The 72,089-nt window shown below is 42.0% G+C and overlaps 1 pseudogene; it reads right to left on the bottom strand.

Moving 5' to 3' along the window:
* Nucleotides 1–21,867: 21,867 nt before the first annotated feature.
* On the bottom strand, nt 21,868–55,208 carry LOC115200782 (serine/threonine-protein kinase BRSK2-like; annotated as a pseudogene).
* Between the last annotated feature and the right edge of the window lie 16,881 nt (nt 55,209–72,089).

The raw sequence follows: 72,089 nt of genomic DNA, 5'->3' as shown, positions 1-72,089 counted from the left end.
AGTACTATATAGTACAACTTCAAAGGAACTTCCTGTCTGAATGACGTGCCCAAAGTAAACTGCCTGTTACTCAGGCCCTGAAGCCAGGATATGCATATAATTGGTACCAACACTTTGTAGTTTGTAGAAATGTAAGTAATGTAGGAGACTATAACACAATAGATATGGTAGGAGAAAATTCTAAGAAAAACCAACCAGATTTTTTGAGAGCGAGCACATGCTCTTCCAATGGCCAGTATAAGGGCATACTCAATTCTACCTCCCAGGATGCAATGCCTATGGCTTCCACTGGGTGTCAGCAGTCTATGTTCAAGGTTTCAGGCTTGTAACTTGAATAATGAATAAGAAATAACAGTTTTAGTACAAGGACACCGGCTTGGAAATCCGTATTTGCGCGCGCCAAGAAGACAAGACGCACCTGCTAAAATCGGTTACCTATTGAACATACTTCTTTCCGTAAGAAATATTATAGTTTGATTACATTTTAGGGTATCTGAGGAGTAAATAGAAACGCATTACTCAGTCCTTCCAGAAACATATTACTCTTCTCTCTCTATTGCTCTTTGATTGGTACCAGGTGTGGAGCGCTCTGCTTTGAAAAGAGAAACTTTGTCTTTGGCCAAAAGAGGTTTCTCATCATAGATGAGCCTCTCTGAAGAGGCTTGAGTGTCTATTCATGTAAGGCAGGAGATCTAGACACTCCAGACCCTCTTTGAATCTATAAAGTCAAAAAAAGTCACATAATGAATTTGCCCTGAAGAATTTAACTGAACTTATGAGATTCCTTAGATATATGGAAACTCACTGCTCAAGAACATCCCGTATCCTGCTTTCTAAGTAGAACTTTGTGGCTGACTCCACCAGGGCATCCCTCTCAAATTTACGAATGTATCGCATTGAACATGAACATGACCGCTTCCTGTGCCTCGTCAACAGTTTGTGCTAACTGGATCTTAGATTGTTTATTGAACTGTGTTTTGGGACAATTTATCAAAACAATAAACTGATTATCACTACCCTTAAAAAAGATTGACTGCCGACAAAAGGAAACCAAATCCATAACAAAGCAGCACACCAGATATTAAATTAACATCCACAATGTGGAACAATGTTAATGAACAGTTTACCGCGGATCACAACTATAAGTACTTCCGTTAGCCCTCTAAAGGCTACAACAAGGGTTTGTTCTAGACTGTTTCCTGCAGTGGAAGATGTGTGATTACAATATCTACTTCAATTGGAAAAATAACCACATTTATCTTGATGAGTCAAGAGGAAAGACTCTCCTGTTGTTCACACTTAGGCACAAATATTTTGCTCCAACTGTTTTTGCCTCCATATGTCCTCAATATAAGCATGTTTGTTAATTTCATGATGCAGATATTCTATCAATCACAGAAGTAACAGAAACACAATAAAACAATTATTATCCACGAGTGACATATGGTATCAAGGGTCATTGCTTACTGAACTGTTAGATGTTGATAAACAAGTTGTTGATGAACAATTTGAGATGTTACAATGTACAACTTCTCACCAGTGATATACTGTAAAATAATTGTGTCTATCACAAAGATACAGTTGATGTCGAATGTTTACATACACCTTAGCCAAATTCTTTTTAAAAACTCAGTATTCACAATTCCTGACATTTAATCCTAGTAAAAATTCCCTGTCTTAGGTCAGTTAGTAGCACCACTTTATTTTAAGAATGTGAAATGTCAGAATAATAGTAGAGAGAATGATTTATTTCCCGTGTGGCTCAGTTGGTAGAGCATGGTGTTTGCAACGCCAGGGTTGTGGGTTTGATTCCCACGGGGGACCAATACGGGAAAATAAGTATGAAATGTATGCATTCACTACTGTAAGTCACTCTGGATAAGAGCGTCTGCTAAAATGACTAAAATGTAAAAAATTCAACACATTCCCAGTGGGTCAGAAGTTTACATACACTCAATTAGTATTTAAATTGTTTAACTTGGCTCAAACGTTTCGGGTAGCCTTCCACAAGCTTCCCACAATGAATTGGGTGAATTTTGGCCAATTCCTCCTGACAGAGCCGGTGTAACTGAGTCAGGCCATGTCAAAATATGTCATAACAGTTGACGTAACTTGTCATAACCTGTCATAATATTGTCATAACACTGTCATGGTGTCACGACTTCCACCGAAGTCGGTCCCTCTCCTTGTTCGGTCGGCGGTCGACGTCACCGGTCTTCTAGCCATCGCCTCTCCACCTTTCATTTTCCATTTGCTTTGTCTTGGTTTTCCGTACACCTGGTTCACATTCCCTCATCTGACTAAATGTATATTACCCTCTGTTCCCCCCATGTCTGTGTGTGGAATTGTTTGTTTGGTACGTGTGGTTCGCATCTGGCTGGTTTGCGCCGGGTATGTGTTTGACCCATGTGTTTTGTTTATTGTACCGTTTGTGTACTTTGGGCGTTATCGCTGTTTTCCTTGGGCATGAATAAATTGCGCCTGTTATCACCTTCAACCAGTTGCGCACATCGTGACACATGGCCCATATATTTACACCTGTTGTGACATACAGTGCCTTCAGAAAGTATTCACAGACCTTGAATTTTCCACATTTTGTTGTTTGACAGCCTGAATTTAACACTGATTTAAATTGAGATTGTTTTGTCACTGGTATATGCACAATTATACCCCATAATGTCAAAGGGGAATTATAAAAAAAAAAAAGTTATTAAAAATGAAAAGCTGAAATCTCTTGAGTCAATAAGTATTGATGTCAGGAATCCCACTTCCTGAGTCTGTTTCTGCCTGAGCTGACTGTTTTTTGTTTGGAGTGTGTCTAAGGTTCCTGAACGCACCCTGTCTGGTTGCTAGGCAACGAAGTTAGGCGGGAGATCTAGTAATTACCCGCACCTGCATCTCATCAACCTTCTGCACACCTGGTCCTGATCATCACCTCTTCTTAAACCCTGAGCTGACATCCATTCCCTGCCGGATCGTTAGCAACGAACAGTATGTTGTGCCAGCGTATCAGCCTCATGTTTCCTGAGCTAGTTTTGTTGTTTTGTACTTGTTGCTGGTTACTCACTCCCGTTTACTCTGTCTACAGTCATTCTCCCGGAACATTCAACTCCCTTGCCTGGCCGTCGGTGGATTCAGTGACTTCATTGGATCAACCCATTTACTCTCATCAACTCACCTCCGCTGCCGCTCCGTCTCCTGGATTACTCAATATACACATCAAGACTACCAATAAATACTCACTTTCATTTTACTCACCTTGTCCTGGTCTGCTTCTGGGTTCTGTCTTAGAGAATCGTGACAATTGAACCCCTTTGTTTTGGCAAACCGAAATAAGTTCAGGAGTAAAAATGTGCTTAACAAGTCACATAAGTTGTATGGAATTACTCTGTGTGCAATAATCGTGTTTAACATGATTTTGGAATAACTACCTCATCTCTGTAACCCACACATACAGATAATTAATTGTAAGTGTTATGTATGGTACGACGTGCTGTACGTCATACTATACGTTGTTATGGTTTACGACAGTGTGCTGCTTTACGGATGAATGGGTTGTCGGGATGAGTGGCACATGTCATTAAACGACAGAGTGATGTACAATGTGAAACCGTGCAGACGTGTGTTCTTCTACAGCTAGGCTAGATATAACAGTAAGGTCCCTCAGTTGAGCAGTGAATTTCAAACAGATTCAACCGCAAAGACAAGGGAGTTTTTCCAATAGAGTTCCAATAGAGTAGCGGTCATCAGGGAAATGGTTCCAATTGTTTTTCCAGCATTCATTTTTCCCATAGTGGATTTTAGAAACACTTTAAATAAGGGCTGTGTTTCATGTAGGCTTACACTGGCATGACGTTTTGGTAACCGTGTAAATCTCTCTAGAACAAGGTCACTTTTATCAATACATTCACCTGTATTTACCACCACAAAAATGAAACGCTAATTAGTTGCTAATGTGGCTATCATAAAGAACTACAAATGCCATGATGATCTGGACGAGACTGCCGAATCGAGGGAAAGGTAAGAATCTCTGGATTAACTATCTAATGTTAGCTAAACGTAGGGGAATGGATACGATCACTGTGCGACCGAAATGAAGCGCCCCACACTCTTGGTATTACACGCTAGCAGTGAACATTTTGCAGAAATATAACGCTATGATGCATAACTCACTGCTTTCTTCCATGCGCTGTGCTCTGACTCCAAATCATCAACACTTCTTCATATTAATTAAATGGATTGTGGTCAGTAAACCCATGAAATACACACTACCAGTCAACAGTTTGGACACACCTACTCCCGAGTGGCGCAGTGGTCTAAGGCACTACATCTCAGAGCTAGAGGCGTCACTACAGACCCTGGTTTGATACCAGGCTGTATCACAACCAGCTGTGAGTGGGAGTCCCATAGGGCAGCACACAATTGGCCCAGCGTCGTTAGGGTTTGGCCTGGGTAGGCTGTCATTGTAAATAAGAATTTGTTCTTAACTGACTTGCCTAGTTAAATAAAAATATATTTTTTAATATTCAAGGGTTTTTCTTTATTTTTACTATTTTCTACATTTATAGAATAATAGTGAAGCCATCAGAACTATTAAATAACACATATGGAATCATACAGTAACCAAAAAAGTTCCTTCATGATCAAAATATATTTTATATTTGAGATTCTTCAAAGTAGCCACCCTTTGCCTTGATGACAGTTTTGCACACTCTTTGCATTCTCTCAACCAGCTTCATGAGGTAGTAACCTGGAATGCATTTCAATAAACAGGTGTACCTTGTTAAAAGTTAATTGGTGGAATTTCTTTCCTTCTTAAGGTGTTTGAGCCAATCAGTTGTGTTGTGACAAGGTAGGGGTGGTATACAGAAGATAGCCCTATTTGGTAAAAGACCAAGTCCATATCATGGCATGAACAGCTGAAATAAGAAAAGAGAAATGACAGTCCATCATTACTTTAAGACATGAAGGTCAGTCAAAAATGGAACATTTAAATAACTTTAAAAGTTTCTTCAAGTCCAAGCTCAAAAAACGTCAAGCGCTATGATGAAACTGGCTGTCATGAGGACTGCCACAGAACAGGAAGACCCAGAGTTACCTCTGCTGCAAAGGATAAATTCATTAGAGTTAACTGCACCTCCGATTGCAGCCCAAATAAATGCTTCACAGAGTTGAACCTTTTCTCACGTACCAACGAACGGGTGTGATCATTCTACATGGAATGCTTATTTAGAACGTCCAGTTTCGATTGACACAACAATCAGCATTTGAGCTGGCCACACTGTTTTTTTCACAGAAACATTTTGCGCAAACACAGTCCTTACAAAGTTATGTTCAGAATGTGACCAGTTTATTTTTGGATGCAATGTTCAGACATTCACAGAAGTAGCTACAGGATAACACAATCATCCACACCGGATAATGTAGGCTACATTTGTTCTAGCGCTAATTGAGGAAAGATTGACGTGTAACACAAGCGGTCGTATTTTTATAACTCTCGGCTGACAGAACCTACAATATGAATTAGCTAATAGCAATTACTACTTATAATTAATCACATCACGGGTGAGCACACCATTTATCAAAATAATTGAGTAAAACACTTTCTAGAAATCGAAAATTAACCAACGATGGGTAGACTGTGCGCACCGCCATGTTTTTGTTGTTGCATCAACCAAAGATAATAAGAGGAGACAAGAAGAGTATGCATGTTGAAGAGGGTGTGTCATCTACCATCGTTCACATCACATCGTTCACTTCCGGAAGTTTACAAAAAAAAAATGGTGAATCCTCCCTCATCTCATTTTGTTATAAAATCTTTGGTCTAGAAAGCATTGTATGGGAACAAACATGGCTCAACACATAGCTGGAATTAGCTTAATTCATTATAATCAGCACAACCTTCAAAAAAGTATTTTACACACATAACGTGTCCATTACAATCTATGCAAGAATCGGAATGCATGGTTTGTCAGTACTTAAAAACATGTGAATAAAACAGTAAATAAATAATTACCACAAAAAACATTCAGATTTATTTATACAAGTGGCGCTTCAAGGCAGTCAATCACATTACCCCTCACTCCCACTCTGAGCCATGCAGTGTTGTTATTTATGTATGTAGCTAGTGAGCTAAGTTGTAGCATTAGCAGTGCCTTTCAAAAGCAGACAACTCACAAATGCGGAAATTCTGGATATTTTCTAAATTCTGACAATGAGTCTGAAAGTCAGGAATCAGATTCTGACAGTGAAAGTGTGGAGCTGCCCCCCAACCTTGTAGCCATCGAGAACCCTGAATCTGAGGACCCCTTGTCCACTGACGAAGTCCCAGGTCCCTTTGAAGATGCTGGTGGTGATGGAGGCAGACCGACAGTGGATGCAGTAGAGGAGTTCTGTGGTAGCCCTGCTGTTTGCTTTGATGAGTCCCAGTCTGGTGTGCAAAGCCCCTTGCCATTTCCGTCTGAGGCAGAGTGCTTCAAGCTGTTTCTGACAGAGGAGCTGGTGGGAGACATAGTAGAGGAGACCAATCGCTATGCCTTGGAGGTACAACCACAATTAGTGAAATGTATACCTTCCTGGTGACAGTCCTTCACAATCCCCTGTGCCTCACTGCACGGCATTTTCCCTGCAAAGTCCCTCAAACTGCTACTCAAGGTAGTCGCACATGGAGGCACTGCAAAGTCTGCCTTTCTGGCACCAGGAGAAGGAAGCAGAGGAGGTTGACAAAGTACGTGTTTAGCTTGTGACGCACCTCTGTGTTTCACCATGCTTTGAGGAGTATCATATGCTCAAGCACTACTGAGCACATCTGCAGAAATTACTGACTGACTGCCCTGACAGGTAACTTGACAGGTGATCTGCCATGATGCTGTGCCTTTAGAGGTGGAGGGTGGAAATACAGTTGTTGTTCAATCACTGCATGAATGTCAAATATGGGTTATGCATATTTTTCCCTCTAGTAAAACAAGTTTCTGTTGTTGTTAAACCATCACCAATACTTGAATAAAATAGAATAAAATAAATAAAACTATTACATATAGGCCTATGTGTTTTCTTGCTGTGTTTTCATCCAGTAAACCTGTTAAGGAGTGTACGCTAGCATACAAAAGCTTGCCTCAATCTGCAGCTACAAAGATGTCCAGTTCCAGTTATGATATTGTCAAATACTGTTTGTGTGTTTGGTTTCTGAAAGTACAGAATAAGAGGAATTATTAGTAATAAGAATACAGTATCGGGATATAGCAATAAAACAATATTACAAAGAACTAACATAATAACACTGCTATAAAAATAATATATTGCATTGACAAAATCACAAATGAGTTATAACAGTAAGAAACAGTAACTGTTGAGCTCCAGGGCAGGGCAGAACAGAGCTATGCTAAATAGGCCAAATGAAAACAAACCATGGTCATGCCAGCTTCAAAAGACAACACAAGCTAATACTTCTCTGACACAATTAGCATTGTTTTACAGAGCTAATAGAAGAATGTAGCTAGCTACATAAACACGATTGAATATACCATCATGAAGGTTAAATGAAATTAGTAACGTTACCTCACGTGTCCGCGGATATAAGGAATACACACAATTATATTATGCTCCATACATAGTGAGCAGTAGAAACGACATAACACAACATACAGAAACTATTATAACGTAATAAGGCACTTCCTTTGATAGAAACGCACACATGTCCAAAGTTATTATCATCAGTGAAAACAACAATGAATCTGATGCGGGCACCAGACAGAAAATGTGAACACGTGTGTGCAGGTCCTGTTTTGACTGGAGATGCGCAAATTTCTGTAGACTTGATTTGCAGAAACAATTGGGAAGTGCTTGGGGAAGTTTGTCAGGGTCAGTAATGCCTAAAAATGAATTGTCCGCAAAAGTGAAATGGCCTACTTTTATGTGAATTAATGAGGAGGCGGAACACACCTCAATTCAAACTATTGTTAGAAAATATAAACTTGTCAGAAAATAATTAGACATTGACAAATTGAAACAGCCTATAAAGAAAAACAGGCAGCGTGCCTTGGTTTGAAGGCAGCGCAGATTAACTGTCCTGTTGCGTAACAATCACATTTTGGAACAGTGAGAGCATTCTGACATCGCGTGAGACTGTTAGAGATATTTGGAACTCACGTATGAAAAGGTTAAGTAAAAGACACATCTCAACATCAACTGTTCAGAGGAGACTGCGTGAATCAGGCCTTCATGGTCGAATTGCTGCAAAGAAAGCACTACTAAAGGACACCAATAATAAGAAGAGACTTGCTTGGGCCAGGAAACACAAGCAATGGACATTAGACCGGTGGAAATCGGTGCTTTGGACTGATGAGTCCAAATTTCATATTTTTGCCTCCAACCGCCATGTCTTGATGAGACGCAGAGCAGCTGAACGGATGATCTCGGCATGTGTGGTTCCCACCATGAAGCAGGGAGGAGGACGTGTGGGGGTGCTTTGCTGGTGACACTGTCAGTGACTTATTTAAAATTCAAGGCACACTTAACCAGCATGGCTACCACAGCATTCTGTGATATGCCATCCCATCTGGTTTGCGCTTAGTGGGACTATCATTTGTTTTTCAACAGGACATTGACCTAACACACCTCTAGGCTGTGTAAGGGCTATTTGACCAATACGGAGAGTGATGGAGTGCTGCATCAGATGACCTGGCCTCCACAATCACCCGACCTCAACCCAATTGAGATGGTTTGGGATGAGTTGGACTGCAGAATTTTGTATTATAATTTGAATTGAAAAATTTGAAGTTTTGAATCCGGCGTCGTTTTGCATATCAGTTCATAAACAATGTGCCATGGAATCGGTACGTCAACAATCTCTTCCCAACTATTTTGCAATCTATATGGCACGGCTGCAGTGGTGCAAAGTACTTAAGTAAAAATACTTTAAAGTACTACTTAAGTAGTTTTTTGGTGTATCTGTACTTTACTATTTATATTTTTGACAACTTTTACTTTACTTCACTACATTCCTAAAGAAAAGAATGTACTTTTTACTCCATACATTTTCCCTGACACCCATTTTCCCTGACACCGTTTGAATGCTCAGCAGGACAGGAAAATGGTCCAATTCACGCACTTATCAATGGCACCTCCCTGGTCATCCCCACTGCCTCTGATCTGGCGGACTCACTAAACCCAAATGCTTCGTTTGTAAATGATGTCTGAGTATTGGAATGTGCCCCTGGCTATTCGTAAGCAATTTACTACAATACAATTGTCGTCTGGTTTGCTTAATATAAGCAATTTGATATGATTCATACTTTTACTTTTACTTTTGATACCTAAGTATATGTTTGCAATTACATTTACCTTTGATACATAAGTATATTTAAAACCAAATAATTGTATTTTACTTTGTGACTTTCACTTTTTTAATTTTCTATTCCGGTATCTTTACTTTTACTCAAGTATGACAATTGGGTACTTTTTTCACCACTGCATGGCTGTCACATTTGTGGTCCTTAAATGAAACTGGTATACCTTTTTATTCATCACAAGTTTATTTAACCAATTATGGTCTTTAATGCATGGCCGACAAACAAGTTCCTTACCTTTTCCCACTTCCACCTTCCTCTTCCATTTTTGCGGTAATGCTACAATGAGTTAGTTGTAATTTTGGGTAGAGCAGACATTTCCATAACTCCACCAGTCCTATTTGTGATATAATTTACAAAGATTATATCTTTTTTTATTATAAAAAAAACGTTTATTATCAGTTAATATATTTGAGTTTAACCACAACATTATTTGTCCTGTCTTTTCTGGTGGATTAAATTGAAATTGCAACCAACTTGCTATGGCTTGTTTTAAAAATAGCGATATGTGGGAGATGATTTCCTTTTCAAATAACTGAAAGCGAGAGGTTGTAATCTGAATAAAGGGGAAAAGACCATTCTTGAACATAGGGTGAGACATTATTATTAATTTGCTAGAGAACCAGTTCAGATTTAAGTATAACTTTTGTATGTCTGAAGCCTTTAGTGAGAGGTCTAATGCTTTAATATTTAGGCAAACGACAGGTCAAGGACATTCAGAGGTCAGTAATCCAGATCAGAGTCCATAAGATACAGGATGGCAGGTAGTCTCGGGCAGTCAGAGGTCAATCATCCAGGGTGGTGTGACAAGGTACAGAATGGCAGGCAGGCTCAGGACAGGCAGAATGGTCAAAACCATGAAAACAGGAACTAGAAAAAGACAGGAGCAAGGGGAAAAACCGCTGGTAGGCTTGACGAACAAAACTAACTGGCAACAGACAAACAGAGAACACAGGTATAAATATACTGGGGATAATTGGGAAGACGGGCGACACCTGGAGGAAGGAGGAGGCAAGCTCAAAGACAGGTGAAACAGATTAGGTTGTGACACGGAATTCATATTCAATATATAAATAGGCCCGTTTAATTTTGTCTGGCTTGCCTTTCCAAATAAAATGGAATATTTTTTCTCATATAATTCAAAAAAACTGTTCGCTAGGTGTAGTCAAGACCATAAGAAAATAGGTAAACTGCGATATGACTAAAGAGTTAATCAGGGTGATTTTTTCACAAATAGACAGGTATTTACCTTTCCATGGCAAGATCTTGTCTATTTTTTCTAACTTTCTATAAAAATGTATTGAAGTGAGATCCTTTATTTCTTTCGGGATATGTATACCGTGTATATCCACATCACCACCAGACCATTTTATTCGTAAACTACACGGTAATGTAAAAGTTGTATTTTTTTTGTGATCCAATATGTAATATACTGTAGTACACTTATCATAATTTGGTTGTAATCCATAGGTTAGAAAAATGATCTAGATCCTCTATGAGGCTGTGGATGATCCAAGTTGTGGATTTAAAAGAAAACATGAATCATCAGTTTACAGTAACACCTTTGTTTTTAAGCCCTGGATTTCTAATCCCTTGATATTATTGTTGGATCAAATTTTTATAGCTAACATTTCAATGGCCATAAACAGATATGCCGATAGTGGACAACCTTGTTTTACTACTCTTGACAGTTCAAGACTTTCTGAGAAGTAGACATTATTTACTATCTTACACCTAGGGTTACTATACATGATTTTAACACATTTTATAAGAGATATTCCAAATGTAAATGTTCCAGGCATTTATATAAACTGAAGTCGTACTTTATCAAAAGTCTTTTCAAAGTCAGCTTTGAATAGCAGGCCTGGTTTCCCAGATTTTTCCTAGTTGTCATGCCCTGATCTGTTTCACCTGTCTTTGTGCTTGTCCCCGCCCCCCTCCAGGTGTCGCCCATCTTCCCCATCATCCCCTGTGTATTTATACTTGTGTTCTCTGTTTGTCTGGGGATATTTTGCTTTGTTTTGTCAAGCCTACCAGCATTTTTCCCTCTGCTCCTGTCTCTCGATTGTTCCTGTTTCCTAGTTTTCCCGGTGTTGACCATTCTGCCTGCCCTGAGCCTGCCTGCCCTCCTGTACCTTTGCCCCACCTTTCTGGATTACTGACCCCTGCCTGCACTTGACATGCTTTTTGCCTGCCCCTGTTCGATTAATAAACTGTTTGTTACTTCAACACTGTCTGCGCCTGGGTCTTACCTGAAACGTGATAATAGTGTTCTATTGTTTCCAGTATTTGCCTTATATTATCTCCAATGTATTGTCCATGTAAAAGAAAACTGTCTGATTAGAATGAATAATGTCCGACAATACCTTTTTAATTCTATGCACTATACATTTTGCTAAAATGTTTTCATCACAACACTGAAGTATAAGGGGCCTCCAATTTTTTAAATGGACTGGATCTTTACATTTCCCATATGTCCTGTTTCAGTAATAATGAAATCAGACCTTCTTGATGAGTGTCTGATAATCTACCATTTACATAGGAGTGGTTAAAACGTGCTAATAATGGTCCTCTGAGTATATCAAAAAAGGTTTGGTATACCTCAACTGGTAAGCTATCCAGCCCTGGAGTTTTACAGGTCTTAAAGGCTTTAATTACATAAAGATGTTCCTCCTCTGTAATTTCGCCTTCACATAAGTCTTTCTGTACGGCTGTTAATTTTACATTATTAATAGAAAAAAATCCATACAATTAGCTTCGGTTAGAGAAGATGGAGGAGACTGAAATGAAAACATCTTTCAAAATATAATTTGGTGAATAATGGTTGACTCTGTCATTTGTAAGTTTCAGTAATAAAAAAAATTGGTAGCATTTCTATGTTGAAGATAAAAAAAATATATTTGATGCATTTTTCCCCATATTCCATCCAGTTTACTTTATTTATATAATATTTTACTTTTATCTTTTATCTTTCTTGAATATGTTCCTCCATTTATTTTTGTTTTTTCTGTAACTTATTCTGAGACTCTATGGTGCAGTTTTTATTGCCATCTATCTGTTCTGTTAGACTTTCTATTTCCTTTGTTAGAAAGGACTCATTGACCTAAATTGCTTTTGTTTTAGAGATGAATACTGAATTGCAAGTCACATTTAAAAGTATCCCATACAATAAGGGGATTTGATGTACCTATGTTATGTCGAAAAAAAAATCAGTTATAAATTCCTCTGTCCTAGTTAAAAACAACTTATCATCCAATAGTCTTTGATTACATTTCCAATATATTTTTGTCACAACCTGTAATGAACACGAGGGGAGACAGAGAGCTGATTTCAAGCGCAGGGCGCAGCAGGTGTTTATTGCAAAGGACCACAGGAGGAGAAGGGTGGTTGTGTCCAGGGGCAGGCAGAAGGTCATACACAGGGGGTCCAAAAGGGCAACAGTACAGGCAGGGAAAAGGCTAGTAACATAGTCCGGGAGATCAGGCAATAAGTAGATAACAGGAAATCCGATAGGCTAATGTACAGGCAGGGAATAGGCAAAAGGCGTCATTAGTGAGGCAGGCAAAAACTATCATACACGGGAGGAGTAAATCACGGGAAAAACAGAGCTCTGAATGGCGTGTCAAAAAACAAACAATACCTCACAGTGATGAGGTGCAAAGAACTGAACTAAATAGTGTGTGAACAGGTGATTAGAATTCAGGTGATTGGGATCTGGAGAGTGAGCTGCGTTCGGGGGATCTAGGTGTTTGAGAGTGAGCTGGAAAGTGGGCTGGAAAGTGAGCTGCTTTCAGGGAATCTACGTGTTTGAGAGTGTGATTTGGGAGCAGACGTTACACAACCCGGCTCTTGGGAAGTGACAAAGAGCTCTTATAGGACCAGGGAACAAATAATTTTGCTCTTTATACATCCTTATTTGTTCATCAAAAATGGTGAATAACTCCCCACAGGTTAATGAGAAGGGTGTGCTTGAAGGGATGCACATAGCTCTGCAATGTTGGGTTGTATTAGAGAGAGACTCAGTCTTAAATCATTTTCCATGCACAGTCTGTGCCTGTATTTCATTTTCATGCTAGTGAGGGCCCGAGAATCCACTCTCACATAGGTAAGTGGTTGCAAAGGGCATCAGTGTCTTAACAGCGCGATTTGCCAAGGCAGGATACTCTGAGCGCAGCCCAAACCAGAAATCTGGCAGTGGCTTCTGATTAAATTCAAATTTTACACATCCGCTTGTTGCAATTTTGATGAGGCTCTCTTGTTCAGATATCCATAAGTGGACTGGAGGCATTTGTATTTATTATGGATCCCCATTAGCTGCTGCCAAAGCAGCAGCTACTCTTCCAGCAACATTAAGGCAGTTTATACAGTTTTAAAACATTACAATACATTCACAGATTTCACAACACACTGTGTGCCCTCAGGCACCTACTCCACCACTATCACATATCTACAGTACTAAATCCGTGTGTGTGTGTGTGTGTGTGTGTGTGTGTGTGTGTGTGTGTGTGTGTGTGTGTGTGTGTGTGTGTGTGTGTGTGTGTGTGTGTGTGTGTGTGTGTGTTTGTATTGCTTCACAGTCCCCGCTGTTCCATAAGGTGTTTTTTTAATCTGTTTTTTAAATCTAATTTTACTGCTTTCGTTCAGTTACTTGATGTGGAATAGAGTTCCATGTAGTCATGGCTCTATGTAGTACTGTGTGCCTCCCATAGTCTGTTCTGGACTTGGGGACTGTGAAGAGACCTCTTGTGGCATGTCTTGTGGGGTATGCATGGGTGTCCGATCTGTGTGCCAGTAGTTTAGAGAGACAGCTCAGGGGATTCAATATGTCAATACCCCTCATAAATAAAAGTAGTGATGCCAAAGCACCAAAAGTCTCTCCTCCACTTTCAGCCAGGATAAATTGACATGCATATTATTAATATTAGCTCTCTGGGTACATCCAAGGGCCCGCCGTGCTGCCCTGTTCTGAGCCAATTGCAATTTTCCTAAGTCCTTTTTTGGGGTAACTGACCACACGACTGAACAGTAGTCAAGGTGCGACAAAACTAGGACCTGCCTTGTTGATAGTGTTGTTAAGAAGGCAGAGCATTTATCGCATTATTATAGACAGACTTCTCCCCATCTTAGCTACTACTGCATCAATGTTTTGACCATGACAGGTTACAATGTAGTGTTACTCCAAGCAGTTTAGTCATCTCAACTTGCTCAATTTTCACATTATTTATTACAAGATTTAGTTGAGGTTTAGGGTTTAGTGAGTGTTTTGTTCCAAATACAATGGTTTTAGTTTTAGAAAAATGTAGGGCTAACTTATTCCTTGCCACCCACTCTGAAACTAACTGCAGCTCTTTGTTGAGTGTTGCAGTCATTTCAATCGCTGTAGTAGCTGACGTTTATAGTGTTGAGTCATCCACATACATAGACACTCTGGCTTTACTCAAAGTCAGTGGCATGTCGTTAGTAACAATTGAAAAAAGCAAGGGGCCTAAACAGCTACCCTGGGGAATTCCTGATTCTAACTGGATAATATTTGATAGGCTTTCATTAAAGAACACCCTCTGTGTTCTGTTAGACAAGTAACTTTTTATCCACATTATAGCAGGGGGTGTAAAGCCATAACACATGTTTTTCCAGCAGCAGACTATGATCAATAATGTCAAAAGCTCCACTGAAGTCTAACAAGACAGGCCCCACAATCATTTTATCATCAATCAAGCCAATCAGTCATTTGTTTAAGTGCTGTGCTTGTTGAGTGTTTTTCACTATAAGCATGCTGAAATTCTGTTGTCAGTTTGTTTACTGTAAAATAGCATTGTATCTGGTCAAACACAATTTTTCCAGAAGTTTGCTAAGGATTGGTAACAGGCTGAATGGTCGGCTGTTTGAGCCAGTGAAGGGGGCTTTACTATTCTTGGGTAGCGGAATGACTTTAGCTTCCCTCGAGGCCTGAGGGCACACACTATCTAGTAGGCTTAAATTGAAGATGTGGCAAATAGGAGTGGCAATATCGTCTGCTATTATCCTCAGTAATTTTCCATCTAGATTGTCAGACCCTGTTGGCTTGTCATTGTTGGTAGACAACAATAATTCTTTCACTTCTTCCACACCGACTTTACGGAATTCAAAAGTACAACTCTTGTCTTACATAATTTGGTCCGATATACTTGGATGTGTAGCGTCAGCGTTTGTTGGTGACATGTCATCCCTAAGTTTGCTTATCTTGCCAATGAAAAAGTCATTAAAGACGTTTGCAATATCAGTGGGCTTTGTGATGAATGAGCCATCTGATTCAATAAATGAAGGAGCCGAGTTGGCTTTTTTCCCCAAAATTTCATTTAAGGTGCCCCAAAGCTTTTTACTATCGTTCTTTATATGATTTTTCTTTGTTTCATAGTGTAGTTTATTTTTCATTTTATTTAGTTTAGTCACATGATTTCTTAATTTGCAGTACGTTTGCCAATCAGTTGGGCTGACAGACTTAATTGCTGTCACGTCCTGACCAGTGAAAGAGGTCATTTGCCATAGTAGAATGGTCAGGACATGGCAGGGGGGTTTGTTTTGTATGTATTTTGGGTTTTCTGTTTCTATGTGGGAGTGTTCTAGTTTTCTATTTCTATGTGTTGTTTTTCCATGTTTGGCCGGGTATGGTTTCCAATCAGAGGCAGGTGTCTTTCGTTGTCTCTGATTGGAAGCCATACTTAGGCAGCCTGTTTTCCTTTGGGGTTTGTGGGTAGTTATTTTCCGTTTTAGTCGTAAGTACCTGACGGGACTGTTGTTGGTTGTTTTTTCTTGTTTTGCTGTTGAAGTGTTTTCATTAAAGAATTAAGAATGAGCACTATCCGCGCTGTGTCTTGGTCTCCATACCACGACCCCTGTGACAATTGCCATACCTTTTGCCTCATTCCCCTCAACCGTACAATTTTTAAATTCCTCATCAATCCAAGGGGATTTAACAGTTTTTACAGTCATTTTCTTAAAACCTGTTGGGGATAGGGGGCAGTATTTGCACAGCCGGATAAAAAACGTACCCAATTTAATCTGGTTACTACTCCTGCCCAGTAACTAGAATATGCATATAATTATTGGCTTTGGATAGAAAACACCCTAAAGTTTCTAAAACTGTTTGAATGGTGTCTGTGAGTATAACAGAACTCATATGGCAGGCAAAAACCTGAGACGATTCCTTACAGGAAGTGGCCTGTCTGACAAGTTCTTGTTCTTCTTGGCTCTGTTTATTGAAAACTGAGGACCTTTGCTGTAACGTGACACTTCCTACGGCTCCCATAGGCTCTCAGAACCCGGGAAAAAGCTGAATGATGTAATTCCAGCCTCTGGCTGAAAAACATTAGCGCGTTTGGATAGTGGCCGGTCAGAGTAACATCAAACTGAGGCTCGTGCACGAGGGGATCCCATGCTTTTATTTTCTCTCTCTTTGAACGTAAACACGCTTTCCCGGTCGGAATATTATCGCTTTTTTACGAGAAAAATGGCATAAAAATTGATTTTAAACAGCGGTTGACATGCTTCGAAGTACGGTAATGGAATATTTAGAAATGTTTTGTCACGAAATGCGTCGTGCTCGTCACCCTTCTTTACCATTCGGATAGTGTCTTGAACGCACGAACAAATTGCCGCTATTTGGATATAACTATGGATTATTTGGGACCAAACCAACATTTGTTATTGAAGTAGAAGTCCTGGGAGTGCATTCTGACGAAGAACACCAAAGGTAATAACATTTTTCTTATAGTAAATCTGACTTTGGTGAGTGCTAAACTTGCTGGGTGTCTAAATAGCTAGCCCTGTGATGCCGGGCTATCTACTTAGAATATTGCAAAATGTGCTTTCACCAAAAAGCTATTTTAAAATCGGACATATCGAGTGCATAGAGGACTTCTGTATCTATAATTCTTAAAATAATTGTTATGCTTTTTGTGAACGTTTATCGTGAGTAATTTAGTAAATTCTTAGTAAATTCACTGGAAGTTTGCGGGGGGTATGCTAGTTCTCAACGTCACATGCTAATGTAAAAAGCTGGTTTTTGATATAAATATGAACTTGATTGAACAAAACATGCATGTATTGTATACCATAATGTCCTAGGTGTGTCATCTGATGAAGATCATCAAAGGTTAGTGCTGCATTTAGCTGTGGTTTGGGTTTTTGTGACATTATATGCTAGCTTGAAAAATGGGTGTCTGATTATTTCTGGCTGGGTACTCTGCTGACATAATCTAATGTTTTGCTTTCGTTGTAAAGCCTTTTTGAAATCGGACAGTGTGGTTAGATTAACGAGAGTCTTGTCTTTAAAATGGTGTAAAATAGTCATATGTTTGAGAAATTGAAGTAATAGCATTTCTAAGGTATTTGAATAACTCGCCACAGGATTCCACTGGCTGTTACGTAGGTGGGACGATTTCGTGGGTGCGTGTTATTAGTAACTGGAATAAGTAGTTTCATAAATGCGTCATGTGCAGCGTCAGGTTGCTCCTCATTACACACCACAGACCAGCAAATATTCTTTACATCATCCACATATGAATCACTACAAAACTTATTGTATGACCTCTTATACACTATTAGGCCCGGGTTGCAGGCACTGGTTACAGTTTGAAGTTTTTTCCGGAGTGGGCAGCTTGATGATAGCCAGTCAATATTTAAATCACCCAGAAAATATACTTCTCTGTTGATATCACATACATTATCAAGCATTTCACACATATTATCCAGATATTGACAGTTAGCACTTGGTGGTCTATAGCAGCTTCCCACAAGAATGGGCTTTAGGTGAGGCAGATGAACCTGTAGCCATATTACTTCAACAGTATTTAACATTAGATCGTCTATAAGCTTTACAGGAATGTGGTTCTGAATATAGACCGCAACACCGTCTCCATTGGCATTTCTGTCTTTTCGGTAGATGTTATAACCATGTATTGCTACCACCATATCATCAAAGGTATTATCTAAGTGAGTTTCAGAGATAGTCAGAATATGAATGTCATCTGTTACAAGCAAGTTATTGACTTCATGGACCTTGTTTCTTAGGCTACATATGTTAATATGGGCTATTTTTAGCACTTTTCTGGGTTGCTTGATTGTTTTTAATGGTTTACTGGGAAGCTTTACAGAGGTAGAATTACTCATGTTATTTACATTGGAGCAGATAGTGCAAGGATGAGCTGCATAAAGTGGTATTCCTACTATTGCACACCGCGTCAGTGCTAACAGTGTAACTCTGGTTTATAGGCTCATGATTACTGCCTACAATAGGTGTAGGACAAACAGGTATATTCGGTGCAATTAGGGGTACATAAATTATATTACTTACATTGTGTTTGCCAATGCCCCTAAGATCATGTACATTTGATGCAGCATTATGACGACTCATTGTTACAATGGTAGGGATTAACTGAGCTGGTTTTGGATCATTTACCAGTCATTGTTTTAACGCACCCTTGAAATGCGTGGACAGAGTCCAGGAGCCAAGATGATTTGGATGGGCTCCGTCATTCCTGTAGAGTTTCATCCGTGTCATCCGTTTCGGGAAAGTACTTGCGTAATTGTGCACCCAATTTACACAGGTGCTTCGCTATATCACATTTGACATTGCCCGTAAGCTTGAGTTATTTGCACACAAAAAATCATACAATGATGGAAAGACCTGTGTGTTGTCCTTGTTAATGCAGACAGAGAAGAGCTCCAGCTTCTTAATCATAGCCTCAATTTTGTCCAGCACATTGAACATAATTGCGGAGAGTCCCTGTAATCCTAGATTCAGATCATTCAGGTGAGAAAAAATATCACCCAGATAGGCCAGTCATGTGAGCAACTCATCATCATGCAAGCGGTCAGACAAGTGAAAATGATGCTCTGTAAAGATAACTTTAAGCTCGTCTCTCAATTTAAAAAAAACTTGTCAATACTTTGCCCCTTGATAACCAGCGCACTTCTGTATGTTGTAAAAGCGTTACATGGTCGCTGCCCATACCATTGCATAGTGCAGAAAATACACGAGAGTTCAGGGGCCTTGCTTTAACAAAGTGAACCATTTTCACTGTGGTGTCCAAAACGTCTTTCAAGCTGTCAGGCATTCCCTTGGCACCAAGAGCCTCTCTGTGGATGCTGCAGTGTACCCAAGTGGCATCGGGAGCAACTGCTTGCACGCGCGTTACCACTCCACTATGTCTCCTGTCATGGCTTTTGCGCCATCTATACAGATACCAACATATCTTCACCACCAAAGTCAATTTTATGTCACAAATCTGTCCAGTACTTTAAAACTATCCTCTCCTTTTGTCCTGATTTCCAGTGGTTTGCAGAAGAGGATGTCTTCCTTAATTGACCCCCATAAATGTAACGGACATATACCAGAAGCTGTGCCAGGCCCGCTACGTCTGTTGACTCATCCAGCTGTAACACATAGAATTCGAAGCAGTAATTGTTTCAAAACATATCCTGCCATGTCACTAATGCATCGTGAAACAGTGTTGTTTGATGAAGGAGTTGTCCTCTGTAGTTTTTTTTGCCTTTTCCCCCAGCATTGTCCCAGCCATATCCGCGGCAGCAGGAAGAATTAAGTCCTCCACAATAGTATGGTGCTTGCCTGTCCTAGCCACTCGGTAGTTCACCATATAAGATGCTTCTAGCCCCGTCTTATTAATGGTTATCTGTTGCTTTAATACATGTCTTACTACTCAAAAGTTGTCTTAATTCTCGCTCAAAAAAACTCTTATTTTTCAAATTGGCATGTTTTGTTTCTAAATGTCTCCGCTGGAGTGAAGGTTTCATCGAGTTGTGAGAGTACTTTTGCACATATAACACTGTGGATGAGGAAGGCACTACTCCCAATTTAAGTGAACCCCAAATAAATGTAGTTCTCATCATATTTGTGCCTTTTCGATGGTCCAACGTCCCTGCCTGTTCGGAGCTTTCCCGGGCAAGGGGGCAGTAGCTCTTCGGCTGCATCAGATTCACAACTCTTAGTGTCCATGCTAGCTGGGCTAACAACAAATGTAAAATTACTGATGCTAGCATTGGATGTGCTCGTGGAGCAGAACAACTTGTGTCGTCGACAGGTGTAGGTGTAGTACTGCTGGTAGTAGCAGTACTACCAGTAGATCTGGTATGTGTCTCTATGGAAGCGGGCCATACTAAATGGACTGTTTGAAAATGTGAAGAAATATATGTATATATTTATTTTTGTAAATATTTTTTATTATTTAAAAAAAAATTGAATCACATTTTTATTTGGCGTACCCCAGTTTGGGGAATAGCTGGCATAGAGCATACAAAACATGACGAGGCAAGCTGTTTAGACGCCGGACGCAAACGACGTGCACCCTTCATAAAACGGGCAACAAGAGGGGGTCGTGCTCCCAAAACCCACATGACAAGCCGAAATAGCTGCTAGATATACCTTAACAGTAGAAAAAGCCTTTCCTTGTTCTAATAATTCCTGTAGAAATGACAGGATTACCAGGACAGACTACTGGAATGGCACTGTCTGTGATTTAGAGCTCCATTCCTCAATCACCCGCCATTTACAATTATAAAGGGACCTGGTGGATGAGGCTCTAGCACTCTGAATAGTCTAAATTACATTTTGGGTAAACCAAGCAGTGTTGAAGTTGAACCATTCACGGGCCAGGCCCAGAATGACAACCGTTCCGGGTGAGGATGGAAAATCTCCCCTCGCGCCTGGCACAGTAGGTCCTTCCGGCGTACCGGGCCCAAGTCAGTGGTCACAGAGTACAGCCTAAAGAGAAGAGACAATGTTCAGGTGGATGCTCCTGTACTCTGTGACCACTGACTTGGGCCCGGTACGCCGGAAAGAACACTGAGGTGTCTGGGAACTTGCACTCTGGAACAGGCTCGGGATTGGTGAAGGAGATATAACTGTACTTGGGGAAGGCCGTTCTCGCCTGTCTGGCGATGGGGACATCGCTAGGCCATCCGCTTCTTCCTCCTTATCCCCTGGATGGGGTAAGGGCAGGCTGGCTCCTTGGTGCCATGGGTGGGAATGGCTTCTTAGACCAGGGGCGTTTAGGGTCCAAGGTTCTCTGTTGCCCTGGGCTTGCAGCCTGGGGGGCTGGGCTTCTGGGGATCTTAAAGGTCGAGGGGGTTCAACCCGCTGCAGCCTGGGCGAAGGTGCGGCGAGGCACAGGGGAGGCACTGGGCTGTGTCTTCCTGGTCAGACCCTTTTTCTCCTTGCACCGTTTCTGCATCATCTCGACGGTGGGACCGAAAAGGCTTTTAGGGTCTACTGGAGCATCCAGGATCTTCAGACCGTGGATAAGTTGAGCCACCGAGCACTCTCCTGAGATATCATGAGCCCCATCGCTCTTCCTGAGGCCTGGACAACGGCCTTAAACAGACGTAGGTTGAGGTCTGTGGCAATACAGATCTCATCCCACAGACCTGGCTTCGGTGTGACCAATAGCTCCTCCTGTAGCTCAGCTTGGTATGCCAAGAGCATGGAGGTGGAGATGAGAGCCCTCACTGCTGTGGCAACCAACTTTTAGACCTTCTCTGTCACAGAGGACTGGAAGCGCTCATACTTGGTTGGTAAGCTGGGGCCAGTCAAGGTCATGGTGGACTTCTGGCTGGGGTGTAGATGAGAAGCCACCAGGGGTTCGATGGGGGGCATATGGGCAAGCCCCGCCATGTCAACACAGTCCAACACCGACCCACCTTGGACAGGGTTCTTGGAGGAGAAAGGTGTACTCCAGGTACGGGTAACCTCCTCCATGCATTCTGGGAAGACTGGTAGTAATTGCCTGGCTGCCCGTTTGGTTTTGGGTAGCCTCTTACCCTTGTAGTAGGACGTGGTGGTCTCTGCTACTGCATTGGGCCAGGGAATCACCAGTTTATTCGCAGTGCGTTTGCACACGTACTGCAGGTCCACACGAGAACTGGTGGGGATGGCCACCCCGCCTTCGTGTCTGGTGTCGGATTCCCCTGGCAGGAGGCTTGGTGACATGGCCTGAGGGGATGAAGGAGTCTTTGTTTCTATCCGATGATTCCGAAAGGAGGCTGTCGGAAAACCCTGTGGAGTTGTTATCGTCTCTAATCAGGAAACCCGGCAGGGAGGCTACGAGGTCGTTGCTGGAGTCCTCCAACGGCAGGGAAATGGCATCAACTGGTTGCCCCAGCTAGTGCTAGCCATCACTCTACAATTCCCTGTGGGGATATCCATCGCCTCTGGTGAGCCATCTGTGACATCGGCCCCCATGTTAGCGTCCTGTTGACTCAGGCTAGCTTGGCGTGCTAGCCTGCGACGGAGGCTCTTCACAGTGAAGAGAGCACAGTGTTGACAGGAGCCAGGGGAGGCTTCCTGAGCATGTTGCAGCCCAAGGCAAGCGGAGCACACCGAGTGGGTGTCTTTGGCCGATACCTAGTTTCCACAGGAGCAGATATGTCCCGAGACCGTCTCCTCGTTTGGGGTGGGAGATGGTTTTGTCGCCACTCGGTGTGATGGCCGGATACCATTTCCAATAGATAGCTTGGTGTAGCTAGTAAAAAACTTTTGTTGCTGACGTAAAATCACAAAAGCTAGCTAGCGTGGTGGCTAGCTTGCTAACAAATAGTCACTGTTTGGATACAGCTAAGTTGGTTGTGAACGAGTTAGCTGTGTCACAGCTGTATCCGTTCCTCCCTTAAATATTTTTCCTCTAACTATGGTGAAGGAAAAGGAAAATTGACACCACCGCACAATCCCGAGAATAGTGCCCGGTGAGCGATTTGTAAGCTCACGTCTGTGGACAGTTTAGCTAGTTCTGGAAAATGCAGTCGTGTCGAGGTAAGCTTTCTGATGAAAAGTGAGAAGAGGTGTTTTAATGACTCAGACGCTGCATTGAACCTTTTATAGGGTAGGAGGGACACCCTTCCCTGACGAACACATCTCAACATCCAGCCTATCATGGCTGGCGTAGTGTAATAAAGGCTTCTGACGAATACGCTGGGGGCGTATCCCATAAGTGAAATACCGAAATGAATACTTGAAAGAGAACTACTAGTTCCAATATATCCATGACAACATAGATATAGCTAAATTAGCCATCAACCTAACTACAGTCAGCAAAGGCATTTGGACACATTGAACTATTTGCATCTCATAACTAAACCTGCAAATATAGCTGGCTCGCCAACTAACTTTGTTCATTGTCTTGCCATGGACTCCAAAATAATCGCTGTTTAGTTGGCTAACGTTAGCAGTTGTTAGCTTTGCCTGACAGCGCCAAGAGAAGACATCGCCCTGCCCATTCTACAAACAACATAATACAAGTGTCTTTTCTAACAATTTCCCAGCTTAGGTGAAACGTGTAACATGTGCATATGTAATGTATGACATATCATGTACAGTAAATATGTAACGTTAAAGACGTTAGCATACCTGGAATCCATGAGTAAGCTGAAAATTCGAGCAGGCAACTCTACTGACGTCGAGACCCTCTCCAATCATGCCCTCCTTACTGCTCACATCCGAGTACCTTTTCTTCTGGGCTGCTGTGTAGACTGTGATGATATTTATGCAGTGCGTTAAAATGCAATTGGTTCGCTGTCAACTGTACTCTAGCCTCAGGACTGGCTACAATGGGGAAAATGCCCCATTTTCCAATGATGTGGATTTTGTAAATGATTTATGCTTTTCAATTTGGAACCACGAGAAACTCAAAGGACACAGACACACCATTTGAGAGTATATTATTATAATCATAACAATAAGGTGGAAGTCTATTTTGACCATCAATTCAACCACAATTGTTTTTTTTTATCACAGGCAATAGTTATCATAGTGCACTTTGATATTGAAATGATGATAGACATTTCTTTTTTAAAACACCTTATTCTACTGACCCTTAGGAATGGAGAACAGATCTGAAATATAAACCCCCGACTCAGTCTTTGACTCAACTCTTACAATCCAATTATCAAAACTGGGTCGTATTCATTAGTGCACACAAAACTCCCATTTGCTTCCATTTCGTTCCTAGTGAATACGACCCCATAGAGAATGAAATATACACTGAGTATACAAAAAAAATTTTAAACTGCTCTTTCCATGACAGACTGGCCAGGTGAATCCAGGTGAAAGGTATGATCCCTTATTGTCACGTGTTAAATCCACTTCAATCAGTGTAGATGAAGGGGAGGAGACAGGTTAAAGAAGGACCTTTAAGCCTTGAGACAATTGAGACATGGATTGTGCATGTGTGCCATTCAGAGGGTGAATGAGCAAGACAAAAGATTTAAGTGCCTTTGAACGGGGTATGGTAGTAGGTGCCAGGCGCACCAGTTTGTGTCAAAAACTGCAACACTGCTGGGTTTTTCACGGTCAACAGTTTCCTCTGTGTATCAATAATGGTCCACCACCCAAATGACATCCAGCCAACTTGACACAACTGTGGGAAACATTGGAGTCAACATGGGCCAGCATCCCTGTGGAATGCTTTCGACACCTTGTAGAGTCCATGCCCCAAGGAATTAAGGCTGTTCTGAGGGCAAAAGGAGGGGTGCAACTCAATATTAGGAAGGCGTTCCTAATGTTTGGTATACTCAGTGTATAACTAACTCATACAATAGAAACTAACATTTAGACAGAAAGGTGGGAAGGAATGTAACAGTTCAAAGTTCATGATCTTAAAACAATGTTGGTGTCATGGGAAAGAGAAAGAAATCAAAGATATAAAGTGCATTAGATCCTGATATACAGTACCAGTCAAAAGTTTGGAAACGACCTACTCACTCAAGGGTTTTTCTTTATATTTACTACATTGTAGAATAATAGTGAAGACATAAAAACTATGAAATAACACATATGGAATCATGTCGTAAGCAAAAAATTGTTAAACAAATCAAAATATATTTTAGATTTAGAGTCTAAAATCTAAAATATATTTAGATTTGTTTAACACTTTTTTGGTTAGTGCATGTTATTTCAAAGTTTTGATGTCTTCACTATTATTCCCTGGAATAAGTAGGTGTGTCCAAACTTTTACTGGTACAGTATTTGTTGGTGCAATATGAATTTCCTAAATAAATAATATATCAATAAACACATACAGTAAATAAAACAAGTAAATAAATACATAAATACATTACAAGGAAACATTCTGCATCTGTTGTATATTGTGCAGTAAGGGAGACTGGTAGTGCGTCTAGTTTCTATCACATAATACTGTTGTAATACATGATCATCAGAAAAACTACATCTGCTCGTTGAGTGGTGATAATAAGGTGACGTGGGTGCAGAGGGTATATCACTTGGTTCATCGGTGATGACGGGACTCACTTGTTTGCCTATTTTAAGTCTTGGATAGCAAGGAGTAATATGTCAGCATTTTGAGAATGTCCATCGACGAATAAATGTTAAAATCTATATTTGGATTCAATATGTGAACTGTGGTAATATGAGACGAGCTCAGAGAGCAAATGGAGTCTGTCCGATCCATAGGTCTGGAATGCACTTTTTATTGAGTCACAGACAAACAGTGGAAGTCCAATCCATGTAACTGTTTGCCCATGTCTTTGAAAATATATTTCATATTTCTCATCAAATCAAAAATACTTTTCTTCAGAGCAAAGGTTTCCGACGAATTAATCTTGGTTACACTGTATTTGACTCTGAGAAAAAAAAAATACAAAAATAATTCCAAAACACATCAATGGCAACTTCGTTCTGACCTTTTAAATTCCCATCGGCTTGGGTTCCACATTCAGATGCTGGAGCAGATACTGTATGTCCAAGATGTCAATTCTTCCCGATGCCATTCTTCTCTCCTATAGCTTTGCTGAGTGTCGACATCCGATGAAATCAATATATAAATCATCTTAACTAAACCTAAATAAAAAAATATTCTTCACATTCACTTAGCTTAATTTGTATTTCTTTACAACAGAAGATAAAGTTAAAATTTATTTTTTTCAAGGACATCATTTCTCAATTTTAAAGCAGGATCTTTAGGTGTTGTCAAAGTCATTCATTGAATTGGCAGCAGGTTCTATCTTCTGGAATGGGTGGTCTGTGATAATAAGCAAGTCTCCATCGTCTTTCATTGTCTTTTGAGTAAATGTATGTACAATGTTGGGCACATCAAGGTATTCATCAGGTTTCCTTTGCTGCTGAGGGGTAAAGGTACAAGGGAGGGGGGCATTGTGTATTTTTAAGAACCGTCACAAGATTGTTCAAACCGTTCTTATCTTTTGGCTTGAGTTATTGGCTTGGTCCTTTGTAGCTCAGTTGGTATAGCATGGCGTTTGTAATGCCAGGATAGTGGGTTCGATTTCCGGGACCATCCATGGTACGCTAGCAAATCTTATCATCTAAATTGAAGTTGCACTATGCAGATATCACTCTGCCTTTTCCTGGTTGCTAAAACTCTAATAGTTCGCCTAATTTCAGTTTATGTGACAAAATAAGTTACTATCTTGTAGAGAATAATGTTACCATCTAAACAGCTGCTTGAATCTGGTGTACAGTAAAAAAAACAAAAGTAAAAGACGCAAAAACAAAAAACAAAACTCAAGAACGGGAAGCATAGAAATTGCACACAGAACAGATCTACCGCTTCTTAGACTTGCTTCCAAGTAGAATGATAGATCTATAACTCACATTTATATGAGAATTTGGTCAAATAAAAGTTACATATTGCCACTTTAAACATATTTTTGCATAATGACTTGCTAACTGGTATGCAAACTAGAGCTTCTTCAAAGTTCCTAGTTTGACCTATGATGTGTCTAGCTCATCCATGGATCCCTTGACATTTTTGGGGGGGTTTGTTTTATTACTGGTCTAGATCGGATCCCTGCTTGATTCAGTGAATGAATGTAAATTTCAACACAGAAAAAACGACAGCTTGTGTTCAGGCTTAAAGCAACTTGTTGAGACATCTTCTCGGGGCAGAATGGGTGATATATCATGGTTTGTGAGGGTGTGAGGTTTTGTTTGACAATTTGTCTTCTTTTTCCGCCCAATGGCATTTGGACACCTGCTGCCCGACTGGTCTCTCTCTCTCTCTCTCTCTCTCTCTCTCTCTCTCTCAGGGTTGGGACTGTGTTCTGTTGGAGGACAGTAGTCGGGTCCTCTCCTTCCCAGAGCCTCTGCGTTGTAGGACCCCCCCACTGCCCCCGATACCTCCTCCGTCGCCTCTCTCGCCCCACTCACACCGATCACCTCCGCCCTCGGAGTGGCGGGAGTTCTGGCGAGTGGGGGTCCCGTGGGGCCGGTTGTTCTTCTCGTCTGGGAAGGGGTCTGTAGGGAGAGAGAAAGAGAGAGTAGGGGGTCAACTAGATTCAGCCCACTGACAAAAAAAATTATTGAGAGGATGGTCGGTATGCCGGAATATAATTACAAATAATTTATAGACCAAATTGACCGCAAGAAGCCCAAACAGATATAACATTTCACTAAAACATAATAATTTCAAATCTTTCTTACATTTGTATACAATCACGTTTCTCTCTATTATGCATGAGAATACTTGGGAACAAATTTCTATAATTAAAATAATTTGGTGCCGATTTCCTGGTGTTTTTACAGTATTTTACAAATTATAAAAATATATATATAAATATAGGGACCCTGGGCATCTTTCTTTTGGTGTTTTTCAGAGTCAGTAGAAAGGCCTCTTTAGTGTCCTAAGCTTTCATAACTGTGACCTTAATTGCCTACCGTCTGTAAGCTGTTAGTGTATTAACGACCGTTCCACAGGTGCATGTTCATTAAATGTTTATGGTTCATTGAACAAGCATGGGAAACAGCGTTTAAACCCTTCACAATGAAGATCTGTGAAGTTATTTGGATTTTCACAAATTTTCTTTGAAAGACAGGGTCCTGAAAAAGGGACGTTTATTTTTTTGCTGATATATACCGCTCAAAAAATAAAGGGAACACTTAAACAACACAATGTAACTCCAAGTCAATCACACTTCTGTGAAATCAAACTGTCCACTTAGGAAGCAACACTGATTGACAATACATTTCACATGCTGTTGTCCAAATGGAATAGACAAAAGGTTTAAATTATAGGCAATTAGCAAGACACCCCCAATAAAGGAGTGGTTGTGCAGGTGGTGACCACAGACCACTTCTCAGTTCCTATGCTTCCTGGCTGATGTTTTGGTCACTTTTGAATGCTGGCGGTGCTTTCACTCTAGTGGTAGCATGAGACGGAGTCTACAACCCTCACAAGTGGCTCAGGTAGTGCAGCTCATCCAGGATGGCACATCAATGCGAGCTGTGGCAAGAAGGTTTGCTGTGTCTGTCAGAGTAGTGTCCAGAGCATGGAGGTGCTACCAGGAGACAGGCCAATACATCAGGAGACGTGGAGGAGGCCGTAGGAGGGCAACAACCCAGCAGCAGGACCGCTACCTCCACCTTTGTGCAAGGAGGAGCAGGAGGAGCACTGCCAGAGCTCTGCAAAATGACCTCCAGCAGGCCACAAATGTGCATGTGTCTGCTCAAATGGTCAGAAACAGACTCCATGAGGGTGGTATGAGGGCCCGACGTCCACAGGTGGGGGTTGTGCTTACAGCCCAACACCGTGCAGGACATTTGGCATTTGCCAGAGAACACCAAGATTGGCAAATTCGCCACTGGCGCCCTGTGCTCTTCACAGATGAAAGCAGGTTCACACTAAGCACATGTGACAGACGTGACAGAGTCTGGAGACGCCGTGGAGAACGTTCTGCTGCCTCCAACATCCTCCAGCATGACCGGTTTGGCAGTGGGTCAGTCATGGTGTGGGGTGGCATTTATTTGGGGGGCCGCACAGCCCTCCATGTGCTCGCCAGAGGTAGCCTGACTGCCATTAGGTACCGATATGAGATCCTCAGACCCCTTGTGAGACCATATGCTGGTGTGGTTGGCCCTGGGTTCCTCCTAATGCAAGACAATGCTAGAACTCATGTGGCTGGAGTGTGTCAGCAGTTCCTGGAAGAGGAAAGCATTGATGCTATGGACTGGCCCGCCCGTTCCCCAGACCTGAATCCAATTGAGCACATCTGGGACATCATGTCTCGCTCCATCCACCAACACCACGTTGCACCACAGACTGTCCAGGAGTTGGCGGATGCTTTAGTCCAGGTCTGGGAGGAGATCCCTCAGGAGACCATCCGCCACCTCATCAGGAGCATGCCCAGGCGTTTTAGGGAGGTCATACAAGCACTTGGAGGCCACACACACTACTGAGCCTCATTTTGACTTGTTTTAAGGACATTACATCAAAGTTGGATCAGCCTGTAGTGTGGTTTTCCACTTTAATTTTGAGTGTGACTCCAAATCCAGACCTCTATGGGTTGATAAATTGGATTTCCATTGATTATTTTAGTGTGGTTTTGTTGTCAGCACATTCAACTATGTAAAGAAAAAAGTATTTAATAAGATTATTTCATTCATTCAGATCTAGGATGTGTTATTTTAGTGTTCCCTTTATTTTTTTGAGCAGTGTATATCTCACACACTACCATTCAAAAGTTTGGGGTCATTTAGAAATGTCCTTGTTTTTGAAACAAACACATTTTTTGTCCATTCAAACAACATCAAATTGATCAGGAATACAGTGTAGACATTGTTAATGTTGTAAATGACTATTGTAGCTGGAAACGGCATATCTTTTATGGAATATCTATGTAGGCGTATAGAGGCCCATTATCAGCAGCCATCACTCCTGTGTTCCAATGGCACGTTGTGTTAGCTAATCCAAGTTTATCATTTTAAAAGGCTAATTGATCATTAGAAAACCCTTTTGAAATTATGTTATCACATTTGAAAACAGTTGTCCTGATTAAAGAAGCAATAAAACTGGCCTTCTTTAGACTAGTTGAGTATCTGGAGCACCAGCATTTGTGGGTTTGATTACAGGCTCAAAATGGCCAGAAACAAAGCACTTCTTCTGAAACTCGTCAGTCTATTCTTGTTCTGAGAAATGAAGGCTATTCCATGCAAGAAATTGCCAAGAAATTGAAGATCTCGTTCAACACTGTGTACTACTCCCTTCACAGAACAGTGCAAACTGGCTCTAACCAGAATAGAAAGAGGAGTGGGAGGCCCTGGTGCACAACTGAGCAAGAGGACAAGTACATTAGAGTGTCTAGTTTGAGAAACAGACGCCTCACAAGTCCTCAACTGGCAGCTTCATTAAATAGTTCCCGCAAAACACCAGTCTCAACGTCAATAGTGAAGAGGTGACTCTGGGATGCTGGCCTTCTAGGCAGAGTTGCAAAGAAAAAGCCATATCTCAGACTGGCCAATAAAAAATAAAAGATTAAGATGGGCCATTTTGAGCCTGTAATAAAACCCACAATTGCTGATGCTCCAGATACTCAACTAGCCTAAAGAAGGCCAGTTTTATTGCTTCTTTAATCATGACAACTGTTTTCAAATGTGATAACATAATTTCAAAAGGGTTTTCTAATGATCAATTAGCCTTTTAAAATGATCAAATTGGATTAACTAACACAATGTGCCATTGGAACACAGGAGTGATGGTTGCTGATAATGTGCCTCTGTATGCCTATGCAGATATTCCGTTAAAAAAATCTGCCGTTTCCAGCTACAATAGTCAATTACAACAGTAACAATGTCTACACTGTATTTCTCATCAATTTGATGTTATTTTAATGGACTTTTTTTCCCCCTTTTAAAAACAAGGACATTTCTAATTGACCCCAAACTTTTGAACGACAGTGTATATTTTTTTTATTTGTATATATGCATTTTAATGCAAATAAACCCCTGTGGACCAAATTCAGCCCACAGGCCACCAGTTAGGGAACCCTGGAGTAAAGTGACTCCATTCATGTAGGTGAAACCAGTGTGGTGTAAGAATGCGGGGAAATAATAATAAATCCTTTTCATGAATACGTTATAAATACATAGTGTGCATACTATTAATACATTTGCATTTAATTATTTGTAAACATATACAAACATTTATAACAATTACAATAATTTATAGGCAAATTATGGATTATTAATTTCAGTTATTAGAAAGTGTAACCGAATGTGAGGAGGTTGGTGTGTGTGAGTAGAAGAGAATGTGTATGACTCACCAGAAACCCCCATGGGCTGATCATGGGAGCTGTGAAGCTGGGCCTGAATGGTCTCCACCACTCGTTTGAACCTGTGACTAGGACCTGCGAACACACACACACAAAGGCATTGAGAAGATGCAAGCTTTTACCAGCACATGAGACACACACACACACACACACACACACACTTCCACCATAACAAACCTGCCCTACTTTCATTCATTCGCGGAACTGTACCAACGAACAGGACTAGAATGAACAGTTATACTTTCTATTCTAAGTTCCACTTGCCTGATATGAGGGTGAATGTCACGCTGTAGATGCCTGTCTCTCTCTTGCCTTCCCTCTCGGTTTTCTCCCTATCCCGCTCTCTCTCTCCCTCGGAGAAGGCAATGTCCACCTGGAACTTAACAGGCTTCTGGAAGACGGAGGGGCCGCCGGAAATCTTGTACTCGGGCCCTGAAGCTGGTCTGGGAGATGACGCTGTGGCTGAGGGAGGGGATCTGATGATGGGGGTAGGGGGAGAGAGAGGATGCGTAGGGTAATGGGAAGAAAGAAAAGGAGAGACGGGTAGAGAAAGTAAGAGGCCAATGGGAAGATTGTGTGAGGGGGGGAGACAGAGAGTCAGTGTGAGATGGGGTAGCAGAGAGCAAGAAATGTTTGTCATTAAAACGGATTGTATTGAAAATATAAAAGTTCACAAGAAAAATTCCTAGCACTTTAAAAACATATTACTAGGACTGAAGATTAATGACAGTGTGACGTGGTGAGGTTAGACCCAGCTGCAGAGAAGAGACCAGACGAGGAATCAGTGATTAAGGATAAGCCTCAAACTCACTCAGGAAACAAACACACACACACGGTAAACAATTCAAGCTTCTGCAAAGGACAACAGAAAACACACCTCTAACAGGGAAATAATAATGAGTAAATTGGACACACTTGAGTGTCGTTAAAAGGCTAATTGAGTGTCGTTAATGTCTCTAGGATGGTCTCTGCCGTACACCCCCTTCTAGGAGCGTGGTGGCACCCCCACTTCGGCCTGTTGTTCAGGAAACGGGGGGGGGGGGGCTCGAACAACGACATTCCAGTGGACGAGTTCGGCAGTGTGTTATGTGTGTTATGAACCCCTCCCAGACAAGGAACTTGCTCCGGTTGCTGGCCTGGGTGGAGATGAAACAGCAGAGGAATTTCTCCAGCTCCTAGTTGGCCCGCTCCGTTTGCCCATTCGAATGTGGGTGGATTCCCAAGGAGAGACTCAGACGCCCCCAACGAGGAGCAGAAGGCTTTCCAATTCCATGCGACGAACTGGGGCCCACGATCCGAGACAATGTTCTGTGGAAGTCCTTGTAGTCGAAAGACATCATGAGATGTAATCATGAGATCAGCGGTCTCCTTCACTGAGGGCAACTTGAGTGAGGCAATGAAATGGGCTGCCTTGGAGAACCAATCAATGACCACCAGGATAGTGGTAAGACCTTGGGATGGAGGTAACCCTGTGATAAAGTCTACGGACAGGTTGAATCAGGGGATGGGCATAGGTTGGAGCAACCCAGCCGGTCGCTGTCGTGAGGACTTGCTTTGGGCACAGGTGGAACAGGACGAAACAAAGGATCTCACATCCTCGATCATGTTGAGCCACCAGAATTTCCGCCTCAGGAACTCCAGTGTCCGATTAACCCCTGGATGCCCAGTTAATTTAGAGGAGTGTCCCCATTATAGTACACGGGAACGGGCTGATCGCGGAATGTAAAGTCTGTTAGTGGGTTATGAGCACACCCCTTGGGACTGGGCTTGTCGGACCATGGTCTCAATACTCCATATCACAGGGGCCACAATGCGGGAACTGAGGATGATGGGCTCGGAGTCCCTCTCCTTGTTAGAGACATTGTGTTGGCGGGACAGGGTGTCTGCTTTCTGATTCTTGGATCTCGGGCAATAGGCTAGTGTGAAATCAAAACCTGTTAAAAAAACAGAGCCCACCTAGCCTGGCGAGCGTTCAACCTCTTGGCTTCTTGAATGGAGACCAAGTTCTTATGGCCCGTACAGATCATGAAAGGATGAGGTGCCCCCGTGGTTGCTCCCGGTTGCCTACATCATAGCTGCGTTCCGCTGGCAAGAACCGCTTGGAGAGGAAGGTACATGGGTGCAGTTTCTTGTCCTCCTCGTTCCGCTGTGAAAGGACCGCCCCTGCTCCAGTGTCCGAGGCGTCCACCTCTACCACAAAGGGACGAGTAGGATCAGGATGAACGACAATTGGTCCAGAGGTGAAATGTCCCTTGAGTTCCATGAATGCCCTTTCAGCCTCAGGAGTCCAGCATAAACGAGTCTGGAACTTGCGTATAAAATGGCTGTAAAATTCGGCAAACCCGAGGAACCGCTGGACCTGCTTGACTGAGGTGGGACGGGGCTAGTCGGTGACCGCCTCAACCTTTATGGGGTCCATTTGGATGCCTGCAGTAGAGATAATGTAACCCAGGAAGGAAACTTGGGATACGTGGAACTCACACTTCTCCATCTTGACAAATAGTTGGCTCTGCAGGAGGCGTCTCAGGACTTGGCGGATGTGTAGTATGTGTTCCAGAAGGGTTTTGGAGAAGATCAGGATGTCGTCGAGGTAAACTAAGATAAACCGATTCAACATATCGCTAAGAGTGTCATTGACCAATGGTTGAAAGACTGCCGGTGAGTTCGATAATCTGAAGGGCATGACTAAATACTCAGTGACCACCATTCATCTTCCTACCTGATTCTCACCAGATGGTGGTAAGCGTTGCAGAAGTCCAGTTTGCTGAAGAATTGTGCCCCATAAGCCAACTCCAAGGCGGCGGACATCAGGGGTAGGGGGTAACAATTCTTAATCGTAATTTTGTTCAGCCCTCTGTAATCTATGCAGGGACACAGACCTTCATCCTTCTTTCCCACGAAGAAGAAGCCTGCAACAACTGGGGATGTAGAGGAGCGAATGAAACCGGCCTCCAGCGACTCCCGGATGTAATTGTCCATGACTGCTGCTTCAGGGGTTGAGAGGGAGTACAGACGGCCCTGGGGAGGAGCCAGGTAGGAGTTCTATGGCGCAGTTGTATGGATGATGAGGAGGGAGGGTGGCGGATTGTCTCTTACTGAAGGCCTCCCGGAGGTCGAAGTACTCGGGAGGGAGAGTGTAAAAGTCTTGGTCTTCAATGGATGCCGGGGAACACGGTGAGGCTCTTGGTGGGGGGTCTTAGGCATTTAGTCTGGCAGTTCTTACCCCAGTCTAGTAGGTGTCCCGTAGACCAGGAAAATAGCGGGTTATGTAGCACTAGCCAGGGATTCCCTAGGATAAGTGGGTGCTCGGGAGCAGTGGCCAAAATAAAACTAAGAGTCTCTGAGTGGTTCACCTTCAAACTGTAGTAGAATGGGCTGATATTCCACCTGGCCGGAGCCGATGGGGCGTCCATAGATGGCTTGAATCTGCAGAGGGATGGAATATGGTGCTGACGGTTGTCCCAATAGAGGGTTGCGGGTAGTGTCAGACGGTGACCGGGTAGCTGGGGTGTAACTGCACAGCTCGTCAGGGTCTCCCCTTGTCCTGGAGAGCCTGGCATTTCCCGTCAACTCTGGGCATGGAGAACGGAGATGGCCGAGGCCACCACAGGAAAGGCAGCATACCCCGTGCAGGCGCCTGGCACATTCCTGTGGGCTCAGACGAGTGCATCCCAGCTGCCTGGGCTCCTCAATGCTATGCTCGGGGGCATGGGGTGCTCCGGAAACTGGGATGCGGTTTCAAAAAGGCGCTGTCTTACACGTTCTCAGATGCGGTTGTCAATCCTGATGGCCAGCGTTATCAGGGAATCGAGGTCCTCGCCCAGTTCCCGAGCGACCAGTTCATCCTTGATGGAGTTAGAAATTGCCCACCCCAGGGCCTTGCCTGAGAGTAGAGAGATGATGTAGGCGATCATGGCCTGATAGGTATGGAACGAGGAGGACTGTAGCTCGAACACCAGAGAGCACTGAGTGAGGAACCCCTTGCATCCTCCCGGGTGGCTGTCATACCGCTCGGGGGCTGGGATCTTGGGTTCCCGGTGCAGGTTCCCTGGAGGAACTACGACAACGCCTGTAGCTTGTAGCACTCCGCCTGGGTTAGGGTTGGGCCATGGTTGGAGGGAATTGGTAAGTGCCCAGAGGGTCTCTGATATTCGGGAGAGTTGTTCTTCCTGCCGCCCCAGCAGTGCTCCTTGTTGGGTTATAGCATTCTGGATCTGGGTGAGATCTGAGGTAAGAAGCTTGCTGTGACGTGGTGAGGTTGAACCCAGGCGCAGAGAAGATACCAGATGAGGAATCAGTGTTAAAGGATAAACATAAATACTTTACTGATAAACAGTAGCCGCAGGATCACAGTATACTGTCTCGAAAACTCACTCAGGAAACAAACGCACATGGTAAACAATTCAAGCTTCTGCAAAAGACAACAGAAAAAACACCTCTTAACTGGGAAATCATAATGAGTAAATTGGACACACCGGAGTGTCGTTAATGTCTCTAGGACGGTCTCTGCCGCCCTCTGGTGACAGGTGGAACCATTACAGAGATTCAGAAAAAACTAGATAGAATGCCAACGTTTTAGAAACTAGGACTTTCTCAAGACAAGTCTCACAGGGCTCCCGAGTGGCGCAGCGGTCTAACCTCTCTAGGGTTTGTGGGACGAAATCGTCCCACCTACGTAACAGCCAGTGGAATCCTGTGGCGCGTTATTCAAATACCTTAGAAATGCTATTACTTCAATTTCTCAAACATATGACTATTTTACACCATTTTAAAGACAAGACTCTTGTTAATCTAACCACACTGTCCGATTTCAAAAAGGCTTTACAACGAAAGCAAAACATTAGATTATGTCAGCAGAGTACCCAGCCAGAAATAATCAGACACCCATTTTTCAAGCTAGCATATAATGTCACAAAAACCCAGAAGACAGCTAAATGCAGCACTAACCTTTGATGATCTTCATCAGATGACACACCTAGGACATTATGTTATACAATACATGCATGTTTTGTTCAATCAAGTTCATATTTATATCAAAAACCAGCTTTTTACATTAGCATGTGACGTTCAGAACTAGCATACCCCCCGCAAACTTCCGGTGAATTTACTAACAATTTACTAAATTACTCACGATAAACGTTCACAAAAAGCATAACAATTATTTTAAGAATTATGATACAGAACTCCTCTATGCACTCGATATGTCTGATTTTAAAATAGCTTTTTGGTGAAAGCACATTTTGCAATATTCTAAGTAGATAGCCCGGCATCACAGGGCTAGCTATTTAGACACCCAGCAAGTTTAGCCTTCACCAAACTCCGATTTACTATTAGAAAAGTTTGATTACCTTTGGTGTTCTTCGTCAGAATGCACTCCCAGGTCTTCTACTTCAATAACAAATGTTTGTTTGGTCCCAAATAATCCATAGTTATATCCAAACAGCGGCGTTTTGTTCGTGCGTTCAAGACACTATCCGAAAGGGTAAATAAGGGTTACGAGCACGGCGCATTTCGTGACAAAAAATGTCTAAATATTCCATTACCGTACTTCGAAGCATGTCAACCGCTGTTTAAAATCAATTTTTATGCCATTTTTCTCGTAAAAAGCGATAATATTCTGACCAGCAAAGCCTGTTTACATTCAACGAGAGAGAAAGTAAAAGCATGGGATCCCCTCATGCACGAGCCTTAGTCTAATGGCCCTCTGATAGGCCACTTTCCAAACGCGCTAATGTGTTTCAGCCTGGGGCTGCCTCGATATCATTCAGCTTTTTCCCGGGTTCTGAGAGCCTATGGGAGCCGTAGGAAGTGTCACGTTACAGCAAAGATCCTCAGTCTTCAATAAAAAGAGCCAAGATGAACAAGAACTTGTCAGACAGGTCACTTCCTGTATTTAATCTTCTCAGGTTTTTGCCTCCCATATGAGTTCTGTTATACTCACAGACACCATTCAAACAGTTTTAGAAACTTTAGGGTGTTTTCTATCCAAAGCCAATAATTATATGCATATTCTAGTTACTGGGCAGGAGTAGTAACCAGATTAAATCGGGTACGTTTTTTATCCGGCCGTGTAAATACTGCCCCCTAGCCCTAACAGGCTAAGGCACTGCATCTCAGTGCTAGAGGCGTCACTACAGATCCTGGTTCGTTCCCGGGCTGTATCACAACCGGCCGTGATTGGTGTGCAATTGGCCTAGCATCGTCTGGGTTAGGGGAGTGTTTGGCCCGGGGTAGGCCGTCATTGCAAAATAAGAAATTGTTCTTAACTGACTTGCGTAGTTAAATATAGGTTCAATAAAAAATATGACTAATTGAAGATGTTCAAAGCGGAACCAGATACTTACAGAAAGGAAGGCGTGGACGATGTCTGCTTTCACAGAGCTCAGTGGCTTGTCTCTGATCACCACAAAGATCTGCTCCTCCTTCTCCAGGCTGATGAAGTTCCCAAACCATGACTTCTTAGCCAGCCTGATGGAGCATGACACATACATACAGAGAGACAAACATACAGAGACACACACACACAGGGATAGAAATGGACACACAAACTCATGGTTATAGCGAAGTAAAATTAGTCAGTCCTCGGCATAGGGTATCTAAGAGGCATGTTCATAAGTGTGTGTCTGTGACTTACTCAGGGCTGGACTCAGGGGTCAGCCTGGACATATCCTCTGATGTGGGCACTGAAAAAAACAGGACATTAGTTGATTCATGGGGTTGACAGGACGTGCATTTAGTAATGTATGCTAATTTGCTCAATTTCATTAAATGTTAGCTATTGCTATTAGTGCTGAGCGATTAGTGCTTTTTGAGGTCAGTTAGGTTTCTGTTCAGCTATTAAAAATCACAGATTTTGTTTTCAATCATTTTTTAAAACATGAAATACATTATGAAATGATTTTAGAGCTTTTTAATGGAAATTCCAAAGCCCCAAATAGTGAACATTCAATTGCCAAAACAATGACAAAATTAATTGTCCCTGTCAGGTCCATAATGGGTAGACAATAGCAGCCAGCCAGCCAGACAACCATCTAACTTGATCTCTGTGCTCCCCATACTGTACTGTCTTTGTCATCCTATTTAGCTAGGCTAGTAGCTAGCTGGCTAGCTTATAGAAGCCTAAGTATTCTGCAGAGATGTCTGTGAAATCATTTTACTTGGTCTTCAAAGTACATAGGCATATACATTCAAGACTGCTAATTACCAACTACTACAATTATCAATCGGGTAGTGCTACCTCAAACTGTCTCTATCCCTCTTTGTTGTTGTATTGTGTACACACCTCTCTCATGTGTTCTGTGTAGGCTACCAGTCTCTGTCCAAGCCGGGAAGAACAGGCGCAGTGGATTACGGTCATTGTAGTTAATTACCATGGTTCTGCGCTGAACTAGGTTGAATATTTGCCTAATGATAACTACAACTGCCTTCAGCCCAGTGTCCCACATAGTTCTTGACTTAGTTGGGGCATTTCCATGATGATATGTTGCTGATGCCTGACAGATCTTACAACGCCTGGATAGGTATTTTACGTATCAGCTAATCATATGTTATAACAATTTGTCAGTCGATGACACAGTCGATAACGTAGCACACAACCATTGGTTGTTGCGTTGCTTTGCCTTAGCTGTGGAACGCGCCCAATTTCTCTCGTGAATGATTGGATTCCTCTCTAGGGAAAAGGCGTGTTGGGCTCACAAAAAACACAATTAAATGGATTGCAAGAGATTGAACTGATGTCAGTCAGATTTATTTCAGCTTTTATATCTTTCATCACATTCCCAGTGGGTCAGAAGTTTACAAACACTCAATTTGTATTTGGTAGAATTGCCTATAAATTGTTTAACTTAGGTCAAACGTTTTGGGTAGCCTTCCACAACCTTACCACAATAAGTTGGGTGAATTTTGGCCCATTCCTCCTGACAGAGCTGGTGTAACTGAGTCAGGGTTGTAGGCCTCCTTGCTGGCACATACTTTTTCAGTTCAGCCTACAAATCTTTTATAGGTTTGCTTCACGGTTGGGATGATGTTCTTCGGCTTGCAAGCCTCCCCCTTTTTCCTCCAAACATAACGATGGTCATTATGGACAAGCAGTTCTATTTTTGTTTCATCAGACCAGAGGACATTTCTCCAAAATGTACGATCTTTGTTCACATGTGCAGATGCAAACCGTAGTCTGGCTTTTTTATGGCAGTTTTGGAGCAGTGGCTTCTTCCTTGCTGAGCGGCCTTTCAGCTTATGTCGATATAGGACTCGTTTTACTGTGGATATAGATACTTTTGTACCTGTTTCCTCCAGCATCTTCACAAGGTCCTTTGCTGTTGTTCTGAGATTGATTTACACTTTTTGCACCAAGTACGTTAATCTCTAGGAGACAGAACGCGTCTCCTTCCTGAGCGGTATGACGGCTGCGTGGTCCCATGGTGTTTATACTTGCATACTATTGTTTGTACAGATAAACGTGGTACCTTCAGGCGTTTGGAAATTGCTCCTAATGATGAACCAGACTTGTGGAGGTCTACCATTTTTTCTGAGGTCTTGGCTGATTTCTTTTGATTTTCCCATGATGTCAAGCAAAGAGCCACTGAGTTTGAAGGTAGGCCTTGAAATACATCCGCAGGTACACCAATTGACTCAAATGATGTCAATTAGCCTATCAGAAGTTTCTAAAGCCATGACATCATTTCTGGAATTTTCCAAGCTGTTTAAAGGCACAGTCAACTTAGTGTATGTAAACTTCTGACCCACTGGAATTGTGATACAGTGAGTTATAAGTTAAATAATCTGTCTGTAAACAACTGTTGGAAAAATTACTTGTGTCATACACAAAGTAGATGTCCTAACCGACTTGCCAAAGTATAGTTTGTTAACAAGAAATTGGTGGAGTGTTTGAAAAACAAGTTTTAATGACTTCAACCTAAGTGTATGTAAGCTTCCGACTTCAACAACATGCACGCACCCCTTTTCCGTTGTTAATTGTTTAGCATTTTTTTAACAAGTTATTTTTAAAATTTCACTTCAACAATTTGGACTATTTTGTGTATGTCCATTACATGAAATCCAAATAAAAATCCATTTAAATTACAGGTTGTAATGCAACAAAATAAAAAAAAACACAAAGGGGGATGAATACTTTTGCAAGGTACTGTACCAATGATGTACCAAAGACACTATCTTTTTCTGCCATGTGTAATATGCAGTAGGCTATGTATTGTATAACTGCACAATCATTATTTTAGTTCAGGGGTGGTCTTTTCGGGCTTGGGCTCATATATAGGCCTATGCTTATGCATAAGCTCTAATATGCATTATGGTGCTTTGAATGAATCATCACCTTAGAAAGCACTGTCCATTTCGTTGCGGTAGGCTTTGAAACAACATCCACAGCGACCATTTCAACTTCTTGAACTTCTTTTTAAAAGTTTTAAAAGCACATACTGTTTTATGATGTGTTTGTTATTTTTGATTGCTTTTGCATTGATGTCAGATTGGTTAGAGGGATAATAGAGCCCTGAGTACCAGTCCATTAGCGACCTGATGATTATTAGCGAGTTGGGTATTACTAATGCATGTCCAGAGTGCATAAGAGGAGATTACCGTGACGTAGAATTTTACTGCGGCCATGACTCATGACTGCCGATGTGGCGGTAATGCTGTCACCGCAACAGCCCTAACTGCAACTTCCTCTAGGGGAAACACCTAAAGAAACCTTGTGACCTCTCACCCTGCATCTTGCGGCGGTGGAAGCGGGGCGAGCCCAGCAGGTTGTTCTTGAACGAGTTGAGGCGGGTCCTCCAGTGGGAGGAGCTGCTAGCCGCCATGCCGCCCCCTCCGGGGCTGGAGGGAGGAGTCAGGGACAGGGAACCCACCCCTCCACCTCCCTCCACCCGCAAGGAGGAGGACGAGGAGGAAGAGTTAGAGGGAGGGGTGGAGGAGGGGTGGTGGATAGGGGTGCCCATGGGGGTTGGCAGCGGAGAGCCCTGGGGAGTAACCTGCGGCACAGAGTGGGCAGAGTTGGGGTAAAAGCTCTTAGTGACCAACTTGAGCACGGAGGGCGAGGGGAAGAAGAAGCGGGGGATGGGTGAGAGGAGGGGCGAGGGCAAGCGGGAGGGCGAGTTGTGGATGGGGACGGACATGATGGGTTGGAGGTGGGGCCGGCCGCCCTTGGTGGGGGTGGGCAGGGTCTGGATTTTGGGGTTCTGGGACGCTTTGGGTTTTTTGAGGGCTCTGGCCGGCCGAGAAGTGGTAGCCCTTCCTGGTTTGGATGGGTCCTTAGTGTGAAGGGTGGCGGAGGTGACGTCTGATTGGCTAAACGTGAAGACGGGGCTCTGATAGGACTAGGGGAGGGGTGGAGGATTGGAAAAGATGAGAGAGGAATGGAAAAATTGAAAAAGGATGGAAATGAGTGTTATGGGTTATGACAAAAGAATGCTTCTTGTATGATGGTGAAGAAACTGCACTGACAGTGTGAGCTATTTGTATAATTAATTGAAAAATCATTAGTTCTGACCTCGAATTCAGCCATTTATATTCCAACCTCACTCTTTTTTTATCACTTAATTAAAGCAAACATATTAGATAACCCAGTACACAAAAAATCCCTCCATGTCAGAAACAGTATGGAAGACAAAACACTACAAAATGGCATAAGCAATACATTATGACTCTGAACTATGAACTTCCTCTTTCAGTAGTGATGCTAGGACTGTGGTAAAACAGGGTTTCTGCTTTTGCTGATCCAGAACAGAAACAATTTAACCAATATGTTGACATTTTCACAGTTAGTGGAACACAACTTCTCAAATTGAACAAAAAGCTTAAACCAACAATGACCAACTAGAGGAAGGCCTAAATATATATTTTTTCATTCTGCTAACCAAACATGTTTAACTTTATGTACTGTGTTGCGCTACAAAATGTGCATCTATCAATTTGGTGGATATGGTAGAAAGTATGGAGTAGAGAAGCAGAAAAAGAAAAAGAAAAAATGACAAAGAAACTCCCAATGAGTAAAAATTATTCTGATAAGAGTGGTGTTATTACATATAAAATGGCTCTGAATGATCAAGGAGCTTGAGTGAGATGGACAATCTCGGAGGAAACGCTAAAGCAATGTTAATGCATTTTCAAATCAGCAATAAAACCGAATCTTTGAGCATTGCAAAAAAATACACTTATGTTTGACATACATATAAAAAGACAGTTCAGAGTCAACGTTGTATACTTTATCAATTCAGAGTTGATGTTAAAAGTGTTGGCCAACAGGCCTCTTACCCTGGGACTGCTGAGAGGGCTGGAGGAAAGGCCGGTGGACGCCCCACTGACTGAGCGAGACCTGTAGAGGTCACGAGGTCACAAGGTTAAATGTCATCATCATAAAGGTGAAAAGGAAATTATTCCACCATCAAGTAGGTCCACAGTTGGCTTATTTACTAGTATATGTATTATAATCTATACTGTGTGTATTCTATGTGGCTAGAAAAATGTTTGTTTGTAGAGTAAGCATGTTCTGTCTTTGTGTGTGTTTCTGGACAGTGTGTGTGAGACCCCAGTACCTCTGGCTGTTTGCGGCCGTGTCCAGGGCCCTGCGTGGTGGGGTGGGAGACCCCTGCTCGGTCACACTCAACACCTCCAGGCTCTTCCTCTCCGGGCGGCAGCGGCTGTGACGTGTCAGCATGGGAGAGTCCACACGCTTACGAGGGGGGTCCGCTGAGGGACACCAGGGTGGAGTTAGCACAGCATGCAGTAACACCAACCCCAACTTACCCTTAAATCGGATCATACCATGTGCAGTCAGGTCCAAATTTGACACCCTTGATAAAGATGAGCAAAAGACTGTATAAAATAAATAATACCAATACTGCGCTATATTGTATGCTCCCCAAAAAATTGAAAAGTATATTACTTTATAGTAATATAATTGCTCAAAGAAAGATTAGCTGTTAAACAATTTTTTTTCTCCAAAAAGATAGGGGTCAAAATTATTGTTTTCAATACCTCACCTTGGCAGGATAATGGCACTGAGCCTTTTTCTAAAATGTTTTATGAGATTGGAGAACACATTGGGAGGGAACTTTGACCATTTCCCCCATACAGAATCTTTCCAGATCCTTGATATCCTTCGTCTGCACTTATGCATTGCCCTCTTCAATTCAAACCACAGGTTTTCAATTGGATTCAAGTCCGGAGAGATTGCCATTGCAAAATGTTGATTTTGTGGTCAATCATTTTTTTTTTTTTTAAGTGTAGATTTTGACGTGTGCTTGGGGTTATTGTCTTGCAGGAAGATCCACTTGCGGCCAAGTTTCAGCCTCCTGGCAGAGGCAACCAGGTTTTTGGCAAAAATTACCTGGTACTGGGTAAAGTTAATGATATCGTCAAGGACCCCAGGACCAGTGGAAGCAAAATGAAAATGCCCCTATAAGATCAAAGATCCACCACCATATTTTACAGTAGGCATGTGTGGCTCAGTTGGCAGAGCATGGTGCTTGCCACGTCAGGATTGTGGGTTCGATTCCAGTATGAAAATGTAACCACTCACTACTGTAAGAGGCTCTGGATAAGGGTGTCTGCTATATTACTCAAATGGAATGTATGAGGTTATTATCTGCATAATTTTTTTTCTATTATATTCTTGTCTCATTGCTGCAACTCACCAACGGGCTCAGGAGAGGCGAAGCTCGAGTCATGCGTCCTCTGAAACAGGACCAGCCAAACCACACTCCTTAACACCCGCCCACTTAACACAGAAGCCAGTTGCATCAATGTATTGGAGGAAACACTGTTCAACTGACGACAGCTTAAAGGGAGCACAGCCTGACACAAGGAGTCGCTAGAGGGGCCTCACCCCCGGCCCGGCCAAACCCTCCCCTAACAACGCTATGCCAATTGTGCGCCGCCCTATGGGACTACCAGGTAACGGACGGTTGTGACACAGCCTGGGATTGATCCCGGGTCTGTAGTGACACCTCAAGCACTGCAATGCAGTGCCTTAGACTGCTACACCACTCTGGAGGCCCCTTTTTCTGCATCTTTCTATCGATACAAAATGAACCACTGGTGTGAATGGCCAAACAGCTCTATTTTCATGTCATCCAACAAATGTAAACAGCATTGGCATTTGGATTGGAACCGGTGCTATGGTCAAATGACATGAAAATAAAGCTCTTCGGCCACGCACAACAGATAACCCCATAAAATAATACTTTCCCATTTTTTGGAACATACAATATTTAAAGAGTTTGTATTTGTATTATATTCCAGAGGTGGCACCACAATATAGCTCAGTATTTGTATTATATACCAGAGGTGGCACCACAATATAGCTCAGTATTTGTATTATATACCAGAGGTGGCACCACGGGTTCAAAGGTGGTGTGGCAAAATTCTTATGTCTTTTCTGGGGCCTGGAGTTTTTCCTGATGTCATGACCTGGTCAGGTAAAACTCTGGGTCCTACTCATAGACTACAACAAAATATTATTATTATAGATAGCAAGGATGAAAAGAGAAGCTATGACTATAGGGCTTGTGGTTTTCTTGTTAGGTCATTTGAATTCCTACGCTACGGTGGATCAAACCCTTTCAAACTACCACAAACTTTGTTATTATTCATTCTGAATCTGATCTCAAAAGAGCTAGAGACAACAACTTCAACAAACAACATAGTTTAGTGAACTACTGTAGCAGGGCTGAGCATTATGCAAAGAATGGTTACAATGTCTTTAAATATGAATTTCGCTCTATATACACACACAACGTTAAGCAGTGGACTTTGAAAAATGTAAAAGATAGACAGGTTTCAATGTTGAAAAGTATTTTAATTTTATGTCATAAAACCTATTATTTGTTTGTCTGACTACAGCACTCTTCTGCAATTATTAATTATGTAAACTTTATGTAAGAAGGCAGGTTTACATATACACAGTAGAGTTTGTAACAAAGCATGTTTTATGTGTAGCCTAAGTCATAAAACCACTAAACTTGTGTTGTTGTCCTGGTCTCCATCTGGCCCACCAGAGGTTGGTTCCCTGGCGCTCACTGTAGGAACTGATTTCCTGTAAAATCCATATATTCAATCTTAAATCAACTACTTTCAACATATTCATTAAATAATATCCCCCTTTTCATTAAGTAGATTTTATTGAACGTCATTCATTCTATTGTAATCTATTCTAACCAAACCTGCATTACCAGTTCATATCAGTAAGTGTCACTAATGCACTAGCTAGTCAAAAAAGACTGACACCATGATGGCTGCCTGTCTCTGTATTTGTGAAAGTTATGGTGGTAACCATCAATAAATTCTCTCTTTCTGCAATTCTGTTATGGTTGGAAAAATGTGTGCATATTGTCTGTGTAGACTGCTCTTTGGCAGAATGTGTAGGTTTTTTACTTTTAAGACTGTGAAATTTGTGCCACAAACACCAGAGGTGGAAATAAAATAATAAATCAAACATTACTGGACTAACATCTGGCTGACTAACCTTTTCAGAAACTTCAGTATGGCCTTGGATAGCAGCAGTAGGTCATTTAATCTTCTTTATCCTGCGCCAAACACATTTATTCAGTGAGTCTAAATTATGAACGTTAGCTGCTGGCTACATTATTGCATTAACCTAGCTAAATACTGTTATCTATCTAGCTAGGCTACTAAAGCTAACATTAGTCGTTTTGTTAGCTAGCTATATATATATATATATTGGGTCATTCTAGCCAGTTTTAGAGAACGACTAAACTGATTTTATTAACACATACCTTGTTTCCCATGGAAATGTGTGTTCGCTCTCTCATGGGGCAGGCAACCAGGCAGGCAGGTGAGGAGCGTGAGCGAAGAAAGAAACCAAGTGTAGAGTGCAGAGTCAAGCAACAAGGTGCTGGTGCAACCAAACCTAGTTGTTGAGAGGCGCGGTTGATGAAGCTCTGTAGGCTGTAGCTAGTAGACCACTGTGACTGACAAGCTAATCCACTTGTAGCTGCGAGTTTGGAGGTTGCATGAAATCCCAGGAACAGGGTTGTACTCACTAGACAAAACAGAGGCAAACGGGATGAAATTGGGGGAGGCACCATCAACTTGTCCAATAAGAAACGGCTGCTTTCTACCATGTTGCAAAATGTTTTTCTACATTTTTCTATGACGTGAACTAATGAATATGTCTGGTAAACACGTTCAGTGCTGCTGCTTTGAAAGTGGTGTGGCAGATTGAAAAGTACTGGGGCAAATGCTGTGTTGCCACACGTTTTCCAACAGCTCTGTTTTATACAGTATTTTTTGCTCATCTTTATCAACGGTGGCAAACATTATTGACCTGACTGTACATAGTAACTAGAGGTCGACCGATTAATCGGAATGGACAATTAATTAGGGCCGATATCAAGTTTATAACAATCGGTAATCGGCATTTTTGACACCGATTATGGCCGATTACATTGCACTCCACGAGGAGACTGTGTGGCAGGCTGACTACCTGTTATGCAAGTGCAGCAAGGAGCCAAGGTAAGGTGCTAGCTAGCATTAAACTTATCTTATAAAAAACAATTAATCAATCTTAACATAATCACTAGTTAACTACACATGGTTGATGATATTACTAGTTTATCTAGCTTGTCCTGCATTGCATATAATCAATGCGGTGCCTGTTAATTTATCATTGAATCACAGCCTACTTCGCCAAACAGGTGATTTAACAAGCGCATTTGCGAAAAAAGCACTGTCGGAGCACCAATGTGTACCTAACCATAAACATCAATGCCTTTCTTAAAATCAATACACAAGTATATATTTTTAAACCTGCATATTTAGTTATTATTGGCTGCTAACATGAATTTCTTTTAACTTGGGAAATTGTTTCACTTCTCTTGCGTTCCGTGCAAGCAGTCAGGGTATATGCAGCAGTTTGGGCCGCCTGGCTCGTTGCGAACTGTGTGAAAGCTATTTCTTCCTAACAAAGACCGTCATTAATTTGCCAGAATTTTACATAATTATGACATAACATTGAAGGTTGTGCAATGTCACAGCAATATTTAGAATTATGGATGCCACCCGTTAGATAAAATATGGAAACGGTTCTGTATTTCACTGAAAGAATAAACGTTTTGTTTTCGAAATTATAGTTTCCAGATTTGACCATATTAATGACCTAAGGCTCGTATTTCTGTGTGTTATTATATTATAATTAAGTCTATGATTTAATAGAGCAGTCAGACTGAGTGGTGGTAGGCAGTAGCAGGCTAGTAAGCATTCATCCAAAATGCACTTTGCTGCATTTGCCAGCAGCTCTTCGCTGTGCTTCAAGCATTGCGCTGTTTATGACTTTAAGCCTATCAACTCCCGAGATTAGGCTGGCAATACTAAAGTACGTATTAGAACATCCAATAGTCAAAGGTATATGAAATACAAATGGTATAGAGAGAAATAGTCCTATAATAACTACAACCTAAAACTTCTTACCTGTGAATATTGCAGACTCATGTTAAAAGGAACCACCAGCTTTCATATGTTCTCATGTTCTGAGCAAGGAACTTAAACGTTAGCTTTTTTACATGGCACATACTGCACGTTTACTTTCTTCTCCAACACTTTGTTTTTGCATTATTTAAACCAAATTGAACATGCTTCATTATTTATTTGAGACTAAATTGATTTTATTGATGTATTATATTAAGTTAAAATAAGTGTTCATTCAGTATTGTTGTAATTGTCATTATTACATATATATATATATATATATATATATATATATATAAATTGGCCGATTAATCGGTATCGGCGTTGAAAAAAAATCCCAAATCGGTCGACCTCTAATAGTAATAAGCCTATCATAAATACAAAAAATATCCCTATACACACACAGACAACCCATACATGCACCCCCCCCACACTGTCAGACACCAAATTGAGCAGTTTAAAAGGTGGGTCCAGGAAGTGTGCGTGGCACGCGTGTCAGTGGAGAAGCAGGAGAGAGGTACATGCCCAGACACAGAGACGGGGGCAGGAGGAAGACAGTAGACCAGACAGGGATGGAGAGTGTCAGTGCGGTCAGTGGCTCGCTCCTGCCACCTAGGGACTCACCTACGTCATTTCGGGGCGGCAGATCTTCATCCTCGTAACTGGGGTAACGCTCCTTCCTGTCCAACAGGAGATAGTAGATCATCTTCTCCTGGTTGTCTCTGGGGGAGGGAGAGGGAGGGGGGATTTGGGAAGTGCTCAAAGAAAATGAAATCCTATCTTGAGATATGCAAATGAATGTTCTCTAAAATCATACATTAAAGGCCCATTGCAGTCAACAACGTGATTTTCCTGTGTTTAATTAATATATATTTCCACACTATGAAGTTGGAATAATACTGTGAATTTGTGAAAATGATAATGCCCTTTTAGTGTAAGCGCTGTTTGAAAAGAGCACCTGAAATTTCTGCCTGTTTTGGTGGGATGGAATTAGTTCAATTAGTTAAGTGTTGTTTGTTTCTTTACTTTACTTTTAGAAATGAGAAACTTGCCCATTCAGACAGGCCTAGTCTGCAAACTTTCAGCAACTTAACATGGAACAGGCTATTTCTTATATGTATTGTCCTGTAGATTTTAATGTAGCCTATTTCAGATAGTCCCAATCTTTCCAAACCCATCTATTTCTGATTGAAAAATGTTAGATATATATTTGTTTTTGGGGGGGAAATCTATAAATAACCAGGGAGCCGCGGTTGCAGACCCCTGAGCAAGACAAAACAATTGAAAGAATTGAAATTAGAGAGAAGAAGAACATGGGCACACAGATGAACAGACACACACTTACTCTTCACACTGCAGGTTGCGCGTGAGTTGCCCGTGGTCTCTAAAGCTGCCCAGAGAGCGCATGCGGTCCAGCTCGGTCAAATACAGGATGCGCCCCATACACACACTCCTGGGAGGAGGCTGCTCGGGACATGGCTCGTTGCGACCCGACCTGAGACAAACAAACACGCAGACAGACAAACAAAAAGATACATGCGCACACACACAATACCCCCCATGTTAGTCAACCAAAAACTGGGCACAATACACAACGTTTGACATCAACTTCAAATTCTCAATATAATTCAAAGGCAGACCGAACTAATCTATACTTACTGATACCAGGAGTGCTTCTGGACGGCCTCTAGCTGGAAGGGCGAGAGGGCAGATGGAGCAATTAGTCCAGTCTGTTCACACACAGATGGCTGCTAGCGCAAGGTGTAAATAATTCCTGCTAGGCCTGACTTTTGCAATTGGAAAATACCACCTCATCAGTTTTGCATACATTTTGGGCATCTAAATGTTATTTAGTGTGTCCCAAATGGCACCCTATTCGTCCCCAAATGGCTCCGCCTGCCCTACCCCAACCCGTCCTGTCTCTTAACTTGGGACGGCAGGTAGCCTAGTGGTTAGAGCGTTGGGCCAGTAACCGAAAAGTTGCCAGATTGAATCCCTGAGCTGACAAGGTAAAAATCTGTCTTTCTGCCCCTGAACAAGATAGTTAACCCGCTGTTCCTAGGCTGTCATTGTAAATAAGAATTTGTTCTTAACTGACTTGCCTAGTTAAATAAAGGTAAAATAAACAAAAGTTGTCAGGGTTGACTACTCCCTCCCCTCTGCCTCCCTATCCCCCTCTCTTGTACCTTAAGTCTCTTGTCGGGGTCAACCTCGATCATGCCTTTGAGCAGTGCCTGGCAGTCTGGTGGGATGAAGTGAGGCATGTGAAACACCCCGCTCTTCACCTTCTCAAGGAGCTGACGCAGGTTGTCATGGTCAAATGGTAGGGCACCCTACAGAGAAGAGAATGTTACTGTTAAATAGGCCCTTTTACAAAGACTGGGAGGCAGGACTACACTTACGAACACGTAGGGCTGGTTTTCCATACATATTAAGCCTAGTCCTGGACTAAGAAGCACCTTCAATGGAAAATCGCCATTGAACATGTCTAGGACTAGGCTTAATCTGTGTCAAGGAAAACAAGCAGTAATGTTGGGTCACAAGGTTATAACCCAACTCCATGAATACTTAATTCCAAAATGACCCCTAGCACCTCCACCCTAGGCCCTCCTGTAGATCTGAAAGAATTGGGTAGGTGTAGGGCATAAGGCAAAAATATCAGAAGATACTTTCTCACCACCAGCAGAGCAAAAAGGATTACTCCACAGCTCCACACATCTGCCCTGCGACCATCATACTTTTCTCCCTAAGAGAGACAGATGGCGAGAAATCGAAATGTGAGATCGAAATGTCAACTATGCAACAACGGTTAACAACCCAACATGTATCTTTCCCTACTTACACATTGTTGGTAATAGCAATCTCTTACCTTATCAAATACTTACATTTCTTGTGTCTTACCAATCATTACATTTCTATCTCACTTGGTTAAATGATCTTAGCCACTTAGAATTATGAAAAGGGAGGATGAGCAGGAACCTACCCGGATCACTTCTGGACAGGCATAGTGTGGGGATCTGAAATGGATAGAAATGGGGCATTGAGAAGATGTAAGCATTTACCAGCACATAAGACACACACACCCGCACGCACACACAGCATACTCACCCACAGCTGGTCTCCAGCAGGCTGTCCCCCACCTGTAGGGAGGCCATGCCAAAGTCTGCGATGCGGATGTTGTTCTTCTCATCCAGGAGCAGGTTCTCTGGCTTCAGGTCTCTGTGACTGTAGGATGGAGTGAATAAAGTAGATTAGAGAAGAGTAGGATAGAATAGATTAGAATATAATTACTTTATTAGTGAGATATTGAATTATCAACGGATGTAAGTGTTAACAACACTGAGACCGCGGATGTATAGAATATAATTACTTAATAATTAAGGAAGCATAAAAACATTTAGACCCCACCAGACCATTTGATTGAGCCTGCCTGTAGTGTTATATGGTTGGGGTTTGTATTTTTGGACCATTCCAGTGGTCCCATTGCACCAGGCAAGCTCAATCAGGTGCCGCTTGAAAGAAGAAAAAACTGATACAAACTGTTAAAGTGCGCCATCCCAACTGTTTCAGATATGTTGTGCATTTATTGAAAAGATAGGACAGTAGAGGAAAAACAGGAAAGGAGGTAGGGGGTGGATGAGTCAGAGCAGTTGGCCGGATTCGAAACCATGCCAACTCTGGCATAATGTGTGCCAGGGTCAGCAGCTCTAACCGCTCGACCACGCAGGCCACTCACAGACTCACAATGATTTTGTACATGAATGTAGTCGTTTACCAGATAGAATGACTGTGACAGAAGTCCAGGGCCGATATGATTTGTTGGAAGAACTTCCTGGCCTCTTTAGGTGTCAGCCTACCTTTCTTCACCAGATAGTCAAATAACTCCCCACCTGACACATGCTCCAACACCAGGTACCTACAGGGAGGGGGCGAGAGAGAGAGAGACAGAGATGGGTGATAGACAGAAAGAGAGAGAGGGGGGGAGTGACAGAGATAGAGAGTGATGGGTGATATAGATGGGGAGAGAGGGGTGAGCGGAAGAAATACAATGAAAGGGGTGAAGGTTGGGGAGAGAGAGAGAGAGGAATTGAGCAAGCATTTCAAGTGGGTTGAATCCTAACCTGAGGATAGGCCTGTGTAATTAGGATTTTTGCATAGAACATACATTGAAGTCATTAGGAGATTTGATGACAGAAATCTACACAGACTTCAAGAGACAGACAGAGCGGATTAATACAGTCCTTCGAGTAATATTTACACATCACACCCACGGGTCTAGAGCTATAGGGTACAGGCAGAACAGAGGGTCGCTCCTGAATGTATAATGAATGAACTCACAGGTATTTGTTATTCTCGTAAACGTCATGCAGCTTCAACACATGCGGATGCTCAATCAGCTTCAGGATGGCAATCTCCCTCTCCACCTAGACAGAGCGGGAGAAAGAGAGGGGTGGGGATAGAGAGGGGGGATATAGGGAGAGAGAGAAGAGATGGGGATAGAAAGAGAGGGGGGAATATAAATAGAGAGGGGGAAGAGAAAGATATACAAATTGTAATTTGAGAGGAATTTACATTCCAGTGTTCACTCTTAATGCATACTTGATGAAACGTGTCTTGTTACAGAGTGAGAAAGCCAATGTATGCATATCATTTCATTACTATTGCAAATTGTCTGTACTATGTACATTGCATTACAGTTATATTGCTATTGTAACTATTGCAAACAGACAGTTAATCATGAAATGGTCAGTCTAGAAAAGTAGGCATCATACTGGGATATCCTTATTTTCATCATTATTATTATCATCATCATCAACGTCTTACCTTCATCAGAACTGACTCTGACAGCTTCTCCCTGTTGACTATTTTGATGGCTACCTTCTGTCCTGTAATGCAGTGAACGCCAAGCTTCACCAAGCCTGAGAGTCACATGTTCACCCTTTTAATATAAGTATTATGCATTCATAACACAGTCATAAAACATATACAGTCACCGGACAGATTATTAGATACACCACCCCATTCACGAAAATGGATTGTACCTACAGACAGTAAGTTACATCGCAGTGGCTTGCTATATAAAGCAGGCAGACAGGAATCGAGGCATTCAGTTACTGTTCGATTAGAATGAGTTAGAATGAAAAAAACGAGTGACCTAAGTGACTGAGTGTGGTACGATCGTTGGTGCTAGGCACGCCGGATCCAGTATCTCAGAAACGGCCGTCCTCCTGGGCTTTTCACGCATGACAGTGTCTAGGGTTTACAGAGAATGTTGAAGAAGAAAAAAATACATCCAGTCAGCGGCAGTCCTGTGGGTGAAAACAACTTGTTGATGAGAGAGGTCAAAGGAGAATGACAAGAATGGTGCAAGTTAACAGGCTTGCCACAAACAGACAAATAATGGCTCAGTACAACAGTGGTGTGCAGAACGGAGTCTCTGAACGCACAACTCGTCAATCCGGATGGGCTATTGCAGCAGACAACCACACCGGGTTCCACTCCTATCAGCTAAAAACAAGAAGAAACAGCTCCAGTGGGCACGCGATCACCAACACTGGACAATTGAGGAGGAATCCCAGTTCATGTTGCGTCATGCTTATGGCAGTCAGGATTTGATGTAAGTAGCATGAGTCCATGGACCCATTTTGCCTGGTGTCAATGGTACAGGCTGGTGGCGGTGGTGTACCGCGGTCCAATCTGCAGCAACTATGTGATGCCATCGCGTCAGCATGGACCAACATCCCTGTGGAACATTTCCAACTTGTATAATCCATTCCCAGAAGAATTCAGGCTGTTCTGGAGGCAAAGGGGGTCCGACTCTGTACTAGATGGGTGTACCTAATAAACGGGCCGGTGAGTGTATATTACATCCATCTATCTATTCACCCACCCACCTGTCATCCAGCCCTCCATCCCATGATAAACACACACAAACACAATATTATTTACAATTGAGGCACTTTGAGCCAAACAATTCAGAACTCACCTGTCTGGCCCTTTCCCAGTGTTTTTTCCATTCGATATGGCCCAACATATTGAGCTGTCTGACTTAGTGACAGTTCCTTACTCATACTGCTCTAACTACTGACTACAACTTATAGTGACCAATGTTGATAACTAGCTCTGTATCTAGGTGAATTTCACAAATGATTGTCCCCAAATAAAAAAGGAAGTCTGTATAACAATGACAAGTAATGGTTAGGAAAAGATTGCAATGCAACTTTGAGATATCGACCTATAACCCCAGTCTGAGTTAAAGGCAGGATAAATACTGAATTAAGAATTGTGGGTAATATTTCATGTTCCCAGACAAAACCTACTACCTCCACTGATTTGTGAGGTTTTACTTCTTAGTGAATATAGACGTCTTATATTGAAACTGAACAATCAACAGCTGAATAAATGGATTGCTGACACAAATATCATGTTATGCACTAGCCTAAACTCAAAACAGCGACACCTATCGTGATAACAAGTATGACAAGATTGATAACATGGTTGGCCTGTATGTCAGTTTTCAGATTTTAACTAGCTTCGCTTATGATACATTGGTCAATCCACATAGCATAACAGGTACCAATAGCTATTTCAGTTTGACAGCGACAATCATTTATAGATATTTATCAACGTTCGTTTTGATTGCACCATTTCTTGTCTATCTGCAACCTGCTACATCAATTCATTCAAACAATGTATTGCAACATAAAACGTCCTTATAGTTCAATGCAGACTGATGTAAATGGTATTCACTGTCAGGCCGATTATCACAAGTGGAGCAGCATGTTTTCTTCGAGTTAGCCACACAAGTGCTACCATACACTGTGGTCAGCCTACATCTATCCACGTCTGTCAAAATCGGATCATTTTGAAGTTTCTTTGTAAAGTGAAAATATATGTTATGTCCAACAGCCACACTGTAGCGATTTTTTTGGAAGAAAGATGCACCCCTTGCAAAACAACCATCTTTACCGTGTCACCCTCCCCCTCCCTCCCTCTCGCTCTATCACTGCCAGTAAATGTATCACAGCATCCTCTCTCTCCTTTGGCGTGTCTCCCTCGCCGGTTCCAATTTCAATCATTCAACGATTTGCTAGTGAAAAATAAATAGCTACATATGTATTGACATTTTACTAGATATACTCATTTTTATATAATTGCAGACGTTGCGTGAGAGGGCCTCCCCGTTTATAGTCCTTTGCTTTTCTTGCCGTAAATCGATATATTCTCTCTCCTCTTCCTTTGCATCAGCATCCGGGTCCCACTCCCTCTTCTCTCGGCCCTTCCCTCTCATCTTCGTCAAATACGCGTCTTTCTCGCTCTTTCTCTCAATTCAATGGGCTCTCTCTCGCTACATTCAACAAGCACATTTTCTCAGAATTATGGAATAAGTTCTTACCAGGATTAATCAAAGTTGTATAAAGATACTCTTTCTTTGCACCATATTTCACCTTACTGACCTAATGAACAACACACCTTTTGTATTGGACAATTACACTGTTTTATTGCATGTCGGTGGCAGTGTGATGGCTTTGTTATTGTTTGCAGATTGCCCCTCTAACTTTACTGAAGTACACATTTTCTATCTAAAGTGTTGTATCAACAACTGAATTTCTGATTTTTGATTGCTCTTTGCTACTTTCAGAGGATTGATGAATGTCATGAGCCAACTGTGGAGCCAATATCCACTAACACGGAACCCAAACCGGCTGCGCGCGTGCCCCATCGTGCATGTTAAAGTTGCGTCAATTCGTTTCTGGTATCAGAACAAAATAGTCAGCACATAGTAACTTCTGATTTAGCTGTACTTTAATTAATGCAAACACGTGTATGGTAAATATGTCGTTCGTATACGGTCTCTCTGTGACACCTCGCAGGGCAGACAGAAGAAGAGGGCGTCACATTCTATTGTTCTCTCTTTTATACTCTGACAGAGATAGTTCCCGCTCAATGCTGGCCTGTCAGAGGGAGGAGGAGCGTGGTTTAAACTTGCTCCTCCTATCGTCGGCGTGTAGGCTGGTCCCAGCCTCGTGACGCACTTCCTGTCGCCGGGTGTCGTTCTTCCTGTCTTCAGCAGTTGATTTATCCGTAGTTTATATACTTAATATTGTAGCGTAGCTTCCCCGGTATATTATAAAGGTTATGCATACAAATAGCCAGTTCAACCCTAACATGCATACATTTATTTTGTCCCCCCACACCAAACGCAGGTTAAAATAACAAAACAAACTCTGAACCAATTACATTAATTTGGGGACAGGTCGAAAAGCATTAAAGATGAATGGCAATTTAGCTCGTTAGCTTACACTTGCTAGCTAATTTGTCCTATTTAGCTAGCTTGCTGTTGCTAGCTAATTTGTCCTATTTAGCTAGCTTGCTGTTGCTAGCTAATTTGTCCTATTTAGCTAGCTTGCTGTTGCTAGCTAATTTGTCCTATTTAGCTAGCTTGCTGTTGATAGCTAATTTGTCCTATTTAGCTAGCTTGCTGTTGCTAGCTAATTTGTCCTGGGATATTAACATTGAGTTGTTATTACATAAAACAGTCAACCAAATCGTTTCTAGTCATCTCCTCCTTCCAGGCTTTTTCATCTTTGAACTTATATGGTGATTGGCATCTAAACTTTCATAGTATTACCACAACTACCGGTTAAACAGTTCGTCTTTCAATCACCCACGTGAGTATAACCAATGAGGAGATGGCACGTGCCATCTTCACTTTTAAATTAGGTCATGGTGTGTTGCTTGGAAAGTACATATTTTGTGTTTTATACAGAGGCCTAATGTCACGATGAATATGAAAGCAAACAAAGGGAAGAGGGACCTTTGGGGACTCAAACCTTTCCAGGAGTCCAAATCATGACATTTTACATGACATTTGAATACCTTCTCTAGCTAATATTTGTTTTCCCACTTTACAGCAGGGGTGAGTCTTGGTGAATCAAAGGCTACGGAGGCAGAAATACTACAGGCGATGTCAACCTACCTGAAATATGCACCTGACTGCAAGGGGGGGGTAATGGGAGGGCCCAATGACTAAGGGGATGAAATAGTTCTTAAGTTAAAAACATAAAATCCTGTTCCGACAGTGCCTTTTTTTGGTTTATTGTATATCTAATTTGTGTTGTTTTTCAGAAGCCTGTGCTAGAAAATATTTTTGTGGGGCTTTTTTATAAATTTTTATTGGCTTGTACATCTACTTTGTTGTGCCATACATTTTCATTTAAACCGTTCTTGAATTCCCATAGGAAAAAAATCTGTTGCTCACTTGGATATCGTCCAGACCTTTTGAGACTACCTAGAGCTTCTCAATTTTGAATCATTCTGTGACTGTTTGTGTCTGGGTTATTGCTCCTAAAGGCCCCTTAGGAGAAATATTGAGATGAAGTTAGAGACTTTTGAGACATATATAGGACAAGAAGTTGAATTGAGATTATCGTTTTAGCAGTATTCGAGAAGTATGATCAGCAGAGGTCTCATCATTGTATACCGTTGAGCTCCTTCTTGCCTCTTATTTTAAAGTTCCTGAGACAAGTTTTGAGACTTTAATTAGACTAATGCTCTTTGTCTGAGGTAATCAAATCAGGAATATCTAAGTATGTGTCACGCCCTGACCGTAGAGATCCGTATTATTCTCTATGTTTGGTTAGGTCAGGGTGGGGAAGTCTATGTTTTCTGTTTCTTTGTTTTTGGGCGAGTGTGGTTCCCAATCAGAGGCAGCTGTCTATCGTTGTCTCTGATTGGGAATCATCCTTAGGCAGCCTGTTTTCCACCTGTGTTTGTGGGAGGTTATTTTCTGTTTAGTGTCTGACGGAACTGTTCGCTTTCGTTTTGTTGCTTTTGGTTATTCTTGTTTGAGTGTTTCTTGAATTAAAATATCATGAACACTTACTACGCTGCGCCTTGGTCCACTTCTCCTTCTAACGACGAGCGTTACAGTATGCGCCATAAAGGAGATCTCTACATTGTATGTGCAACTTCTCCTCAATGTCTCATTTCTCTTAAAATTACTACAGAAGCTATACATGAGCTTGATTAATGAGATGAGATACAATTGAGAATTTAATTTGCAGTATTAATTATTATTAGCTGTTTAAAACAAGAATGAAAACTGATACAGTTTAACAAATGTATTCAACAGTGGTTATTATATTAACAAAGCATCTCACTTTTCATTCCCAGCACAGAGTGGGTTCCATTAACTGTAAGAACATAAATAAAATGAATATACAGCATATGCTCTTGTACCTGATTTGAAACATTAGGTAAATCCAAAAATAGTATTGTCGTGATGAAAATAGGCAGTTGTCACCCACCAGATGTAGTCAACAAAAAGTCTAGCCTACAGTTGATGTCTGAAGTTTACATACACTTAGGTTGGAGTCATTAAAACTAATTTTTCAACCACTCCACACATTTCTTGTTCACAAACTATACTTTTGGCTAGTCGGTTAGGACATTTACTTTGTGCATGACACAAGGAATTTTTCCAACAATTGTTTACAGACAGATGATTTCACTTATAATTCACTGTATCACAATTCCAGTGGGTCAGAAGTTTACATACACTAAGTTGACTGTGCTTTTAAACAGCTTGGAAAATTCCAGAAAATGATGACATGGCTTTAGAAGCTTCTGATAATTGACATCATTTGAGTCAATTGGTGTACCTGCGGATGTATTTCAAGGCCTACTTTCAAACTCAGTGCCTCTTTGCATGACATTATGGGAAAATCAAAAGAAATCAGCCAAGACCTCAGAAAAGAAATTGTAGACCTCCACAAGTCTGGTTCATCCTTGGGAGCAATTTCCAAACGCCTGAAGGTACCACGTTCATCTGTACAAACAATAGTATGCAAGTATAAACACCATGGGACCACGCAGCCATCATACCGCTCAGGAAGGAGACGCGTTCTGTCTCCTTGAGATGAACGTACTTTGGTGCGAAAAGTGCAAATCAATCCCAGAACAACAGCAAAGGACCTTGTGAAGATGCTGGAGGAAACAGGTGCAAAAGTATCTATATCCACAGTAAAACGAGTCCTATATCGACATAACCTGAAAGGCCGCTCAGTAAGGAAGAAGCCACTCCTCCAAAACCACCATAAAAAAAGCCAGACTACGGTTTGCAACTGCACATGGGGACAAAGATCGTACTTTTTGGAGAAATGTCCTCTGGTCTGATGAAACAAAAATAGAACTGTTTGGCCATAATGACCATTGTTATGTTTGGAGGGAAAAGGGGGAGGCTTGCAAGCCAAAGAACACCATCCCAACCGTGAAGCACGGGGGTGGCAGCATCACGTTGTGGGGGTGCTTTGCTGCAGGAGGGACTGGTGCACTTCACAAAATAGATGGAATCACGAGGTGGGGAAATTATGTGGATATATTGAAACAACATCTTAAGACATCAGTCAGGAAGTTAAAGCTTAGTCGCAAGTGGGTCTTCCAAATGGACAATGATCCCAAGCATACTTCCAAAGTTGTGGCAAAATGGATTAAGGACAACAAAGTCAAGGTATTGGAGTGGCCATCACAAAGCCCTGACCTCAATCCTATAGAAAATTTGTGGGCAGAACTGAAAAAGCATGTGCGGGCAAGGAGGCCTACAAACTTGATTTAGTTACACCAGCTCTGTCAGGAAGAATGGGCCAAAATTCACCCAACTTATTGTGGGAAGGTTGTGGAAGTCTACCCAAAACGTTTGTCCCAAGTTAAACAATTTAAAGGCAATGCTACCAAATACAAATTGAGGCTTTGTAAACTTCTGACCAACTGGGAATGTGATGAAAGAGATAAAAGCTATAATAAATCATTGTCTCTGCTATTATTCTGGCATTTCATATTCTTAAAATAAAGTGGTGATCCTAACTGACCTAAGACAGGGAATTATTACTAGGATTAAATGTCAGAAATTGTGAAAAACTGAGTTTAACTGTATTTGACTAAGTTGTATGTAAACTTCCGACTTCAACTGTATGAATTCACCCCCCTTTTCTCTGAAGCCCCTAAATAAGATCTGGTGCAACCAATTACCTTCAGAAGTCACGTAATTAGTTAAATAAAGTTGTGGCTCAGTTGTTAGAGCATGGTGTTTGCAACACGAGGGTTGTGGGTTCGATTCCCACGGGGGGCCAGTACAATTTTTTTTTTTTATGAAATGTATGCATTCACTACTGTAAGTCGCTCTGGATAAGAGCGTCTGCTAAATGACTAAAATGTAAAATGTAAATGTAAAGTCCACCTGTGTCCAATCTAAGTGTCACCTGTTCAGTATATATACACCTTTTGGCTCCCAAATGGCTCTTCAAAGTTTTTTTCAAGTCAAACAATTTGCGATAATTTGACTATGATTGGTGTTAAAACAATTCTAATTAAATTATTAAATGAAATCTTACTCTACCTTAACCACAATGTATTTAAAAATGCATTGATTTGTTATGAGAAAGAATGCTATTACACATGTGCATTTAAAGTATAACTTTTTTAATGTATATAAACAAAGTGCATATAAATCTAACGATTCAAAACGAATACAATCTGAACAACATAATAATAGAATATTGCACCATATCAAAGAAAAATAAATAACAATGTGCAAAACTGCAGCATCCCACTTAAAACATTCAACTGGTCCCTCTTTTCTCTCTCTTCTTTATTGCCATGTTATAATCAGCAGTACACAGCAATGCTGACCATATTTTGCTTTTAAAAGAGATTTGCATTCAGAAATGCAAGCTGCCTCACTTTCGAGGGGTTGATGCTGTTTCTTCTCTGAGTAATTATTTGTCCCGTTTTCAGGAAGATCCTCTCAGAGGGAACGGATGTGGCCACTGCAGAGTCTCCCTGTCATGACTTTAGTAAGCCGTTGGTAGACAGAGGCCTTGTTCTTCCACCAGCTCAGAGGATCTGCAGATGCTCCAAATAGGATCGGACCTCCATTATGGCATCTGCTGAGGGATTCCTTCGTGCTGCATCAAACAGCAGTCAAACAGCATCCAAACAGCAGACGTTTGTGGCACTACTGCTGGTGCTTCTGCTCCATCTGATCCCTCTTCTTCCTGTTGCCCTGGTGCCTGAGCCAGCTGACTGCTGGGGCTGTCCCTCCCTGCTGCTGAGGTTATTCTTTGAAGAGCCTCATCAATCGCTGTGGCATCACTGAAGGCTAACTTCTTAAACCTGGGGTCAAGTGCAGCGGTTTCTGATAGCACGTGATTATATTCCATTCTGTTGAACTTTCTGTCCATTGATGAACATAGGGTGTCCATCAACTCTGTCACATGTCCTGTGGTTACATTTACTTCTCTCTGGCGGCTGGCTGTGATTCGCTGCAGACCCTTTCAAAGGAGTATCATTTTTGAGGCTGTCACATAGCTGAAAAGAGAGAACAATAACTTAGTTCAGTTTAGTTCAGGTTCATGTTTTGTCTACTGATACTACATTCTCATCTACTGCTCATATACATATATAATACTGGATTAAATAATGATGTAGTAATAACTGCTTACTGTACCTCTCTCCACTGATCTCCACAGTGACCTGCTCAAAGGGTTGCAGGACTCTGCACACCTCCTCCACCACCTCCCATTCCTCTTGGGTCAGAGCATCAACAGGTGCATTGACAATGGCCAGGGTTGAGATGATGGCATCCTTTGACTCAAGAAACCACTTCAACATATAAAATGTTGAATTCCACCTTGTAGTGCAGTCTTGTTTAGGCCTCAGCTCAGGCATCCCCATCTGGCGTTGTGTAGACTTTAGTTTTTCAGCACCTGCTGTGCTCCTGTGGAAGTATTCCACAGCTGCTTTCACTTTGTCCACAGTGGGCTTCATCACCTTCAGAGCATCTCTTACAATCAGGTTGATTGTGTGGGCAAGACATGGATGATGGGTCCATTTTAAAATGATCATGGCTTTGGTTATGTTAGCTGCATTGTCGCTAACACAACAGACCACTTTTCCATCTACTTGCCATTCTTTGGCCACTCTCAACAGTTCTTCTGCCAAGTTCTCTGACGTGTGTCTGTCGCTGAACTCAAAGCAGTCCAGAAGACAGCTAGACATCGAAAAATCTTCACTGAAGTGACATGTAACCGACATGTAAGAATGTCCAGCAGTCAGTGGTAAGGCAAACTGCAGTAGCTTTTTGTGTGCTCTCATACAGTCGTGGAATAAGTGATTTTGAAAGGGTTTTCCTGCTTGGAATTGTGTACATTGGATTTAGATTATTGCTATAATTTCTAAAACCTCTGTCCTGCATGATCGAAAATGGCTGAAAATCGGTGGCAATCATTTTAGCCAATGCAATATCAATTTGGCCTTGTTTTGCTACAGACATAGACTTTGGCATAAACTGGTCCATAGGAGACTGCGTTGCTGTGGGTCGCGGAGTAGGTCTACTTGACTGAGTGGATACATCTCCACGTGTGGAGGTGCTGGCTCCACCACTATCACTAGCAGGCCCGCTAGTTTCTCGAAGCTCCGCTACAGCTAGTTTCACAGTTGGGTGCACAGTTCGCAAATGCCGGATTAAGGTTGTGTGTAGAACCGGCTTTATATGAGATTTTGTTTTGGCAAATTCTACACTGTGCTCTAACATTGTCTACATTATTAAAATGCGTCCAAATGCTACTGTGCTTCCGACTAATTTTCCAGCTGTTGTTTTCACAGCTGTCCTTCCTCTCTCTCCTCGGCTGCTAAGTGTGTGACTGTAAGGGACTTGGCTCGGCCCTCCCTCACGCATCTTTGGTTCATTGGTTGACACTGCGTGTCTGACTGACAGGAACAACAGGTGAGGCTGTTAGTCTGAGCAGACAGTCAGAACGAATGTGTACGCTTGAGCAATTAGGCCTATATCATTTTATTGATCTTTTCGTTCTTTGAATTTGTTCATTCTATTCATTTAAATGTTTTGATTATTCATATTTTAATATTTTAATAAATAGATTCGGCTCTTCTGATATGCGAGCCGGCTCCCAACGTTCACCTACAAGAGCCGGCTCTTAGAGCCGACTCGTTCGCAAACGACCCATCACTACTACAAGGTCACCGAAGTTGAGGTAAATGTTGAAGGAATCAATGTCAACGAAAGTGAATCTTAATCGAACCTAATCTACATGGATAAAAATATAAACCATGGAACTAAGTGAGACTGTCATTATGCATAATGTACTTTGTAATATTCATGTTATACCAGTGCAGTGGTATATTTTTATATGACCAACTACCGCACCAATGTTAGCATAGCGTTAATTAGCACCCATTTCCACATGAGCTATCTAATTGCTCACAATGAGGGAATCTTATTTGGACAAATTTGCCTACTTGAGCAGTAAGCCTGGGTTTACATGTACAGTTATGTAATAAATTTGATCGTTGATTTTCTGTGTTTCTTTAATGTATGTCTTGTTGTGTTTGGCTGGCTCTAAATGTGTATCGTTGATGCCATTCCCTTAGTTACACATAGTGAGTCTACACAGCGTACACATAGTATACACTGCTCAAAAAAATAAAGGGAACACTTAAACAACACAATGTAACTCCAAGTCAATCACACTTCTGTGAAATCAAACTGTCCACTTAGGAAGCAACACCGATTGACAATAAATTTCACATGCTGTTGTGCAAATGGAATAGACAACAGGTGGAAATTATAGGCAATTAGCAAGACACCCCCAATAAAAGAGTGGTTCTGCAGGTGGGGACCACAGACCACTTCTCAGTTCCTATGCTTCCTGGCTGATGTTTTGGTCACTTTTGAATGCTGGCGGTGCTTTCACTCTAGTGGTAGCATGAGACGGAGTCATCCAGGATGGCACATCAATGCGAGCTGTGGCAAGAAGGTTTGCTGTGTCTGTCAGCGTAGTGTCCAGAGCATGGAGGCGCTACCAGGAGACAGGCCAGTACATCAGGAGACATGGAGGAGGCCGTAGGAGGGCAACAACCCAGCAGCAGGACCGCTACCTCCGCCTTTGTGCAAGGAGGAGCAGGTGAAGCACTGCCAGAGCCCTGCAAAATGACCTCCAGCAGGCCACAAATGTGCATGTGTCTGCTCAAATGGTCAGAAACAGACTCCATGAGGGTGGTATGAGGGCCCGACGTCCACAGGTGGGAGTTGTGCTTACAGCCCAACACCGTGCAGGACGTTTGGCATTTTCCAGAGAACACCAAGATTGGCAAATTCGCCACTGGTGCCCTGTGCTCTTCACAGATGAAAGCAGGTTCACACTGAGCACGTGACAGACGTGACAGAGTCTGGAGATGCCGTGGAGAACGTTCTGCTGCCTGCAACATCTTCCAGCATGACCGGTTTGGCGGTGGGTCAGTCATGGTGTGGGGTGGCATTTCTTTGGGGGGCCGCACAGCCCTCCATTTGCTCGCCAGAGGTAGCCTGACTGCCATTAGGTACCGAGATGAGATCCTCAGACCCCTTGTGAGACCATATGCTGATGCGGTTGGCCCTGGGTTCCTCCTAATGCAAGACAATGCTAGACCTCATGTGGCTGGAGTGTGTCAGCAGTTCCTGCAAGAGGAAGGCATTGATGCTATGGACTGGCCCGCCCGTTCCCCAGACCCGAATCCAATTGAGCTCATCTGGGACATCATGTCTCGCTCCATCCATCAATGCCACGTTGCACCACAGACTGTCCAGGAGTTGGCGGATGCTTTAGTCCAGGTCTGGGAGGAGATCCCTCAGGAGACCATCTGCCACCTCATCAGGAGCATGCCCAGGCGTTGTAGGGAGGTCATACAGGCACGTGGAGGCCACACACACTACTGAGCCTCATTTTGACTTGTTTTAAGGACATTACATCAAAGTTGGATCAGCCTGTAGTGTGGTTTTCCACTTTCATTTTGAGTGTGACTCCAAATCCAGAAATTGGATTTCCATTGATTATTTTTGTGTGATTTTGTTGTCAGCACATTCAACTATGTAAAGAAAAAAGTATTTAATAAGATTATTTCTTTCATTCAGAACTAGGATGCGTTGTTTAAGTGTTCCCTTTATTTTTTTGAGCAGTATACATTAATGAAATCACCTGGTCCCAACATACATGGCAAGTCAAGAAAAGTCATTGTAACTTGTCCACACTGCAAACTGAAGGTAAATAAGAAAAACTTCAAAACACATTTACGTTGAAAGCATACACATTGCTTTGAAACAGTGTCCAAGGAAAGATTTTTGGCATGCATTGATGTGAGAAATGGTGTGTTTGCAGTCGAAAATACATTTTCTGGTCCAGCAACACCCATACATGTTGTGAAAAATACTTGGGCTAATTCAGTTCCAACTGTGTTCAAAACTGTTATGCGTGCTGGAGTATTAAAAAGCTGTTGAATTTTACTTTTTCTTTACTTTCACATACACTGTGTTCACAGAAACATTGCTTGGATCTTGTCCCCTGGACCTTGGAGGACTTTTGGTGTGGATGATTTTCAGGTTAGATATTCCTTTAAATTATTCCACTGAACTTTACCATTTGATTGCCATTGCTTTATTGAAAATTGTACCTTGTTCACACCACAGGGCCTACCAAAGCAAGGTTTCTCAATCAACTATGGCGTGTTTGTTTTGATGGTAAGATGCTGGCTATTCAGTATATTATATTAGTCCTATTTTCTGTTATTACATATGAAAAGTTATATTATTTCTGTGCTTGCAGCATGCAAAGCACACTATTGTTATTGCTCATACTTTTTCTTGTTTATTATTCTTGACACTTTTGGGGACCTATTTCCTACAGTTTTTACACTACATACACAATTCATACATCAAACTCCTGGATGCTGATGTGACATGCTGTGACTTCTTGGGGGGGTGGTATTATTATTATTTACTATTATCATTATTGTTGTCGTCATAACTATCAAACTTAACAACCTACTATTTCTTAACTTACAGTAAACTCTGTACATTGCAGTGGAAGCACAATGTAATTTCACTGAGGTATGTATAAATTATGAAATTCTCATCACCAGCGGGTATGTTTTTTTGGATACCCATCCGATTGTGTGATTTTCTTTTTCAAAGGAAATCATGCAGCAAATTAGGCGACGGTGGTGCCTAGTTCTCCTGCAGAACTTTCCCGTGCAGTAAGTCTTGAACTGTCACGACTTCCACCGAAGGTGGCTCCTCTCCCTGTTCGGGTGGTGCTCGGTGGTCGTCGTCGCCGGTCTACTAGCTGCCGCTGATCCTTTTTTCCTTTTCGTTTAGTCTTGTCTGTTTTGGTTGTGCACCTGTTCCTAGTGTGGGTATTTATTTTCTCTCTACCCGCTTAGTGTCGTGCGGGTTTATTTTCGTTTCCCCGTTTTATGTTGGGTGACGTTATTTTGTTCATCATTTTTTCATTCAGGTTATGTCCTTTGGATTTCGTTCTTTTGGCCATTGCTGGACTGTGTAATTTTGGTTTCAGCGCCTGTATGTATTTTGATGGACTTTATTAAACTCTTGTGATTGGAATTATCTTCTCTCCTGCGCCTGACTCCTACACCCATCTCTCGTAGAGACGTTACATGAACATTATAAAAACTTTTTATTCGCATCCTTAAAATAACTTGTTTCACTGTAGCCAGACTGACCTGAATATATTTTCATATTGAATGCATGTCATTCATTCACTAAGGTCTGAAGAAGAGAGGTTGAAAGATCGAAAAAGGAAGCGAAAACAAAACACACCACAGGTAGGAGGTGTCATATGATGAGTGGTATAGTCTCAAACCAATGTTTAAAGACTTAACCCCCCCTCTCATATGATGAGTGGTATAGTCTCAAACCAATGTTTAAAGACTTAACCCCCCCCCAAAAAAAACACACACAGGTAGGAGGTGTCATATGATGAGTGGTATAGTCTCAAACCAATGTTTAAAGACTTAACCCCCCCCCCCCAAAACACACCACAGGTAGGAGGTGTCATATGATGAGTGGTATAGTCTCAAACCAATGTTTAAAGACTTAACCCCCCCCCCAGTATTTTTCAGGATGATGTAGAAGACGTCCCCCCCAAGAAGTCAGGTACTGTGTAGGCTATTAGCTAAAGTAAGGTGCATTCTTGTACACACATCCCTAGAGGTTCCCTTACATTACTTAATGACCACAATCTGTTTTCTTTCTAGACGACACTGAAAACAAAATGCACGGCGAACTGGGAGCTGTGAACGTTTGACTCCGCCCACATTGAGCCCGGCCCCGAATTGCACGCTGCAGTCAGGGGTACTTGTATTTAGCTGTATCTCTATTGAATACTATTGGAGACTCAAAATGACAAGACCAGAGCCTGGAAGCCGATTGAGAAGAAAGATGAATAAAGACAACGCTGGGCCACTTAAACGACCAAGAAGGACTGCACATTGGTAAGTGGCGTGGCATTCCTCTGCCATATTTTAACATAACAGACACAATTTTTTGTATTTGTTTTTATTTTACTCCCTGCAGCCTGTCCGCATGAATGGAACGCAACCACCCCATCAGGACGGATCGACGCACCAGCCCCTTCATGACAGAACGCACCTTCCCCATCAGGACAGCATGACGCATGAATGATATTTAAGTAAGTCATACATTCTTATTCCACTTCCTATGTCTTATAGTAGCACCCTCTTGTACTAGAAATATATTTGCATAAACATCTAATTTGCTTTTATCATGTCTGTCTGTTATCTTGCAAAGTTTTTTTGAGACCCATGTGTACACTCACAGTGATGGTGCAACACGATGTTTTACCATTAATAAATGTTGTATAAACATACTATTAAACTGTTGTTTTATTATTTTCTGTTACCAGCACAAGATAATGTTTCAACCATTGACTTTAGCATTGAAAACGAAGAGCCAACTTCAGATCAGCCAGCAGAGATACTCCTGATGTCCTAACTGTATGTGACAATACTGATCACTATGATCCATCTGAATCTTTTGAGGAAGTGTTGCCTAATTTCATAGATTGGCCCTATGATGATAACTTTGTCTTCAGTGAGGGATTTGAAAAGGTGTCTAGTGAGGAGGGTGCACAGTGAAAATCCAATGACACAACAAAAACAGGCAAACCATTCTATGACAATGCATCCATAACCATTGGAGGGTGCCTTTTGGTAATCATGGCATACGCAAAGTGTCATAAAGGAGCTGGTAAGGCCCTTAGTGATTTGCTTAAATGATCAACATTGCTTTGTGCAGATAGTCTCAGCACAGACTGCTTGAGCAGTGTACAGAAGTTCAGAGACTTGTATTCCCACTCTACATCTTCCCCTATTGTGATGCATGAGTATTGCAGCAAATGTTTTGCGTCAGTGGAGAGTGAAGTGGGACCAGCATGTCAGAAACATGATCAGAATCATCCTTCATGGAGGTTCAAATTGATGCTCAAACAAGATCATTGTTTCTCAAGCCTGGTTTTCAGGAAAAGCTTAACTTTAGATTTTGTAGATCCTAATAACATAGAAGATATATATATATGATACAGAAGTTTACAGACAGCATACAGATGAGAATGGTCCTCTTTAAATGGGCATGTACACAAGCAAGCGGTAAATTGCTGCGTGCTGCATAGGCCGCCCATTGTGACTCGCTTGTGGGCGTGCTGGCAGCATATTAAGGCAGCATATAGCAACAATTCGAAATTGCGTCAAGAATTCAGCATAGCAAGTTTGTTTGAAGGTCTGGGTAAATAGTTTAATAGTAATATGCTCTAAAACACTCTGTTGACAAACAAACTTTGCTGCCCTGTTTCCAATTGTCCACATGGCTGGGAGAACCTACTCAAGTAAGTAAATACACTTAGAAAATGTTTTAAAAAAAACATGTATTATTAGCTAACTAGCTACAGTGCAGGCTAACTCAAATGAGCTGCTAAATGAGCTAATTTAGCTAATGTTAGTTGGCTAGCTAGCTAACCAACTTTACATACTGTATATATAGCTAGCTAAGTGAATGAAATATCACCAGCTACCTAGCTTCATATTAGCTAGCTATCTTGATGTATTTATCACTGTAAAAAACAAACTCCAAATGCATTTGTAGGTAGCTAGATAACAGCCATGGAGGAGGGTGAAGGGATCATGTTTGCAGCCCCAGCTTTCAAAGTGAGAGAGTAGGCTATTCTGGATAGGGCAGGTGCATTTGTGTAGTTCCAGTCCCTAGAAGTGAGGACGGAGAAAATAGTAACATACTATTCAGTGCAGTGTAATTTGAGTATAATGAAGTCTGTTTCTTGTGAGGTTTCCTGCCCTCAGATAAAGAGAGCTATGAAAGCCTGTCTACAGATGAAGAGGTCCCAATGAAGAGCAGTGGTTCTCAGTCCTGGTCCTGGGGACTCAAAGGGGTGCACATTTTAGTTTTTGCCTCAGCACTACACAGCTGACTCAAATGATCAACTCATCATCAAGCTTTAAGTGGTATTTATGTATTCATTTGTGATGCTATCCTTGTTATGATCCTGTTATTTCCACATGCTACACATGCACATATGCATCTATCAATCCAACATTATCATGATTTGTTTTATGGGATATTATACTTTAGTAATCCACAATGACCTGGTGATGTAAAAGTCTAATAATGACATTATCTTCCATATTCCTACAGATTCCTTCAAAACGATTGCCTACAATTAATGTGTAGGGCACTGCAAGGTTGGGTGACCAGGGCCATCTGGGACTGCCTCCTGGATGAATTCAGGTGTGTGAAGGCTACCTGTGTCCTGCATAACTTCATGAGGATGGACACGAGGACCGGGAGGGGATCTGCAGCTCGCCGCCGTGTGCCAGAGGAGGAGTCTGATGCTTTGCAGGATGTTTCAAGGATGGGGTCCAACAATGCAGCAAGAGAGGCAGTCCTTGTGCGGGAGATCTTCACCTCCTACTTTGAACAGGGTGCTGTTCCCTGGCAACACCATAGACTACACTATGCACAACCAAAGGCTCTTTTAAGAGCCATTCACATTGCAATAGGAGTATTACTCCATTTACTTAGCTATGTCAACTGCAATTATTCAATTCACAGTTTCTCTCCCTTTGATTTCTACTTCTCATGTGAGGGTGCTGTTTAGGTTAGGGTGTGATGTCTGTACAAAAACAAAACAGGCTATTTTAAATCACCCATATTGAAAAAATGTAGAACAATTAGACACCCTATAACCCACACCTACACACTCATGTATCAATATGATTGATGGATTGTGTTGTGCAGTAAGCAGGCTCAGGTATATAACTGTGGCTCCTTCCACCTTCAAAGAATAGGCAAGAGGGCCAACCATGGAGAATAGTAAGACACTTCATTATTTCTATAACTACTCTATATTCTTTGTCCTTGTGTGTCTGTTCATGTTTTTCAGCATAAAGTTCTCTGCAGCCACTTAGTGTGGTGTGGACACCAGGTGAGGCCACACAGATTCCTGTTGAACACTGGCCCTCTAACTACCTTATTTTCTCAACAGTCTCTCCTTCACTTCATCCCTATCTCCTCTTCTCCCTAAATCCTCTAGGTTATATCAGCTGTGTTGGTGAACCCCTCCTGCATCTGAACTGGCTACATAGAGGGCACAGCATGATCAGAGGTGAGAGGTCACTTGGTCGGGTCAACAGGAAGTATTATTAAAGAGATGCTTTACATTGAAATAGAGATGCAGTAGTCCCAGAGTTAATGATCCAAGGTCTGTTTTGCATTTCACCTGATTATTATGAGTAACAATGTTAGAATAAAAAATAAAACCACAAGGCTTAAACATGCTATCTCTCTCCATCTGTCTCTCGTCTGCAGATATGTTTTGATGTGAGAGAGGATGCCAGTCCCATCATCGCCACCTCACCCGCTTTTAAGATAAGTGTCTCTAGTTGGCCCTAAGGTTATGTAATTGTGATGAACTGAGATAATATTTGGGTAGCACTGATTCATTAATCATATCCCTGCTCCTATGTTCTTACCTTTTTGTATTTTACACCTCTCTCGCCACCTCTTTCTTCCTCTGTTTTTATAATGCACAACAGATGTGCATTGAAGTACAGATTGAACTTGTATTCATAATATTACAATTCTAATATTAATGCATGTATTTATAACACTTGGAAATTGATCTTCTTTCAATAAAGCGTTTCACATTCCCTACTGGTGGAATTTCTCTCATTTGATGAAATACAACACCTATCCTGTGTTTATCAGATCAACGCAGATGAAGGGCATTAGATATTGAGATGAACCGGTTTTAGACTATTTACATGATGCATAGGAAGTGTAGTGTTTTTTTTTTTTATACATTTCTGTATTTGGAACCAAGATGGCATAGCAGTCGGACGTGTGTTTGTCTTGTCCCGTGTAAATATAGTAAGTCTGTTTCTTCTGGGTTTTTTGTATATATTTTAATCTCACTTTCCATCTACGAACTAAATATACGTTCCTGCAACTTGCCTCACCCAATGTGGTACGGATCTGCTATTTTTATACTTTAGAACTGGAACCGCCATCAGAAGCTAGCCAGCTAACCAGCTACTAGTAACTGCTAGCTGTCTTCACCTTTTAGCTCAGACACCAGCCAGCTTTAGCTCGGTCAATACCTGCCAGTCTGCACAGCGCGCTATAAAGCATATCGGACTGCTTTTCTGTACCACCTCACTGGATTCCTGCCGCATGCTCTGGACCATTAAACTGGATCATTGAACATCTTGGCCATGTGCTGTTATAATCTCCACCTGGCTCAGCCAGAAGAGGACTGGCCACCCCTCATAGCATGGTTCCTCTCTAGGTTTCTTCCTAGGTTTTGGCCTTTCTATGGAGTTTTTCCTAGCCACCGTGCTTCTACACCTGCATTGCTTGCTGTTTGGGGTTTTAGGCTGGGTTTCTGTACAGCACTTTGAGATATCAGCTGATGTAAGAAGGGCTATATAAATAAATTTGATTTGATCATCGCAGCTAGCTAGCTGCAACCGAGTGGCTATTGTTGGCTAACGCCTCTGTCCCGAAGCAAGCACCAGTTAGCCTTGAGCTAGCCTCGAACTAGGCCCATCTCCCGGCTAGCCGACGAAGAATACCAGCTAATTCCTGGGTTACAACACCTCTTTTGCCAATTGGCCTGGACCCTTTATTGTCAACACAGAGCCCCGCCAATCCATCACGACTGGTCTGCCGACGTAATCGTCCGATGTGGTTTCAACTAGAGGTCGACCGATTAATCGGAATGGCCGATTAATTAGGGCCGATTTCAAGTTTTCATAACAATCGCTAATCGGTATTTTTGGCCACCGATTTGCCGA

Source organism: Salmo trutta, chromosome 10 (genome assembly GCF_901001165.1).
Source record: "Salmo trutta chromosome 10, fSalTru1.1, whole genome shotgun sequence".
NCBI classification, from domain to species: domain Eukaryota; kingdom Metazoa; phylum Chordata; class Actinopteri; order Salmoniformes; family Salmonidae; genus Salmo; species Salmo trutta.
This window is presented reverse-complemented; position numbering and strand designations above follow the sequence as displayed.